The sequence below is a fragment of the Rhinatrema bivittatum genome, chromosome 3, assembly GCF_901001135.1.
Source record: "Rhinatrema bivittatum chromosome 3, aRhiBiv1.1, whole genome shotgun sequence".
Lineage (NCBI taxonomy): Eukaryota > Metazoa > Chordata > Amphibia > Gymnophiona > Rhinatrematidae > Rhinatrema > Rhinatrema bivittatum.
In genome coordinates this window covers 330,405,698-330,477,786 of record NC_042617.1, presented here as the reverse complement: position 1 = coordinate 330,477,786, position 72,089 = coordinate 330,405,698, and the positions used below count along the sequence as shown (strand labels likewise).

At 45.0% G+C, this 72,089-nt stretch overlaps 1 long non-coding RNA gene across 1 annotated transcript; it reads left to right on the top strand.

Moving 5' to 3' along the window:
• The first annotated feature begins 37,867 nt into the window (after positions 1–37,867).
• LOC115088779 lies at positions 37,868–64,858 on the top strand. Its single transcript, XR_003855870.1, has 4 exons — positions 37,868–37,939; positions 63,917–63,976; positions 64,168–64,204; positions 64,318–64,858. It is a non-coding gene; the product is annotated as an uncharacterized LOC115088779 (long non-coding RNA).
• Positions 64,859–72,089: the final 7,231 nt, after the last annotated feature.

Sequence of the window (72,089 nt, the reverse complement as noted above, 5' to 3'; positions counted from 1 at the left end):
ATTCCTGATACTGGGGGTGTTGTGATCTTCCTGCACGCAGTGCCCTATTCCTGATACCGGGGGTGTTGTGATCTTCTTGCACACATCCCGGTATCAGGGATAGGGCACTGCATGCAGGAAGATCACAACACTCCTGGTATTAATAGGGATAGGGCACTGCATGCAGGAAGATCACAACACTCCTTGTATTAATAGGGATAGGGCACTGCATGCAGGAAGATCACAACACCCCTGGTATCAGGGATAGGGCACTGTGTGCAGGAAGATCACAATACCCCGGAGGAGTGAGGGTCAGGCAGCTCCCCCCTGTCTGTGAAGCCAGCCTCTCACTAGTAATGCAGGGAGGGAGCTGTCTCAGACTTCACCATCCTCCCCCCCCCCTCACCCACACACCATTCACTAGCTGGGACATGGGGGAAGTCAGGAGTGAGGGTCAGGCAGCTCCCCCCTGTCTGTGAAGCCAGCCTCTCACTAGTAATGCAGGGAGGGAGCTGTCTCAGACTTCACCATCCTCCCCCCCCCCTCACCCACACACCATTCACTAGCTGGGACATGGGGGAAGTCAGGAGTGAGGGTCAGGCAGCTCCCCCCTGTCTGTGAAGCCAGCCTCTCACTAGTAATGCAGGGAGGGAGCTGTCTCAGACTTCACCATCCTCCCCCCCCCCCTCACCCACACACCATTCACTAGCTGGGACATGGGGGAAGTCAGGAGTGAGGGTCAGGCAGCTCCCCCCTGTCTGTGAAGCCAGCCTCTCACTAGTAATGCAGGGAGGGAGCTGTCTCAGACTGGTATCAGGGTTAGGGCACTGTGTGCAGGAAGATCACAACACTCCTGGTATTAATAGGGATAGGGCACTGTAAGAGATGACTGTAGTAGATTGAATAAAGATCTGATGTTTCTGCTCTCCTCACACCAAACAAAAACAACACACAAGCAGAGAAGCCCTTCTTACAAAGCTGAGCTAGTGAGTTAAGTAGGAGGAAAAGTAAACATACTTGTGCCAGTGTGGCTACTTAAAAAATACACTTACCAACAATCAATTACATATATTTGAACTGTGTACAGTTCCAGCCAGGACCACCTTTCTAAAATGCACAGTGATTGGCAAATTCAACATGCACTAGCATTTCAGGTGCCTGCTAACAAAAATAATAAACAAACAAGTTCTAGTCACGTGAGTGCTGATCATTACATTACTTTTTTTGTCAAGCTTCCAACTGTTTCCATTTCACATCCCCCCAACCATTACCTCAGTATTAGCCTTGGTAACATCAATAGATAAGAGCACAGCCAGCCAATAGGAATACATACATACATATTCATTCCTAAGTGACCTTTACTGACCTGGGAAGTGTGAACACTTTGTTTCATTTTCTGTTGGTGTTCGTTAGTTTCCAGTTCCATTTCCCATCCCCCCAACCATCACCTCAGTGGTAACCTTGGTAACATCAATAGATAAGAGGGCAGCCAGCCAATAGGAACACATATTCATTCCTAACTGACCTTCAGTGACCTGGAAAGTGTTTATTTGTATCATTTTCAGTTAGTGCGCACTAACACGATTTAACGATTTTTAACGATAAATCGTTAGAATTTCTATTGTATCGTGTTCTATAACGATTTAAGACGATATAAACATTATCTGACGATAATTTTAATCGTTGAAAAACGATTCACATCCCTAATTTTAAACACCTCTATCATATCCCCCCTCAGCTGTCTCTTCTCCAAGCTGAACAGCCCGAACCTCTTCAGCTTTTTCTCATAGGGGATCTGTTCCATCCCCTTTATCATTTTGGTTGCCCTTCTCTGTACCTTCTCCATCGCAACTATATCTTTTTTGAGATGTGATGACCAGATTAGTACAGTATTCAAGGTGTGGTTTCACCATGGAGCAATACAGAGGCATTATGACATTTTCCATTTTATTAACCATTCCCTTCCTAATAATTCCTAACATTCTGTTTGCTTTTTTGCCTGCTGCAGCACACTGAGCTGACGATTTCAAATTATTATCCACTATGATGCCTAGATCGTTTTCCTGGGTGGTAGCTCCCAATATGGACCCTAACATCGTGTAACTACAGCAAGGGTTATTTTTCCCTATATGCAACACCTTGCACTTGTCCACATTAAATTTCATCTGCCATTTGGATGCCCAATCTTCCAATCTCGCAAGGTCCTCCTGTAATGTAACACAGTCTGCTTGTGATTTAACTACTCTGAATAATTTTGTATCATTCTCAAATTTGATAACACACACATACATAATGTATCTGTGAGGAAGAAGGAGCCTATATATGTGATCCCAGGTATGGAGAGCAGGAGATTTTTAAATCCTTATTAGTTTTAATTATTGGAAGTAATTTGATGTTTCTGATCTTTTGAAATATTTAATTTTGGGGGCGGGAAATAGAACATTTTTTTTTATTCATCAGATGTTTTGAAATATTTTATTGGTGTTTGGGAGATTTTGGATATTGTTATTCATTAACTGGTTTGAAATATTTATTCTTTTTACGAATATGATTTTACTATTATGATTGTTTTATATTTCTTGATTTTATTTAATGTTTTATGAGGAATGGTAATGTTTCTGTTTTTCCATTGTTGCTCTGCATGTAGAGGCTGGCTTGTTGTGGGTTCCAGTTCACTTCTTCTCAGCAGGTTTCTGTTTATACTTTCTGATCTCTTCATTCTGTATTTGGTCAGGGTCTATCTGTGTTCTGCATATGTGACCGAGGTTGGGAGGGGGCCCCCCCCCCCTCCCAACCTCGGTCACATATGCCCCGAGTGAGGGCATGTCAGTTTTTAAAAATATAGATTGCAGGAGGGAGCTGGGCTTTATTTGATGGGCCCAGGATAGAGACTGAATGAAGTTTTTTTTTGTTTTTTTTTGGGGGGGAGGCAGCACAGTAATTGTTCGCACAGGGCAGCAAAAAAAGCCTAGCCCGGGCCCTGGTCAGGCTGATCCATTTACTGCTGCTCTCCAATCAGCTCTGCTGGGGCTGCAAACGGGAAATGTGGATCTCCAGTTTGCTCGGAGCAAGGTACTTCTCTGAATTATTTCCTTCCCCCAGAGGGAAGCAAAGTTTAACATAACCACGATGAATTTCAGCTATGCCAAACGACTGCTTTAAATCTGCGACTGCAATTTTCCTGCAAATAACAAATTAGATCTGTTTACTGTACGCTGTCACTTCCAATGAAAGACATCCTTCTTTAGAAGGTATTTACGCGAGTTAATATGCTCACTGTGCCTCGCATAATTTAGAAATCCTAGATTTATTGCTATGGCCAGGGCTGTCTTGCAAATAAAAACGCTGACATTTTGCGTGTGGGCATACTTTTTTGGGGGGGGGGCTGGGTGGGGTTGGGATCGTTCGCCTTCAATAACCGAGAGGTCCATGTCATGTTATTAATTTCTTTCTGCCGGCTGTGTTCAGAGGGCCTTCGCTGCCTGGGTGGGCTTGGCAGGGCTTCCACACTCACTTCTGTTCCGACAGCACTTCCACGGCTGGAAAGAGTCTCTTGCAGCTGGCTGAGCCTCTCTGCTGTGCAGGCTTTTCGTGAGGTTGCCTTATTGCTTAACACAAAACAAAACTAAAAAGTAACAAGCGAAACAAAGAGCAAAATCCGCGTTTCAGCCGCCGTCTCTGCCCGTTCAGTGCTGCTAAATAATGAGGCCCGTACCCGTAGGAGTTTGTTTCCACACTAAGGGCCTGACTTTAAACACTGGAATAAAACTGGGATTTACTCCAGTAAAAAAATGGCTTTTGAAAATTGCTACAAAGTAGTTATATTTACGTGCGTAACTCCTTTTGAAAATGACCCCTTAAGTAAACAATAGCCCTCATTTTGCACAAGGAGCAAACTGTCTGTTTTAGCAGAAAAATTGCCTCTTTGGTTCCTCTTGGTTGCAGTTTTCTTTTCCTGCTTCTCCCATGCTCTACAAGGACTAAGACGTTCAAAGACATGATTTTTAGCCATGATTCCTTCAGAAACGCAGTGTTTGTATACGCATATTTAGGATTTGCAAATAACGGATATTAAAACATAAAATAATTACGGGGAATTCAAGATGGTGCCTCAAGGTTAGGCATGCGTGCTATGCTCCTCTGTTTACCTTTGTAAATTACCTTGGACTTCCCTTGTTTGTTGCTCATGGGGAAGAGGGAAGAGTCTGCGAGGAGATTTTCCTCCATTCCCTGTACTCAGCATGCTAGAGCACACTCAAATTTGATCTCGGGTGGCTTTGGATGCTGACTTGGCTGGCTTTGGAGGGTCAGCCAGCCCGCTGGCTGCTGAAGTTTCACGTAGCCCCAAAGACTGACTCACCCCTTGGCCTCCCGGTTTTGCTGTGATCATGGTTGAGGAAACACCGGAGCAGGCAGAGAGCGCTGGTGTGCCAAGTGCATCATCAGACTGCGTCTCCCTGCTGCATACCATGGGGATTACCTCAGTCTGGCGATGTGGAGTCTCTTCCACCTTTCCGGGGACCTGAAAGAAACGTTGAGACAACGGTAGTTGAGGCAACTGAGGATGCTACTTTGACTGCTGGTAATGCCATCTTTTGTTCTTCAGAGATTCAGGACGCCATTTCCACTCTTAAAGTGAGACCTAAATTGATTAAACCTCCGTCGGTGCCTATGGAGAATCTCTTTTCTGTTTTAGCAGTTACTGAAAAGACTGTATGGGCTCTTGCTATACTTACCATGGATATACATTCAAAGAATCAAGTGCATGAACAGCATTTGGAAAATTTGGATAAGAGACTGAAACAAGTAGAAAGATCTTTGGAGCAAGTTAATGAAGTACAGGTTAATATTGTTAAAGATTTAACTGTTTCCTCAGGAGAAGGAGAAAATTTGGAGAATTTTTCTAAATCTGTAAATCTTCGGGTGTTACATTTTCTTCACACCAAGTTAATTTCTCCAAACTGAATTGTTTAAAATTTACTTGTAAGAGATATTGCAAATCCCTGAAGAAGTAACATCACTTTTTTCAAAGATCTACTATCTGCCTGTTTCAAGGAAATCTCCAAATGGGACGGAACAAACTTCTTTAGATTTGAGAGATTCTTTGGAAAATACCCAAGACATCATCTCTTCCAGAGCTACTTTATTACTGACTTTTCTTTTTCCACAAGACCATGATAATATTCATCTTTTTTTTTTGCAACTGTTTAAATATCAGAAGTTGTGGATATTTTCTGACCTAGCCAAGGCTATGCAGGATCATAGAAAGACGTTTTTGGTGATGAGACCAGAAGTTTTGTCTTCAGGGGGCAACTTGTATTATTTGCCATGTTTGTAAATGCATCGTGAATTCAAATGATTCTAAATATTTGTTTCATGATCCTATGCACATTTCAATAGCACGTCATGACACATGCACATTTCTATAGCACTACATGACATACGCAGCGCTGTACAAACATGCAAAAAGACAGTTCCTGCTCTGTAGAGCTTTATTAGCATACAGACAGGTGATCCAAAACCAGTGGGGTATGCACCTCTACCAGCAGATGGAGACGGAGCAAAGCTGACATCACAGTATATATATACTCCTGCCGTGACATCAGCCCACCAGTATTCTCTGACTCCAGCAGATGGTGGATGTGCATCTTCCTACTGACGATTGTTTTAAAGTTTTGAAGGAGAAAAGAAGAGAAAAATTAATTTGCCCCACTCTCCTGTGGTGAAAGCGTATGGTCCCTCCCTCAGTTGAGACTTCTTGAGGTGATTTCCTTGGTCCCTCAGATGAGTTCCTTGGTCTGGTAGCTGATTTTTCAATTGGCAAGGACTAAGCTGTAAAAAAAACAAACAAACAGCTGAAAGGCAAGTGGATGCATGAAGCCAAGCGTGCCGGTGAAGGTCTATGCCCTCACTTCCAGAAGCCAGAGACCAACCTTGTTCAGAGCTGGGACAGGCTGAATTCAGGTAAAGGGTATTGTAAAAAAAAAAATTTTTTTTAAAGAATGGATCAGAGAAGGGTAATTGAGTAGGGATTCCTCCCCCCTCCCCGGTCTCCATGCTCAGCCCGAATTTCGACGGTCGTTCCCACCTCCACTGGAATTCTAGGCCCCGCTCCAAGAATCTGCTGGTTTGCCACGTGGTAGGTGGCAATGGCATTTTTGCACTTCTTTTCTGTGCCACAGACTGTCCTCTTCAGTTCGGTTGGATCATGCTAGCTCACCCGACTGTGCAGCCCGTTGTGCTTTTAGTTGAAAGACTAGTTAGGTTTATAGGAGCGCCTACCAGGGCACCCATTTGTGCACGCATGCACATGCCTTTTTCACGCGCACGCACTTTTTTACATGCACATTGTTTGAGTGTCCTGAGGGAGCTCAGATTGTGCACTTATATAGGCACAGTGTGGTCAGGCACCTGTATGCATATTGACCGACTACAGCGCCCATAAGGAAGAAACCTAAAGGCCTTGCCCTATGTGTTGTTTGTCATATTCGGGCATCTCAAACTGGCATTCCCTCAAATTTGTGTCAGCGCTGTTTGGAGGCTCAGGGAAAATTATCTCCTGATTTTACAAAGCCTGGTTCTTCCCAGCCTAGTGCGGGAATGGAAAAAGAGCTGCCTGAAGGGTCCCCTGATTTTGGTGCTCCCCTAACTGGTTCTTTAGTGGAGAAAGGTAGTTCAGTGGACGCAGGTCTGTTGGCCCCTGGTTTTGGCATAGATCCTTCTGCCTTTCCTTGGGTAGAATTTTTTCAAGGACTGTACTCCTTCATTCAGGCACAGTCCCCGGCTCCAGCAATCTTAACAACTCAGGATTGCAAGTGGTGAAATCCCGCAAGCCTAGTACTGCAGGTAAACGCCGGGGTACGTCTGGATCTCGCCTTCCCGATAGGGACCCAGATAACACGGATGATGAGACTGATCCTTACTTCCTGGAGGACTGGGAAATTCCTCCAGGACTGGAGCCGTATAGGACTATGTTGAGATTCTTTCATAGAGATGAGTTACCGGCTCTAATTTCCCACATATTGAAGATGCTGGGAGTACCTGGGACTGACTCCATGTCTGAGCCAAAGAAAGATACTATTTTGATTTCCTTGCATAAAGCTTCATACTTCTTCCCTATTATGGGGTCATTCAAGAATTAATTGATCTTGAATGGGGCACCTCAGAAGCTAATTTTAAAGGGGGAAGAGTCTTGGATGGACTGTACCCCCTGGATCCAGCTGCGAGAGAGCGCTTACATTTTACAAAGGTGGATGTGCTTAAGTGTGCTCTTGCCAAGCAGACAACTATTCCTGTAGAAGGGGCAGTGGCCTTGATGCTCAGGATAGGAGAATTGAGACTATCCTTAAGAAGCCCTTTGAAGCAATGGCAATGAATTTGCAGATAGCTTCCTGTTGTTCCCTGGTGACTCGCTCTTGTTTACTGCTCTCAGGAGGTCAATCAATCTGGTGTGAATTCCAGGGCAGTGATGAAACCAGCAGCTGCCTGTTTGGCAGATGCGGGCTGCGATTTGATCTGCACTTTGATCAGAGGGGTGGCTTCGGTAATAGCGGCTAGGAATCGGCTATGGCTGAGAAATTGATCGGCCAATACAACCTTGAAGTTTAACCTTATGAAGTTGCCCTTTAAAAGCTAGCTCTTATTTGGGAGAGAGTGAGAAAATGGCCAATAAAGGGGGGGGGGGGGGGGGGGTGAGTCCCCAGTTCCTTATTTGCCAGAGGATAAGCAACAGGTGCTGCGATCCTTCAGCACGAGAGCTCGTACTAGAGGGTTCAGGTGTTTTTGACCCTACAGAGGAGTGACTTATCAGAGGATTCGACCTTCGGCTAGATCTTAGTCCTTTCATCCCAGGTAGCCCAGATGGGGCACAGGCTTAGGTGGTGGAACAACCTGAGCTTCACAGTGAAGGTGTGCCTATCCCCCTCCAGGATATGGAGATAGGAGATCATCTATCTCTTTTTTTTATCAGAGGTGGGTCGAGATCACAACAGACCAGTGGGTGCTGAATGTGATAAGAGATGGCTATGTGCTGGAGTTTTGCAGTGTTGCTCAGGACATGTTCATGTTCATGATGTCTCCCTGCAACTCTCCTCAGAAGAGACAGGCTGTCAAGGTTATGTTGTCAAGACTCCTCAGCCTGCGGGCTGTGTTTCCAGTGCCCATGTCTCAAGTAAATATGGGCCAATACTCCATTTATTTCATGGTGCCCAAGAAGGAGGCCTCCTTTCATCCCATCCTGGATCTCAAAGGAGTCAACCGCCATTTGTGTGTGACTCGTTTTTACATGGAAGCCTTGTGTTCAGTGATAATGGTGGTATAGTAGAGGGAGTTTCTGACATCTCTGGATCTCTCTGAGGTGTCCCTGCATATTCCCATCCAGTGCAGCCCTCGAACCTTGCTGCGCAGCCCGTGGGACCCTATTCTGTCTCCTTGGCAGTGGTAGGCTGCTGGCTCCGACTACGGACGGCCGTCAGCGCCTCTGACACTGCACCTCGTCCCGGGCCCTCTGCCCGGGACACTCTCGCCAGCACCTCGGGCCTTGCATCACGTCCCGGGCCCCCCAGCCAGGACGCCTCCATCAGCCAAGCCTCCAGCAGCGTGGTGCCTCCCTCTAGGCACGTGCGCATGACACGCTGAGACCTTTAAAGGGCCCGCGGCAGGAATCAGGCCGCGGACCCCGGATGTTGACGTCATGTCCTGCTCAGTATAAATTCCCTGGTTTTCTCTGAAGACTTTGCCTTTGCAACAGGTTTCCTTGGTTTGCCTATCCTTGGTTCCAAGTACTCGTTGCCTCGTTGTGTCTTCGTTCCTTGTTCCAGTGACTCCAGGTTCCCAGTTACTGTGTTCATGTGTTTCCTTGTATTGACTGACTTCTGGTGCTGACCTCTGCCTACCTGACCACGTTGCCTCTCTCCATGCCTGACCGCTGCCTGCCTGACCACGTTTCCTCTCTCCAAGCCTGACCTCTGCCTGCCTATGTTGCCTCTCTCCAAGTTTGACTACTGCCTGCCTGACCTCGCCTGCCTTCTCCTTGCCTTGACCACTGTTACGCCTGACCACACCTGCCTTCTCCGTGCCTTGACCATTGCTACGCCTGACCATGTCTGCCTTCTCTGTGCATTGACCATTGCTATGCCTGACCATGCCTGCCTTCTCCATGCCTTGACCATTGCTTTGCCTGACCACATCTGCCTTCTCCATGCACTGACCATTTCTACGCCTGACTACGCTTGCCTTCTCTGTGCCCAGACCAACGCTACGTACGACATTGCTATAGACTCTGATACGTTCCAAGTTTCATGTTGCCTGCTACAGTTTACTTTCACTGCCAACCTCAGCTTAAGTTCTTCAGTGACTCTCTCGACTCTATCCTTGGGACGTGGACTCTTAGGGCTTCAGCCCCTCTGTGCTCAAGCACCATCAGTCTGCTCCAGTTCCTCGGTGCTTGGGTTTCTGTTTCACAACCCATCCTGGATAGAACTACGCCATCTGCTGGCTGCTGTCTCTGGGCTGAACTACCTGCTAGTATTGTTCTATCTCAAGGCCCACCTAAGTCCTGCTGGCCCCGGCACCCAAAGGCTCAACCTGAGGGGAATGTGGGCTGGTATAGGTGAAGCTCCAGTGGCCTCTAGCTTCAGCCCACTCCACCTGCTGACGGTGGGGATCCGTGGGCTCTTGCCTATGGGTTGTGGCAACTCTGGCTCAGCCCAAGAATCCACCTCCAACACAACAAGAAGGAGCTTTGGGCTAGCTTGGAGTCCTAGCAGAAGAGTGACCTTTTGGGAAATATGGTGGCAAACTGGGCCTTTCTGTTAGAAAGGCCAAGGACTTTGTTAGCCAAAAAACAGGCTGCAGGTAGGAGTCTTACTGTAGAGGAGACTTTTGTGATGGCAGCAAAAGGGATGCACGTGCTCCAATGATGCAATTTACTCCTCTCTGCATCTTTTCAGGTTCAATAGCTTTGCAGAGTGTACCCCCAACCTCCCGAACACACAGGATGCGTGCCGTTGTATACCACATCTGCCACTGAGGGAAAATAATTATAGTAGTTAGGCAATGATTTCATTTCATTTCATTTATTAATATTTATCAATCACTTTCCAGAAAAAAAAATCACCTAAAGTGATGTACAGCAAAATATAACAATCACATAAAATTCGTAAAACAAAGAAGCAAAAACAATAAAATGATAAAAAGAAAATCCCTTACCCCATATACAATATCGCCCTTTCAACCAGCACCTGACATCAGTCACGTCTTCAAGCCTTTTCTAAACCTCAACAAATTAGTATCCTCCCTAAACTGAAGTGGGGAAGAGCTGCACGATGGTTAACATCCTAGAGGCTGTAAGGAATCTGCCAATCCTGCCTTTGCAGGGCACGGGCATCTTACCATCCACCTCTAACAAGTACCTGGTAGTGTTAGGGCAACGGCCCTGGTTGTGATGGCAACTGCAGGAAGAAGGCAGTCCAGGATGGTCATAAGGCTCTCAGAATAATGCTCTGGAGTCCTTCAAAGGGCTGGTGGACCTCAGGTAAGAAAAGCTTTCCCAAACCGCTGTTCCAGATAAAGCCCCAGAAGACCTGCAGAACTCTTTGGACTGATAAAGCACTTGTACAGCATTGCTCGAAGACCAGTTGTCATATATTATCGTTTTGTGTACAAAGACACTTTTGGTGGAATTAATAAATGTGGATTTGTGTAGGGAGTTTTGAAAAAGTGTGTGACGGCACATTTTCTTCTTTTCCAAAGAGAAGTGTGGGGAGATGTGTTATAGCTGAAGGGCCAGTGGGTAAACGTTTACAATGCCATCCCTTGTACATCACCTTCATCTTTCGCCACAATGCCTGCAGCAAGCTGAACCCTGAAAGTAGCTTGCACGCTAACAAGTTAGCACCTGGTCTAAGGCAAATATTAAATGTTCGGCCTTAGCATGCTTATGCTTGGTGATAGAGTGTACCATGATATGTCCATGCTCTTGCTTAATCCTAATTTGCATGTGAAGGTCCTTCATTTACATGGGGGAATGCACTAAAGCTAGTGCACACTCACATCTTCTAGCCACGGTTTAATGTGCACACAAGGCTCTTAGTGCCCTAGTATGCTACTTTTTATTCAGGCTAAATGGTCTTAGCGCGCATGCAAAGCTTTAGTGTGTAGGCCTCCACTATGTGTCAGGCCGATACAGTACAGTATGCTCCGGCGGAGCGCACTGTTAACCCGCGATGGGACGCGAGTTTTCAACGCGCTAGCGTTACCCCTTATTCATTAAGGGGTCGAAAATGCGCGTCCAACCCCCCCCCCCCCCCCCAACCTAATAGCGCCCGCAACATGCAAATGCATGTTGATTGCCCTATTAGGAATTCCCACGTGATTCAGAAAGGAAAATGTGCAGCCAAGCCGCACATTTTACTTTCAGAAATTAGCGCCTACCCAAAGATAGGTGCTAATTTCTCCGGGCACCAGGAAAGTGCACAGAAAAGCAGTAAAGACTGCTTTTCTGTGCATCCTCCGACTTAATATCATGGCAATATTAAGTCGGAGGTCCCGAAAGTTACAAAAAGTTAAAAAAAAAAATAAAAAAAAAATTTGAAGTCATCCCGCGGGTTGAAAACCAGACGCTCAATTTTGCCAGCGTCCGGTTTCCAAACCCGTGGCTGTGAGCAGGTTTGAGACCCGACGCCGGCAAAATTGAGCGTCGGCTGTCAAACCCGCTGACAGCTGCCACTCCTGTCCAAAAAGAGGCGCCAGGGACGCGCTAGTGTCTCTAGCGCCTCTTTTTACCTCTTTTTACCTCTTTTTACTGCCGGCCCTAATCTGAATACTGAATCGCACACACAGGAAAGTGGCCTGTGCGCGCTCACACTTTACTGCATCGGCCCGTGTGTAACTGCTGGAGACTTATTTTTTTGTATCAATGACCTTGTATCTGCTTCATTTTCCAGCGGGTCAAATGTAGCTGGAAATGTGGACTGTAACCACGTACTCTGCCATCAGATAATTAGTAGCAACAGTCACATGTTTTGCTTTTTTTTTTTGCAACACTGGTTTACAATTTTAACTAATGGCTCTTAGTAAGTTGCTTCCACCGCTGGTGTGACCTCTTCTCTCCATGAACATTATTTAAAAAAAATTTCTTCCATAGACACAAGATAGGAAAAAAGTCCTTTTTGATAAGGCCCTATGTCTGTCTTTTTGGCAGCAGTGGTAGACCACCCTTTGAAACCTAGAACAGGAAAAACCCTCCCCTCTCCCCCACACCCCAATGAGCCCCATTACCTACCGTTCTCTGGCATTAGGACATTCATTCAGTAAACCCAGGCAGCATGAACCGTGCAGTCTATAAATGCCGTAATGTTTTCTGAGCAGCTAAAAAGGGATTTCAGGATTAGTCTAACTCAGTCTGCTGTGCTGCTGGCCAGGCGTACATGAGGCATTCGTGTAACCGGCTGGAGGTAGAAAACAGGGCCTGCAAGTGGGAAGTGAAAGCCGAGCGCAGAAACCACGAGGCGTCTGCACCAATGGAAAGGTTCTCTGTGGTCGCCACGAGAAACCTAAATAAAGCCAATTCAAAGTGAAAACCAGCAAACGAGTCCTTTGACATTAGGAAGAGGGCTGCCCTAATTTCAGCTCGCTCTCTTTCCGTCTGCGGAGGCGGTAGTAGCAAGCACCACGTATCTAGAAGGCATAAAAAAAAAAAAGAGTCCAGGAACACAAGCAGGGGTCAATGACCAGCAATGGGCACTAAAGCAGAATATTCAGTGCGTGCACCTTTCTAAATAGGTTAGTCGCCAAAAAGAGTAACAAGCCAACAAGACAGACAAGGCGGCCTACCGTATGTCTTATATTAGTTATAATTGTTTGATGTTACATTGTTTTTAGGGATGTGAATCGTTTTAGGACGATTAAAATTATCGTCCGATAATTTTAATATCGTCTTAAACCGTTATGGAACACAATACAATACAGATTCTAACGATTTATCGTTATAAATCGTTAGAATCGTGAGCCGGCACACTAAAACCCACCCCCGACCCTTTAAATTAAATCCCCCACCCTCCCGAACCCCCCCCCAATAACTTAAATAACCTGCGGGTCCAGCGGCGGTCCGGAACGGCAGCGGTCCGGAACGGGCTCCTGCTCCTGAATCTTGTCGTCTTCAGCCGGCGCCATTTTCCAAAATGGCGCCGAAAAATGGCGGCGGCCATAGACGAAAAAGATTGGACGGCAGGAGGTCCTTCCGGACCCCCGCTGGACTTTTGGCAAGTCTCGTGGGGGTCAGGAGGCCCCCCACAAGCTGGCCAAAAGTTCCTGGAGGTCCAGCGGGGGTCAGGGAGCGATTTCCCGCCGCGAATCGTTTTCGTACGGAAAATGGCGCCGGCAGGAGATCGACTGCAGGAGGTCGTTCAGCGAGGGTTCCGGCGCCTCGCTGAACGACCTCCTGCAGTCGATCTCCTGCCGGCGCCATTTTCCATACGGAAAATGGCGCCGGCCATACGCGTATGGCCGGCGCCATTTTCCGTACGAAAACGATTCGCGGCGGGAAATCGCTCCCTGACCCCCGCTGGACCTCCAGGAACTTTTGGCCAGCTTGTGGGGGGCCTCCTGACCCCCACGAGACTTGCCAAAAGTCCAGCGGGGGTCCGGAAGGACCTCCTGCCGTCCAATCTTTTTCGTCTATGGCCGCCGCCATTTTTCGGCGCCATTTTGGAAAATGGCGCCGGCTGAAGACGACAAGATTCAGGAGCAGGAGCCCGTTCCGGACCGCTGCCGTTCCGGACCGCCGCTGGACCCGCAGGTTATTTAAGTTATTTGGGGGGGGGGTTCGGGAGGGTGGGGGATTTAATTTAAAGGGTCGGGGGTGGGTTTTAGGGGGTTTTAATGTGCCGGTTTTTCGATTTTTCGATTTTTAACGATTTTTAACGATTTTTCACGATATTTTACCCCCCCAAACGGCAACAATACGATTCCCTCCCCCTCCCAGCCGAAATCGATCGTTAAGACGATCGAGGACACGATTCACATCCCTAATTGTTTTTAAGATATTATGTATGCTGAAGTGTAAACTACCTAGTTCATTGGACAGTGCATTTCATACATTTTTTATTAAATTAATTAAATTAAAAATTAAATTGCTTTAATAACAATTTCTATCTGTTCTCACTGTGAGGGGAGAAAAGCCTCTAACACAGAGGCTGACGTGGTGATGGTTGTAGTAGACAAGATGCCCACTGGTCCACATGGCAAGGAGAGATGATGTAAAAGAAATGAAAAAGTAAAATCCCCCTTGATATTGGAGAGGCCACGCATTGCTAGGACCTCTGTGGATTCTGCCTTCACCCCTAACTACTCTCATACTCTTCCGCGCCGCTACATAGTACTAGCCGGCGCTATCTTTCTGGAAAAGAAAAGGTGGTGGGCACTCACAGGCAGGATCATGGTTGTTTGTTTAAGAACATAAGAACATAAGAAAATGCCATACTGGGTCAGACCAAGGGTCCATCAAGCCCAGCATCCTGTTTCCAACAGTGGCCAATCCAGGCCATAAGAACCTGGCAAGTACCCAAAAACTAAGTCTATTCCATGTTACCATTGCTAATGGCAGTGGCTATTCTCTAAGTGAACTTAATAGCAGGTAATGGACTTCTCCTCCAAGAACTTATCCAATCCTTTTTTAAGGGACCCGGTGGAAGAAAAAGATGTCGGTACTCAGTACCAGCAGGTACCCCCCCAAAAGAGTGCCCTGTTAACCACAGATCAGTTCTATAGCGCTACCAGTGCTGGACGGGCACGCGTAAGAGACAGACATCTGGTCTGTCAAGAGACTGCAGACAAAGAAGCGCTTTCAGCAAATGCATTTATTACAGCAAAGGGGCTTAAACCCCACAAGGCCGTGGCCAGCCAGCGCCTCTCTCTCTCACGCCTTTGCAGTACAATTATCATTTTTTTTGCTTTAGATTCCTTTTGTGGCACTTCAGAGTGGATTGCATTCAGGGATTTCCCTGTCCCCCAGAAGGTTTGCAATCTCCGGGCTTCATTTACCAAGCATTTTTTCTCCCCATGCACACAGAATGGGAGGGAAAACCTTGGCAAACAAAGCCTCCAGGTTTGTACCTGAGACCGCGGAGGGTGAGGTGACTTGCCCAAGGTCATGAGGAGCAGCAGCAGGATTTGAACCCTGGCTTCCCACCTGCTGCTCTAACCACTAGGCTAGTGCTCCCAAGCAGTCTGTATAGTAGCCCGAGTGGCTACCAGCAGATATGAACCATTTTTGGCCCACTTGCTCTGCCCCCTTGCCAGCTTTCCTTTATTTTATGGCCACCATAATTGGCTGTTGTTTATTTTTAATATGGTTCTCCCGCATCCCAGGGTCGCCACCTCAGTTTCCATGCTGTGTTCATATTTTAGGTGTCTCAGCTTTCCGCCTCTAACAATGGTCAGTTCTGAATTATTTTGATTCTTAGAGGGTGGGGGTGATTAAGACTCAGGAGTTTTTGAAATGCCCGAGACTTATGTTTCTATAGGAAAGAAGTGAGATTTAAAAAAAAAAACCAAAAAAAAAAAACAACTTTCTTTTATTTACTCACAACTGAATTGTCTAACACAGAATCTGCCAACATAAGCCTGGGAAAATGTGGTATAAAGCAAAGGTTCCCAACCTGCTCCTCTGGCCTCACCTATCATATCTGCTTTCCAGGATAACCACAACCAATATACAGGAGACGGAGAGTGACCGCGGGAGCAGTACAATCCTATGCGCCCCTCTGGATTTGCAGTAGGTAATTCCTGCCAGCAGGGGTTGTATAAGGACCCATGTGTGAAGTTTCTAGTCTTGAGCCAGGGGAGAGAGCTGAGTTAGAGAGAGAGCTCATTGGTGGGAAATCATACTAGAGGAGTCTGAGGACACTTCTGCTCTTAGCCAGCCTACACATTAGGTTGGTTGTGGAGATTCTGTCAGCTTTGCCCTGGGACCAGTTGCTAAGGCATCGGTGAGTCCAGTCCATTTGGGAAATGCTATCCCTATGGCTCTAGAGTCAGATGTACCCAACCTAAGCTGAATCTGTGTGGAGAAGCTGCCTCTTATATACTGAAGAGGAAAAAAAGAAATGCATAGCATCCCTTTACAGGGGGTGTAAATAAACTGCTCATTCTTATGTCAATAGATGCAGCCTATCCTTGAGAAGAACAGTTGTGTGGCACCTTCAAGTGTGAGACACACAGACTTATTGCAGATGTGGACCCTTAGTCCAAGGCCTTGGCGCTACCTGCAGGTAGCAGCCCTTCAGGTCCCCACCATCAGCAGGTGTAGCTGGCTGGAGCAGATGCTCAAATGGAGCTTTGCCAATACCAGCTCATGTTACCCTTAGGTTGAGCCTTCGTGTGCCGGGGTCGGTTGGTCTTAGATGCGAGCCTCTGCGAAGTTGAAGATCCATCACAATGAAGACATGGCAGGCCAGCATAGAGAAGAAAACACAGGGCAAGCAGCGAGCAGGCAGGCAGCAGTCAGACATGGCCAGGTTCTGGCTGAGGTCAGAGGCAGGCAGAGCTCTCTCGGAATCATGGTTCAGGTAGTGATCAGGACATGCAGTGTTCAATCGAAAACGAGAAGCAGGCAGAGGTCAGCGGCAGGCGGAGGTCAAGCAGTGTCAGGTTCAATCCGAGGTCAAGCCAGAAATCCATCCAAAGTCAATCCAGAAGTCTGATCTGAGGTCAAAGCCAGAAGTCCAAGCCAAGAAAATGAGGAACGAGGAGGAGGGCGAGGAAGATGAAAGGCCACAGAAGCAAGACGGGATGCTGAAGACAGATGAAGGAAAGACTGACCACGAAGGCAAGAACTCAGGAAAGAAACCAAACTGCCGGGCAACCAGGAACAAGAACTCAGAAGCAATGCACAGCAGAACCAGGAACCAGGAAGCAAGGATCAGGTAACAGGAACCAGGAACGAAGAGCCAATGCATTTCTCCAACAGAGTCGGCCTATTGCCAAGGTGAAGAACTCTTCCATCAGTGGTCCTTAAGTAGTCCCCAGGCAGTGATATCATCCAAGCACGTCCTTCCTTCTTTCCCACTATTGGCCCTTTAAGAGTGGCATGTTTGGGCACACACGCGCCTAGGGAGGACCGTGAGCAGCTGCGGCGTTGGAGGCACAGGGAGCACGGTGGTCTTCCATGAGAGCAAGGAGACCACTTCGGCGTTGGGCAGGGCAGCAGGAGCAGGAGAGGTACAGCAGTCTGCTGCGTCCATCTTTAAGGCCTTACCCTGGCATCGGGCTGCATCAGCCTGGCCTTGGGTCCGGCGGTAAGAGCGGTGGTTCGCGGGAGGGGCCTGCGGACCGCCGGTTGCATCAAGACTTAAGGTCTATTGCCCTTCCACTGATGATAAACCTTCCCTCCTAGGGTAAAGAACCCCTGAGGAGTCAGAACATGCAAGGGTACAAACACATTTTTGTGGTGAGGTTAGAGGACGGGCTTGGCAACCCCCCCACTTACGGCTACTCAACTGATCAAGTCATCTTGTGGCAGAAAAACAATTTTGTCTGGATTTTTTTTTTTTTTATTGCTTCTGCAAAATTTGCACCCTTTGGAGAAAACTGCCTCTTCCTGTAATCTATAAAAGTGCTTTGCCAGGGCCTTCATGATTATGCAGTTCAGACACTGGGATATGTTTGGCTGCCGTCCAGATGGCTGTGTTTTGGAGCACAAATCAAGGAAAACTGGCTACCGTGCCAAGCTGTGCAAGTGCTTAAATAAACTGTACAGAGTGCTATCAGGAACAGGGGATTTAAGTGTTGCTTTACAAGAATGTTTAAATATGTCAGAAGAGTATTTGTACAATAACCGCTCCATACTGTAAATGTGACTGCAGTTGATCTACTTTCCCCAACAAACGATAAATGTGACTTTCTTTGTCACCATTCTCAGGCAATGAATAAGTCCAGGTCATAACTTTCTCCTTTTGGCAGTGTATAAGCAAAACCCCCTAGTTTCCTGTGGCAGAGTTTTCAGGATTCTGCAGCAAGAGTTAGCAAATTCTGTGGCAGGTTTTTCAAAGGTAGCAAATGTGCATAAAGAGTCACATCTCTGACTATGCAAGAAGAGTCCATTTTTAATTGAAAACCTTTCACATTATTTGTTTTTAAGCAACATTTAAACTATATGCAAATATATTTACCAAGTGCAAAAATCGACTATTTATTGAATAAAGACATATGTTTCAAATTTTCAATTGTGAAATGTCACTTTTGCTTTGAACTGAAACAGTGCAAACATCTTTTTCTATCTTCTTGAGAAAGTCCTGGTTGGCTTTCTGATTGTACAAGCTTGTGTATGCTGAAAACGCCCTCAGCATCAGCAGTATGTCCTGCTGTTAATTACGCAGAAAAATATGTGCATATATATTGGACACATGGTAACAGATACTAAAAGGGACGGATAAGTCTGAAACTTATCAGCAATAGTGCCAGTCATCAAGGCTTATATGAACTGAATCATAAGCCTATAAGGCTTGCCATACTGGGTCAGACCAAAGGTCCATCAAGCCCAGTATCCTGTTTCCAACAGTGGCCAAGCCAGGTCACAAGTACCTGGCAGGACCCCAAGGGGTAGATGGATTCCAAGCTGCTTATACCAGGAATAAGAAATGGATTTAATGCCCTCTCTGCCAGCTGTGGGGCACCAGCAGTTGCAGACTTTCAAAAACACATCCAGGACTTTATCGATGATGTATGGTTGGCAACAAATGCAGGTGAAGAATCTTTGTATAAAGATGGAATTCTTCCATAGGGACATCACTTCATCCAGGAATTATATAAAAATCATCTTTGGTTTGAGTTAAGAGGTCTTCAAGGGATCAAACACTCTGAATGTTGTCTCACTGTCCATTCCAACCTCACCAGACAGTCAGCACAGTCTGAAGAAGGAGACTTGTAGCCCGCAGGGGGAGAAGCCACCTCTCCGATCATGCAGACACAGTTAGAAAGCCTTATTCACCCAAATAAATGCATGCTTTTAACTCTCCTTGGGAAGCTCTCAGAACCAAATATATTTATTTCTGCTCAGAGATTTAGTAGCTTTAGCAGGAGCACAACCTGTAGCTGTATAGATCCCCTTATTTCCTGCGAGGGTGAATGTGACACTGTTAAAACCGTTTATGTGTTAACCCCCTCTTTGGAGACCTCCCGGAATGCAGGGGCACACTGTTGTCCCCGGGGCCACTTTTCTCTCAATGCATTTTCTTTCTCCTTTTTCGCACCACACTGTCCACTGAAGGCCTGGAGTGCCGGGGTTCAACCTCTGGAGCCCTAGGCTCACAGGGGTGGGGACCAACACACAGTCTCACAGTCTCTCTCTGGTTGCTCTCTCGGCTGTGCTCTCTGGTCAATCTCTGACTCTTTATGGAGACGCTGGGCACTCTGGTGGGGTGTTCGGCACAAATGTACTGCAACCCAAAATACCTGAAGTCCAATTCACGATGAAATTCTTCAATCTATCTCCTCATAAAAATCATCCGCTCAAAGGTACCTCTTTCCTCAGTTCTAACAGCTGAGTCAACGTCCCACGGTGGCAAATTCTAGGCAAAACCCAACCTCCAGATGTTAGAAAGTGGGGACTTAGATATCCTTATCTCCCTCTCTCTGATGGTATGTTTTTTACTTCTGGTGACAGAAAGTCCCAAAACGTGTTCAAAATCCAAAATCTCTCCTCATCCTCTGCGGGCAGGAATTGGTGGCAAAAGAATTCCTCCCCAAAACACAAGAAAACACCTCTCTGCAAAAATACGTCTTTCTTCCTCTCTGTCCCGTCACTGCTGCCCCTCCTTGGCTGAGCGGCAGGGAGTCCCAGCACCTTATCCTGACCTCCCAAGGAAGGGGTGACAATCCTCCTTAGGCAGGAGCAAGGCTCCAAAAAAAACCCAAACCGCTCCTCTTCCACTCTCACCAAGACAGTCCCTTCCATACCTGGGGAGGGGGGTACTGGCCAGGGCAGAGTCCCTTCCCCTGGGTCAGGGTGGGATGTTGGGGCCCAAAATAGGGAACAAAATCCACAACTCCTCCTTGCCAAAAACTTCAACTCAAAATCCAAATGAGAAAACCCCCCCACCCCCACCCCCACACACACACTTTTCTCCTTTTGAGGAGCGGGCTGACCAATCCAGGCAAGCCTCTTGTTATAATCTGGTATGGTTGTGGACCTTGGATCGTAGTGAGAGCTGACTCCACCTACAGGGAGGAGCCCTGTGGGGACTCACAACGATAGGCGTGGCCTCAGCTGAGACAGACACAGAAAGTAACGAGACTTTATTAGACTGGAACATGGGGAAGACACAGTCCAGAGTAGTAAGGTTGCTCAATAGGGATGTGAATCATTTTTGAACGATTAAAATTATCGTCAGATAATTTTAAAATCGTTCTAAATCGTTAGAGTGCACGATACAGTGTCGTTCCCCGCAGCTCAATTCACTGCCAAAGATATTCAACAACTATGGACTCAGACCAAAGATATGCTTCTCAAAGAAGGACTATGAATGTCAACAGCCGCCTTTCAAAAATACCTTCTGGTGTATCCTACATACATAGTAGAATATTATCTACCACATGTATTACATCTCTCTTCTCTTAATCCAAACCAACTGAGTCATTCATTAAGCTGTTTCTCAGGTCGATAGACCCGCAGCTTTCAATTAATCTTTTTGGGGGGTTGAGGGAAGGGGGATTTCAGGCACTATGTTCTACATTAGTTTTACTTTATTAGTGGGTGGGGGATCTGGCTTGCAGGCCTGCAAGGATTCATTTTTGTTTTCTTTTATTGCCACCTAACAGGATAGGTTTCAATACATCTGGTTAAGCTAAACGTTACCCGAATACATGTACCCAGATGACTTTAAGCCTAACTGGGTACATTCAAAAATAGCTAGTTAATCTGAAAGTTATCCCACTGAATATTCCTAACAACTTATCTAGCTAACTTTAACCAGAGACGTTGTCTTCTTGCCGCTTTTCTGAATATTGACCTCATAGATTTTGAGAGATAAGGACAATTTGTCCCACTCTGTCTGCCCTGTTGACCTCGCTTTAGCTACTTTAGGTCTGATCATCAATTTTCCATTCCATCCCACTGCTGAAGCCTGGCCCATAGTCCGGGTACTGATGCTGGGGCCTTGACCCAGACCCAGGCCCAATGCCAGGGCCCAGTCTGGAGAATGGGTTCCAATTCCTGGGCCTCAGCTTAGTCCAAGGCCCAGACCCAAGCCTAATGCTGCAGCCTGGCCTAGAGACTGAGTCCCGACACCAGGACCTCGGCCCAGGATTAAGGCCAGATCCAGAGCCCAGGCCTCCAGTTAAGTAGAGATCTGTAAAATGAAAAAGAAAACATATGTAAAGGGGCCTTTAACCCGTTTCTTTTGATTCCTTGTCCAAATTATAGATGAGGCACTGTTGGCCTTGCATCTGCCACCTCTCAAACCCAATAAAGTATGTTTAAATGTCCCAGGCCTGCCAACCCCATTAGCGATTTCAACAAATAGTAAATCTTCCACACTCAGCCATCCATGCCTTAAGATGTGGCCAGTCCACACTACCCTCCCTCCCCATCTGAACTCCCTCAGACCCCTCCTCCATCCCCCTGAGTCCTCATAGCCTGTGCTGGGAGCAGGGTAATCCCTTAAACGCTCCCGGTGCTCCAGCTCCGAGTCTGTCAGATTCAGCGCTTTCTATCTAATGGGGGGGCTGGGCTGCAGTGTTGGGCCTGGATCCAGGGCCTTGGACTAAGCTGAGGCCCAAGCATTGGAACCCAACCTTCAGACTGGGCCCTGGCATTGGGCCTGGATCCAGGCCAGGGCCCCAGCATCAGGACCCGGCCTCTGGGCCAGGCTGCAGCATTGGGCCGGGACTAGGCTGAGGTCCTGGTATTGGGACCAGATGAAGATGCAGCATCAGATTTGGTAAGTATTGGGGGTTTTGTCAGGAAATTTCCTGGGCCTGGACCTTTGCTTGGGTCTTGGCCTAGGTCCTAGCATTGGGCCAAGGCCTAGGTCGAAATTCCGGCATCAAGCTTGGGCGTAGGCCGCGGCCCCTTCATTGGGTCGTGTCCTATGCCTAGTGAGGCCCAGGCTTCGGACCTAGGCCTAGGCCAAGGCACCAGAGTCATGCTTGGGCATAGGCCAGGACCCCTCCTTTGGGTCTCGGATTACTCTCTAGGCCTGACCGGCAATTTTGTTTTAAAATAGGATTTCAAAATAAAACGAGATTCTGACGAAATTTAACTCGCTTCGTTTTGAAAGGGATCCCATTTCCTAATTTGTTTCTCCCAAATGTCCATCCCTATTATTTAGATAAATAAAGATCCTTTTCTTAAAGAAATCTCCTCTGGCACAAAGCAGAAACTGACCCACAGTAACCTCAGTAAAAGGCTCCAACAGTACCCAAGTCTATATCTTGTATTTTTTCATTTCTATTTATTACACCCTCTGTTATTTTATACTGCTTCTTGTTTTCTACCTTTCATTTGTATTATATGTACTAACCCAGTTTGTTCCTACAAGATAAATATTGGGGCGTGATAAATCATGCACATGGTTCTTCGGGGTTAAGGCATCAAAAGCCACCTGCAGCCAAAAATTCTAAGCAAGGAGACATTTGGCCTCTTGTCCAAGAAACCGGGACTCCTTTGAAACAGTAAGAATCTCTGCAAAGCAAGAGGAAAGAGAAAAAGATCTGTCCAGTAAAGCAGGAAAGCAGGGGGGGGGGGGGGGGGGGAACGGGGAATAATTCACAACCTCTCTTCACCCACAGACCTACTAACTAGAAAAAAAAAACACAAACCAACAGCTAATCATCAGTACGCAAGGATGGATTCCTCTGCTTAAAAAAAAACAAAACACCAAACGAAACAAGCTGCTGGAAACTGCTTCTTCACGGCTTCATAAAACCACAAAGACATTTCAAAGGCCCCCCTACTGCCTCATAGACTTCTGGGAATGGCTGTACCTTACAGCACTTTCCATAATGGAGCAAAGTCCCAGTCAGACACCAGTCACTCCAGAGGCCATGACCATTACCATGACTAAAAGGGTCCCGGAAAACAAACTCTCTCCGAGTCTCTCAGACACTCACATGCACATAGGGATACTCGTTTTATTTTTTTTTTTTTTTGTCTCTTTTTTTTCATTGATGTGCATTTCGGTAAACAAACCCCTGACTGTAGCGTACATTAGCGTACATACATATGGAGTGAATAATGCACCCGGTCGCTGATTTATGCAATAAAATAATGCCGTGACTGCTTTTTACCAAACAAGGACACGGGGGCCCGTGTTTATTATTCCCTGACTCAGCAGTCTCTTGGATTGCACACAGCATTTCCTTTAATCTGTCCTCCCCTGCTGTGAGCGTACCAATGCGATAATCTCTGCCTGTAGGAAGAAGAGATTTTGATTTGCCTCCGTTCTGATGCAACCAGGTTAGATATGGATCCCGGCCAGACCCCAAACACATCAACATCAAATATTTGGGTCACTGCAAATTGGGAAAGAATACATGACCATTTCCGGTTCACAGGCTTCTTGGCGTCATGGCATATTTTTGGAAGTCTGTCTGGCTTCCTGATTTTAAGAGCCTTAATTTAAACATCAAGGACCAGGACTAGACAATAATTAGCAAACAGCAAACATAAAATCGGAATTGCTGTGAAACAGCATGTGATGTAGGCCAAGTTTTTTTTTGTTGTTTTTTTTTTTCTGGAAATCCCAATGCTGAAACGCTGCTTTGAAATGAAAAGTGCACAAAGGCAAAGTGACTTGCAGTGGAAACATCATGCCATGTCCTGTTGGTGGTGATGTGGATCACCTCAACTAGACTTCAATCTATTTATGGCAATATCACCACTTGAACAAAGGGGTGTCTTAATTATAACTCTTTTTTTTGCTTTGCAGGCCATCACTGGCCCAGCTTGCACAGTGACTAGAGAGGAAGAGAACTAGGCAGACTGGGTGGGCCATTTGGTCTTTATCTGTCATTCTTACTAATCACTCTGTGGAAATTGGTTTTGTCATCTCTCTTTTATGGCCCTCTGCTGATCCATGTGATCGAGCACATGGGTTTGCATAAATAGTCCAACACCAGGTCCTGCCTCTCTTCCCACCTGCTCCTAGAACTGTCCTCTGTATCTGTCTCAAGCATGCTTAAAATATGTTTTATGAGGCGAATCTGTAAAATAATAACTAAGAAGAAAGCTTTAAGACCCGCGCGCGTGAGCAGATGTGCGTGCGTTTGCCAGCCCACACACATGGGCGCCAGTTTTATAACATGAGAGTGCATATGCGCATATATGCGCATATGTTATAAAATGCCACCTCGTGCGCGGAAGTGAGGGGAATTTTAGTAGGTATGCATAGCGATCCAACAGGCCTTTTTCCCTGTTCTCTCTCAGTTCGCCCCAGTAAAGGAGAGGACTTCCTAAACCCCCTAGCTAACTTGCCTCCCTTTTATCCTATTAGCCCTGAGCCTTAAAACCCCGCTGACTAGCCTCATTTTTGTCACACTTCTTACATGCCATCTGTAGCAGAAGTAAAGTTATGCAGTAGGGGACACCGGCACGCGCTTGTGCACGTAACTACTTACGCGCTGACTTCATGGTGCAGTTTCGGCCTGCCCATGTCCTGTCTACTACCTGCCCAGACCATGCCCATGCCCTGTCCCTTTTTTGGAAATTTTTTTTGTGCATGTACTGGGAGAAATGTGTGTGGCCACGGGCCTTTAAAAACCCGCTGTGTGCGCGACTCAGAGTCACACACATATCTCCCGGTTTTGCTGCACACAAGCCTTTGAAAATTGACCACTAAGTGTTGAAATCTGACTGGAAACTGCTAATTCAACCAGGCACCAAGCTTTTTAAGTTTGCCTCCTCATGGCTAGAAGACTTCTGACAATGTTATTACTTGTCTTGTGGGAGGCTTTCCTATTTGTTTTAATATGTGTTCCAAAAGCATTCTGCAGAATTCACATGTTCACAAATCTATTTGCCAATGGTCAGGCCTGTTAGTTCCAGGGCCGCTGATTTTCTTTCTGTCTCTGCCCACTGTACCTGCTATATCCTTAGACTTCTCTCCTCTTCCTGAACCCTTTCTCAAGAGGAACTCACAGACTGTAATACAGAGGGGGACGTAAGGTTTCAAATATGGACAACTTTGAGGAGGTCATTGTTGGCCATCTTTAATTTGGATTGCAACAAAATTTGGATGCATCAATTAATTACCCCATCCCTGAATATATAATAAATGTAGCCCATTCAGGGCCCCACTTTTCATCTCTCCTCGGAGCTGTAGAATGGGAAAAGCTTCATATTCATAGCAACATAGTAAATGACGGCAGGAAAGACCCAAGTGCTCCATCCAGTCTGCCCAGCAATCTTTATTTGTTTCTTTCTTTCTTTACTCTTTTAGTGTATTTATTTTTATTCCGTTAATGTAGAAACTGCCGCTCCGTGCAGGTTACCCCCAAGCTTTCTGTCAAGGGTAATAACCGCTGCTCTGTGCAGGTTACCCCTTATCTTAATTTCCATCCTTTAGGCACCAGGGATGCTCTTGTGTTTATCCCAAGCTCTTTTTTTTATTCCATTACAGTTCTCGTCTTAACTACCTCCTTTGAGAAGGCGTTCCAGGCATCCTCCACCCTTTCCATGAAGAAATATTTCCTGGCGTTGCTCCCGAGTCTACTCCCTTGGAGCTTCATATTATGACCCTTAGTTCTTATAGCTTTTTTTTCCCCCCCTGGAAAAGGCTTGACTCTCAAGCATCATTTTTACCCTTCAAGTGTTTAAATTTCTGTATCATATCCCTCCTATCCTTTCTCTCCTCCAGGGTATGTCTATCTAAGGCCTTCGGTCTCTTTTGATGCGGCCATGTTCACCTTGAGCGCTACAGGATTTGGAAAGGTGAAGGGCCCGGCGGTGATGGCAGCAATGGCCACGAAAGGACTATGGGGAACGAAGAAACAGCAGCAGCAACCGTGATTGCAGGTAACTCTTCCCACAGTGAGGGGAGCAGAGTTAGGAGAGCAGGGGCTGCGTAGGCTGGAACGGACTAGTGTAGCATTGAGAGGCAAGACAAAGAGCACGAGTAACAAAGGGTGGAAGCAGAAGAGAGGTCCTCCAGTCCCCCTTATACCCATCCAGTGGTGGAAGGGACCATGCGGGAAGAAGAAAAGGGTCTCTAGAGCCTGAATGGCCTGTAAGGGCCCAACAAGTATCTGCCCTCAGAACTTCCTGAAGAGGTCTTCACAGTCATTTTGGTCTCCTGAGTTATAAGAATATTAATAGCATGCTTTAACATTTGATTTTTACCTATAGTAGTTACTAGGAGTAGTGACGTCATTGCTTTCCTATGTTGATACTGTAGCATAGATCATGGGATGAGTTGGCGACCTTGGTATCCCTTGTAGTTATGCAGGCTGTGTAAATGGCATTGGTGTCGGATCTGGGATAACTGGTACTTACTCACCACCTATTCACTTTTTATTAAGGTCTTGCTAAGAAATAAAACCTGATTTTGGACTAGTCCAGTGGCTCAGCAGTGGTGCCGTGCACTGCCATGTGAAAGACCCCGGCTTGTCATGCGGATGATTCAGGGGCCACTCCCCTGGCAGGCCAGGGCTGGGAATGCTGTAGAGGTAGCACTCACTGGTCCTGGGGGGGAAGGGAAATCCAGGTTGTTGCCCAGTGGGTGAAACCCACTGACCAGAATCAAGTTCCAGAGGGAATCCGCCTGTCACCGAGGTGGCTGGGCAAGGGGGACACCCCTCCCCACCACAAGGTAGTTACAAATGGAGGCTCACGGTGCTTTAGCCCATCAGAGACTGGTTCTGATCAAGCTGGACGTCATAGGAGCAGGAGAAAACTGCCAGGCCAAAAAATACAGTGAAGAAGGTCCGATTTAATTTCTCCTCTTGACTCACTCGAATGTACGTGGCTGCAGAATGACCGAGGATCAGAATGCAGATGATTGCAGAGGAATTTAAGCCCAGGTCTGCATTTTGGTACAGACTGGCTTTCTATGTTTGTTTTATTTTAAATAAATTGTTTGCACAGTGCCTAAGAAGCTTTACTTTACATCGTTTGAAGAAGGTAACAACATTCCATTCCATCAGTGTCATAGTTGTACTGGCGATGTTGTTCCAAACATTGCAAACAGCTCTCCCTTTTTTTTTTATTTTTTATTTGTCCTGTCATTTACAAATATTTTTAACATTGGAATGACAGGAGAAAAGGACCAAATGGTCCATCCAGTCTGCCTAGCAAGCTTCATTAGGGTAGAATCTGCCGCACCGTGCAGGTTACCCCCATGTTTCTCTTAAGGGTATTCCCTGCAGTTACCCCCAGTCCTCATGTTAAAGATAGAAATATTTGCAATCAAAACCAAGCAGCAGTCAAACCCATAAAAATGTACTGCTAGCAACATTTTTACGGGGTGAGCAGCCTTCCTGATAATTCAGACAAAGCTGCTTGACGTGCATTGCTTTTAGGCTTGGCCGTAGAAGCCATCCTGTGCTTTTTCCCTTTTTTCTGTCTAACTCCCATTCCTCGCAGGCTCACCTTCCCAGCCTTGGGGAGCAGGGGAGGGAAACGATCTCCAGGGCCTTGAGCTGGGGGCAGGATAACCTGCAGGGCCAGTGCTGGGCCAAGGATGCTCCAGAAGCAAAAAAAAAACAAAAACCAAACCAATGTCCTGTCAAAAGCCGTGCTCCAACATAGAAAGAGTTTACTGAAGAATCTTCAGATTAAAGCACCAAACAGTAAAATAGATCAATCAAAATTCACAGTTCTTAATCAGCTCTTCAACTCTTAACATAAAAAAATACTTCTTGTTCCTCACTCTGCACTTCTCTTCCTTACTTCCGCGGATTTAAACAGTTACCCACACAGTCCTGTTCAGCTCAAGAAAGAAAGCCCTCTGGGGCAGGATCAGGATCCCCCCGACCCCTGTGCGGGAGGACAAACTCTCGCACAGTTTGTCCTCCCGGTCCAGAAGAGTTCTTACCCCAGTTAAGCATAGGTTTGCTCAGATCTTCAAAACAGTATTGCAACTCTTCAGTTCCTTCCTTCAGGCGTCCTGAGATTTTGGGAGGAAATCTCTGCCCCTACTCCTGCTAATCTCTCTCCTGTGTAACCCTGAGGGAGGATCACAGATGCAACCGATATCTGTCCCTTCCCATCTGGAGCAGCCCCAGACTCAGGAGAGTCAGGGCTTATAACACTCTTCCTATTGACCAAGCCCGTGGGGCTGTACCCCACTGTCAGTCAAGAAGGCATGCAAACCCTCTGACTCAGGATAACCTTGAGAGAAGAATGGGGATCCTGCATGGAGCGGCAGATTCTACCATAAGAAGCTTGCTGGGCAGATGATGGGCATCCTGTCCTTTTCTGCTGTCTTTACTATATGTATGACCTACCAGCAGGAGAACATTCTCACTCTGGTTCTAATGCAACCTTTTGTCCCTAAAGTTTCCTGTGCCCTTTAACAGTTTTTTTCAGACCTTCCAGACTTCTCATAAGGGGACAATCTCCACTTTACCATAAACCTTTTTAGTAGAATGAAATCCTATACTTTGAGGAATTGGGGCCACATTTGCATATCAGTACCTTGTACTGTGAAAGTCGGAGCCCGTGTTAGTTGTCGTCTGAATCCAATTCCCCTTTTTTCCCCCACCTCTGTCAAAGCAGAGAGAGATGTTGCAATTGCATCAAAAGCATCAAAGCTTATTGGTTATGGGTAGTAATCCTCCATGTTTTCTGTTAAGGGTAGGAACCACTGCACCAAACGAATTACTCCATGCATTATTTTCTTCATTTTCATCCTCTACCCTTTAGGGATCCACAGTGTTTATCCCATTCCCCTTTAAATTCTTGGACTGTTTTCATCTTCTTCGCCTCCTTCAGAAGGGCATTCCAGGCATCCACCACCCTCTCCAGGAAGGAATATTTCCTGATGTTGGTTCTGAGTTTCATTTTGTGACCTCCAGTTATATAGTTTCCTTTCCAACAGAAAAGGTTTGATGTTTGAGCATCATTAAAACCTTTCAGGTATCTGAAGGTCCGTATCATATCTCACCTGCATCTCCTCTTTTCCAGGGTGTACATATTTAGATCCTTCAGCCTCTCCTCATAGGTCTTCTGATACAGATCCCACACTATTTTGGTCGCCCTTCTCTGGACTGCCTCCATCCTTTCTCTATCAGTACTACAGGTGAGGTGAGGCCTCACCAAGGACCTGTACAAGGGCATCATCACCTCCTTTTTCTTACTGGTTATTCTCTCTTTATGCAGCCCAGCATTCTTCTGGCTTTAACTATCACCTTGTCACATTGCTTCACTGTCTTCAGATCACCAGATTGCCGTCTTCAGATCACCAGATCACCCCAAGATCCCTCTCCCATTTTGTTTACAATAGATTTTCACCCGTCATCACATACAGCTCTTTTGGATTACTGCACCCCAGATGCATGACTCTGCACTTCTTGGTGTTGAATCTCAAGAACCAAACCTTTTGACCACCCTTCAAACTTTCTTAAATCACTTTTCATTATCTCTACTCCTTCATGTGTGCCCACTCAGTTGCAGATCTTAGTATCATCCGCAAAAAGTCAACCTTTACCTTCTATCCTTTCCGCAATGTCACTCACAAAGATCTTGAATGGAACCGAATCCCACACCAATCCCTGTGGCACTCCATTTAACATCACTCGCTCTTCAGAGGAAATATAATGAAGACACACAAAGTCCAGCCACTCCAACCTTTGCAAAAGTTCCTAGTTGTGTTGCGTATTCCAGCCATGGCAGGCCTGCAACTGGCTCTACTCACCCCCGACGCCTGAATCCCGGACCTGGCCCTTCCTCTTTAGCAGCAGTAGGCAGTTGTCTACGCGCCTGCTCTCCTGCTATGTTCCCAGGTTCCTCTGGCAGCTCCACAGCCTCCTCCGGTCCGGTCAGGGTGGCTAGAGACAAGGTCAGGTACAAGCTGAGGTCAGGGCAGGCGGCTGGAGACGAGGTCAGGTCCAAGCTGAAGTCAGAGCCAGGGAATCCATCCAAGGCGTGATCAGGAACAAGCGAGGTTCAAAGCCAGAGAATGCGTCCAAAGCGTGGTCAGGAACAAGCGAGGGTCAAGCCAGAGAATCCGTCCAAAGGGTAATCAGGAACTGGAACTGAAGCAGAAGGACTGGAACTAGGTCAGGTACAGGAACAGGAACAGGAACGCGAATGAGCAGCAACTAAAGACACGACTGGAAGTGTGGAGACCTGTTGCCTAGGCAAAGACCGGATGGCAGAGCCTGCCTTAAGTAGTAAGGCCTGGAGACGTGTGTCAAGGGGAGACACCACCAACACATAGTTTCAGTCTGTTTGCCCTAGGCACGCCTTCCCCGACTTTAAAGGGGCCGCAGCGTGAAACCTTCCTGTGGTCCCGGATGGCGACGTCTTCGGGCCTTGCTACTTAAGGCAGGCTCCGCCATCCGGTCTTTGCCTGGGCAACAGGTCTCCACACTTCCAGTCATGTGCTTAGTTGCTGCTCGTTCGTGTTCCTGTTCCTGTACCTGCCTGTTCCAGTCCTGCGTTCTTGTTCCAGACCTTGAACTTCAGTTCCAGCTTCCTATTTCCTGATTACCTTTTGGACAGATTCTCTGGCTTGACCCTCGCTTATTCCTGACGATGCTTTGGACGCATTCTCTGGCTTTGACCCTCACTTGATCCTGACCATGCCTTGGATGGATTCCCTGGCTCTGACTTCAGCTTGGACCTGACGTCTTCTCCAGCCGCCTGCCCTGACCTCAGCTTGTACCTGACCTTGTCTCTAGCCGCCCCGACCAAGAAAATGTGGCACAAAGATACAGGAATAGTCGCAGCTGTATTGGGTACCCCTGGCTTGATTATAAAGAATTTCCTGGAGCACCTAGACCTGTTGCCTGTGCATGTAACACCTTATGAATTCCAGAAAGAAGACCTCTTTGGTACAGAGTAAGTACTAAGAAAGGACCACACCAGACTAAGAATTAATGGCAAGAGGCCTCATTTCTCAGATTTGGGATCCAAACTCCTCACTCACTGGCACAATCCAGCTCTTCAATATTACGGAATGGAAATGCACTATCACAATTTTGGCTATAGAGATTTACATGAGAAAATAAGGCTTGCCATACTGGGTCAGTCCAAGGGTCCATCAAGCCTGGTATACTGTTTCCAACAGTAGTGGCCAAGCCAGATCACAAGTGCCTGGTAGGATCTCAAGTGGTAGATAGATTCCAAGCTGCTTATCCTAGTGATATGCACCTTAATAATTGTTTCCTCTAGGAACTTGTTCAATCCTTTTTTAAACATATCTATACTAATACCTTTCACCACATCCTCTGGCAATGAATTCCAGAACTTACTTATGCGCTGAGAAAAAGAATATTTTCTCTTATTAATTTTAAATGTATTACCCAGTAACTTCATTGTGTGTCCCCTGCTCTTTGTACTTTTTGGAAGAGTAAACAACTAATTAACATTTACTTGTTCCATTCCACTTATTTTATAAACCTTTATCAAATCTCCTCTCAGCCGTCTCTTCCCCAGGCTGAAGAGTCCTAACCTCTTTAGCCTTTCTTCATAGGGGAATTGTTCCATCCCCTTCATCATCTTGGTTGCCCTTCTCTGTACCTTTTCTAATTCTGCTATATCTTTTTTGGGATGTGGTGACCAGAACTGCACACAATACTCAAGATGAGATTGCACCATGGAGCGATACAGAGGCATTATGATAATTTCTGTCTTATTCTCCATCCTAGGATTCTAGTTGCTTTCTTGGCTGCTGCTGCACACTGAGCAGAAGATTTCAGTGTATTGACACCTGGATCCTTTTCCTGGGTGGTGACTCCTAATGTGGAACCTTGCATTTTGTAGCTATAATTTGGGTTTCTCTTTCCCAAGTGCATAACTTTGCACTAACTTGTCTACATTAAATTTCATTTTCCATTTGCATGCCCAGTCTCCCAGTTTTGCAATGTACTCTTGCAATTTCTCACAATCCTCTTGTGACTTGACAACTTTGAATAATTTTGTGTTATCGGCAAACTTGATCACCTCACTTGTTGTTCCTATTTCCAGGTCATTTATAAATATATTAAAAAGCATCGGTCCCAGAACAGATCCCAGGGGCACTCCACGATTAACCTTTCTCCATTGGGAAAATTTACCATTTAGCCCTATTCTCGGTTTTCTATCTTTTAATCATTTCCCAGTCCACAACAGGACACTGCCCCCCTACCCCATGACTTTCTAATTTCCTAAGAAGTCTCTCATGAGGGACTTTGTCAAATGCTTTCTGGAAATTCAGATACTCTATATCAATCTCTAAAGCAGGTCTCCTACAAAGCTGTTTCAAGGTCAGCATTACAGCGCCCCCATCTTCATCTTTCTGACTCATCAGATTGATCAGCCTTGGGTAAAAATACTTTTAGTCACAGCCAACCCAGTGCCCTATATAGGCCAGTTTCATTAGCCTACAGAACATTCTGTATTTTGTAGACTGGAAATGAGCTTGTTTTGCTTGAAAAGGAGGGAGCAAAATCTTTACCACTTGCTAGTGAGGTCAAGAAGCCTAGCATTTCACCATCTCATACTTTTGTGTGCTAGACCAAAAGAGTCTTGTTAAAGCCGTGCCTGCAGGAAACTGACTCATTTAACTATTTCCTGCTTTGATGCACAAGTGTTTGGTGGCTGTTGAGAGGAGGAGGAGAAGGCTTAACGTTCACATCCTTGTAATATCTCAGTGCCTTCACTATACATGATGGTGTGAAATCAAACTAGCAACCCATTTTTTTTTAAATTTAGTACTCCCATAAACCCTTATTTTTAGTTCCTCAGATAAATGATACATAAAATAAACGTATTGCTTGAATCTGTGAATTCTGTTGTCGCCTAAATGGCAGAACAGTCATGTGTTCCTTTTCTCTGCTCTTAAAGGGGAGCACAATAATTCTGCTGAATGGTGTCCCCTTGAGGTTATTATGGAGTACGGACATGTGAAGGATGGTTGGAAGAGGGAAAGAAGAGTAGAAGGAAAAGGATGAAGAGAAAGAGAGAGATTTCTTAATTATTTATGCCAGAGCTTAATATGAGTCATTCAGTATCTCTTTGGGCTGAATTAACACAAGTTTGAAGTCTATGGAAGGTGATACCATTGCCAAGGCTCTGAAACATAGAACATGATGGCAGATGATGGCAGATGATGGCCTGGCCATATGGGATTGTGGCCCATTCAGTTTGCCCATCAACATCTTCTACTCAGCTTTCTAGTTCCTTCTTCTCCTTCAGAGACCCTCTGTTCTTGTCCAGTGCTCTCTTGCATTTTGATAGTGTCCCCATCTTCACCACATCAACAGGGAGGCTGTTCCATGCATCCCCCACATGTTATGTGAAGAAATATACCATATATATATATATATATATATATATATATATATATATATAAATATATATAATGCATTTAGAAGGAAGTAGTGTCTGTCTGCAGCAGAGGACTGGAAGGCTCATCTGCATACTTCACCCAGCAGCCTCAGCAGAGGACTCCAGAGGACACCATGAGCTGTCTAAACTTCATCTTCCACAGGCCCCTACACTGTTTCCAGCAGCAGGGAACTAGAAGGCCCATTTCATGCTTTTCCCAGTAGAGGACTCCAGAGGACACCTTGAGACATCTAGGCTTCAGCTTTCACAGCCCTTACATGCTTTCTATCACTCAAGAATCTAAAGGCTCCTTTACATACTTTTCCCAATAGCCCTAGCAGAGGACTGTAGAGAAATCATGATCTCTCTAGGCTTCAGATTCCACAGCTATTTATTTATTTATTTATTTAACAGCTTTTTTTTATACCGGTATTCGTGGGCACATTATATCGGTTTACATGGAACTAAATTGAAATACATAATTTCCAGCAGCAGAGAACTGGAAGGCTAATTTGCATACATCTCCTAGCAGAGGACACTGTGATCCCTTCTGGTTTGAGCTTTCACAGTCCCTTCAATCTTTCTAGCAGCAGAGGACCAGAAAGCTCATGTGCAATATTAGGGATGTGAATCGTGTCCTCGATCGCCTTAACGATCGATTTCGGCTGGGAGGGGGAGGGAATCGTATTGTTGCCGTTTGGGGGGGTAAAATATCGTGAAAAATCGTGAAAAATCGTGAAAAATCTAAAAATCGCAAAACCGGCACATTAAAACCCCCTAAAACCCACCCCCGACCCTTTAAATTAAATCCCCCACCCTCCCGAACCCCCCCCAAATGAGTTAAATAACCTGCGGGTCCAGCGGCGGTCCGGAACGGCAGCGGTCCGGAACGGGCTCCTGCTCCTGAATCTTGTTGTCTTCAGCCGGCGCCATTTTCCAAAATGGCGCCGAAAAATGGCGGCGGCCATAGACGAACACGATTGGACGGCAGGAGGTCCTTCCGGACCCCCGCTGGACTTTTGGCAAGTCTCGTGGGGGTCAGGAGGCCCCCCACAAGCTGGCCAAAAGTTCCTGGAGGTCCAGCGGGGGTCAGGGAGCGATTTCCCGCCGCGAATCGTTTTCGTACGGAAAATGGCGCCGGCAGGAGATCGACTGCAGGAGGTCGTTCAGCGAGGGTTCCGGCGCCTCGCTGAACAACCTCCTGCAGTCGATCTCCTGCCGGCGCCATTTTCCGTACGAAAACGATTCGCGGCGGGAAATCGCTCCCTGACCCCCGCTGGACCTCCAGGAACTTTTGGCCAGCTTGTGGGGGGCCTCCTGACCCCCACGAGACTTGCCAAAAGTCCAGCGGGGGTCCGGAAGGACCTCCTGCCGTCCAATCGTGTTCGTCTATGGCCGCCGCCATTTTTCGGCGCCATTTTGGAAAATGGCGCCGGCTGAAGACAACAAGATTCAGGAGCAGGAGCCCGTTCCGGACCGCTGCCGTTCCGGACCGCTGCTGGACCCGCAGGTTATTTAACTCATTTGGGGGGGGGTTCGGGAGGGTGGGGGATTTAATTTAAAGGGTCGGGGGTGGGTTTTAGGGGGTTTTAGTGTGCCGGCTCACGATTCTAACGATTTATAACGATAAATCGTTAGAATCTCTATTGTATTGTGTTCCATAACGGTTTAAGACGATATTAAAATTATCGGACGATAATTTTAATCGTCCTAAAACGATTCACATCCCTAATGTGCATACCTCTCTCAGCAGCCCCAGCAGAGGGCTCTGGAGGACACTGTGAGCTATCTAGGTTTCAGCTCCCATAGCTCAGCTTCCACATCCCCCATTATTTCCAGCAGCAGACATTTGGAGGGCATATGCCAAAACACCTCTTCCTATAAATTTTCAACAACAGATTTATTTATTTGATTCAATAACAGGGAATTAGTTCAAAACAAGGGTCAATAAGTTATATAACTAGGTAGTTATAAGTAGATTAATTGTACTCTTTGGAGGATTATTGACAAACAAACACAGAAACATAGAAATGACAGCAAAAAAGGTCCGATGGTCCATCCAGTCTGCCCAGCAAGCTTCCCACTTTAGTATCTGCCATGCAGGTTACTCCCATGTATCAGTCAGTGCTGCTTGATGCGCTTTGCTAATGGACTTGGCTGTAGAAGCAGTCCTGAGTTTTTTTTCCTTAATGTCTGTGGATCAGTACTTCAGACTGTAAAAAAAGTCATGGCTCATGTTGGTTGTCCCTGAATCCAAATTCCTCTTTCCCTCCAATCACCACGCCCTCCTTTGAAGCAGAGAGCGATGTTGCAGTTACATCAAAAGCATCAAGGCTTATTTGTTAAGGGTAGAAATCCATGTTTTCTGGTAAGGGTAATAATCGTTGCACTGTGCTGATTACCCCCATGTTCATCAGTTCCGCAAACTGTAAAAGTCGGGACCCTCATTGGTTGCTGTCTAAATCCAATGCCCCTTTTCCCATGCCGTTGAAGCAGAGAGCAATGTTGGAGATGCATTAAAAGTATCAAGACTTATCGGTTAAGGGTAGTAACCACCGCACCAGCAAGTTACCCCCGTGCATGCTTTCTTCATAGAAGCAGTTTTTTTCCCTTATGTCTGCATATCAGTATCCCCGACCATGGAAGTTGGAGTCCTCAATTGTCTTCTGAATCCAATTCCTCTTTTCCCCCACCATCTAAGTAGGGAGCAAGTCTATATATAACGCACACCAATCAATCAGAAATAAAAATACCCAAAATTTACTGGATATTTTCATGCAAGGCCATTTTTGGATTGTTTCATTCTGAGCAAGCTGAAAATGGCCTCATTTGTCCCATTTTCCATCTTTGTTTTAAACAAATGCACATCCCTATTCTTCCCTTTGCTGCTGTTGCCTGCCTGCAAGTTTCACTAAACCTGGCTAGAAACCACAATTATAGAGCTCAAAATAGGATGCATTGCATCCCCCATTAACTTTATTGGAAAACGAATGAATGAGTGAATGAAATAAAAGAATGAAATTCTGGGACCTGAACTGCACATAATGAATCACAGAGCCAAACAAACTGGACGAAAGAACCGCAAATTTTTTTTCCACACACATCCCTGTTCCATGCATCCATCCCCTTTTCTTTAATAAAACATTTCCTTAGATTACTCCTGATTCTGTCCCGTTTCACCATCATCCCATGACCCCTCATTCTAGAGCCTCCTTTCCATTGGAATAGGCCCATCTCCTGTGCATTTATTCCCTGAATGCATTTAAATGTCTCTATCATATTTCCCCTTTCTCTGCTTTCCTCCAGGTCTGGAGCCATGATGATAGGGATATTGTCCATACGTTTCAAGCCTGTGTTACTTCAACCATTTTCCTGTGTGCTACCACGTATCCACTACATTCCACCTACGTCCTTCGAGCATATTGTCTGAACTAGTACTTTCTAGGCTGGTTTGCCTAAAACATCTCCTGTTGTCACTGCTCTGAACAGGGATACATTTCACTTCTTATGGATGTAGCCATGCCATGTACAAACAAATGGATATAATCTGGCGGCCAAAGAGTGACTTGCCACTGTCTTTTCATGCCCTTTCGCCAACACTTGTGCTTTGAAATCACCAAAGAGCACAGGATTCCTTTCTGCTGTGCATGCAAAGCACAAACAGACCCAAGGCCCTTTACATGCTGGCGGTACACTGTCCAAGCAGTGATGTCAACATCTGCAATTCTTTTTTTCATGTGGTGTCTCTCTCTGTCTGCTATGCTGATGCAGCACATACTGAGTTATCTTATCTTGTTTGTATGACCTTTGGTCCAGATTTAAAACTGTGCTGGCTGCCTCCTTTTGTTGCTTTCTGTTGTGCCTTTGTATGTAATGTTGCTTGTGTGTGTGTGTGTGTGTGTGTGTGAGCATGCACTTTGGCATTGTTTCCTTTCTGTGCTTTGGGTGTGGTCATCTGTTGCATGCAGTGGAAAGTCATGTGATATCAAAGCCGGAATTAAACTCAAAGGGAGGCAATGCTAAAACTAAGGTGTGGGCCAAGCCAGTGTCAGATGCCCTTAAGTTCTGCCGAAGTGACATCACTCAGCTTCATCAAGGGAGCCCCTTGTGGTGCTGGGTCTTCATTTAACTAAGAATTTTGACCTTAAGAGAGGGGATAGGATTCCATAAGAGACAAAAGGCATTGTGATGAGCATCAAACCAGGGGACTGACTGACCTGGAGGGGGCCTGGGGAGGCCTGGGGGGAGCCATGAGCAGGTGCTGAAGAGTTTAGCAGTCAGGACTAAAAAGAGTATATTAAACCTGCTGATTAAGGGAGGACCCACCCCCTTAGAATCGGATTGGTCTTCAAGACTATAAAGGGGTTTCTGGGAGTTAGAGAATTGTTCTCAGCAACCAGATGGCTCGGAGACAAGAGGAAGAGGTACCTGGACTTTAAGACCTGTTAGCCTCCAGAGGAAAGAAAGACCCTTAAAGACAAGCTAAAGATACAGGTGATGTACTTACAGCCTGTTTCATCTGATATGCATTCATAAAGCTTTGTCTGGTACCCAAGTGAAAAAGATGTGCATTCTTTAAGGCTAACTAGTAAAATTTCTCTGAAACATTGCTAGGTAAGGTTCATAAGGCATTTTTTTCAGAAAAGTGGTCAAATTTCTTTTTCCAAAGATTTGGCTTTGTTGAAACCAAACGTATACCCCCCTCTTTGGGGTTCTCCCGGAATGTAACAGCTCACAACAACCCCCGGGGCCACTCTTATTCTTGGCTCTCCTTATCCACACATTCACACAGTCCACTAGCCACCAGGGTGCCAGGGTTCTTCTGGTGGGGAGGAGGTCTAGCCTCCAGGACCCTAGGCTTACAGGGTGAGGACCCTCTCTCAGTCTCACCATTTGCTCACAAGTAGTGATCAGTGTGCTGTGGCAACCAAGAAAACAAACAGAATGTTAGGAATTATTAGGAAGGGAATGGCAAATAAAATGCAGATGCCATAAAATGGAGGATGTATTGCTCCATGGTTAGACTACACCTTGAATACTATGTACAATTCTGGTTGCTGCATCTCAAAAAAGATATAGTTGCACTGGAGAAGGTGCAGAGAAGGGTGACAAAAATGATAAAGGACAAGAAACAGATCCCCTATGAGGAAAGGCTAAAGAGGTTACGGCTGTTCAGCTTGAAGAAGAGATGGCTGAGGGAGGATATGATAGAGGTATACAAAATCCTGAAAGGACTTGAATGGGTTAATGTGAAATGCTTATTTGTTATTTCAGATAATATAAGGACTAGGGGGCATGCCATGAAGTTAGTATGTAGCACAATTAAAACAAATTAGAGAAATTTCTTTTTCACTCAATGTACAATTAAAGATCTGGAATTCATTCTCAGATGATGTGGTTAAGGCAGCTAGTGCAGCTGGGTTTAAAAAAAAGGTTTGGATACGTTCCTGGAGAAGTCCATAAACTGCTATTAATCAATAGGGAACAGCCACTACTTGTTGCCAGCATTAGTAGCATGGGATCTATTTAATGTTTGGGTACTTGCCAGGTTCTTGTGGCCTGGATTGGCCACTGTTGGAAACAGGATGCTGGGCTTGATGGACCCTTGGTCTGACCCAGCATGGCATGTTCTTATGTTCTTATGTTCTGTCCAATGGCTCAGCTTAAGGGTTCTGTTCCTTGTAAGAATAGGCAGGACAGCTTGAGGTAGTGTTCAAAATAAACTTTTATTGCAATAAAAAAATAACCTAGAAAGTCCAAGTCATAAAAAAAATCAATGTTGATGAATCTTCAAAAAGCAAGCACAATAGTCCATAGTGGCTTTTCTCAATTTGATGCGTTCTAAGACAGTATCCCTATTATTAGGAACATAGGGATTACCCACACTCCTGGGTGGCCAAGCAGTGGGCTTCTGGTGGATGGCCAGGTCTTAGACTTGGATGGAATACAAAAATGTTTCCTTCCCTGTAAAAATGGGAAAATTCTTCTCTTCTTCCCTCACTTCTCTCTTCCAGGGCAAAGTAAATCCCCCACTTCTGCAGTTGGCAGCAGGGGCAGAGTAGCACCCTCTGTCACTTCCTCTCAGGCCTGAGGTGACTTCCTTCCTGAAAGGGAGCTGGTCCAATTAAAACTCTCCAATAAGAGTCAGAACCTTTCCAGTTCTTCTTCTCTTGCAGAGGCCACCTGGAAACTGATCTCCTCCTCTCACTCCAACACCAAAGCAGCAGCTCCTCTGCACATGTTTAGCCAAGGTTTTATAGCGCAGAGCTGACCAATCCAAATCTTGGGCAAGGAACTTTTAGGGAGCGTCTATTAAAAAAAAAAAAAAAATAGCTAATTGCCATCCCTAGTATTAACCAAGGGCAAGTTTATGGGTGAGGAATCGAAGCTTCCTTTACACAACTATTGTGTTTGCTGAGCTGAATGTTGAAGTTTTGAGGTCAAAATTGTCAAAGAGCAGGATGGTCACTGTCCAGGACTTCTGATGGCCATGGTTTCTGAATAGAGAATGATGGCAATGCAGTTTTTGCATCTATCCCTGTGTTTTTGCATTCCTATTGACTCACAGGGCAGCTTTATGTCCAATGTATTTGAGCTGAAATTATTTTTATGGACACATTAGTTACAAACAGTTCTAAGGGTGTGCAGGCCACAACTTTCATTTCATTTTGTGTCAGCAAAGAAGGTTTTGGCTGAATTTGATGGGGGGTGCTTTTTTCATTTTGAGAAATAATGTGCACTATTCAGATATAGTGCATACTGTCTGGATATAACCTGTGTTACTTGCAAATAGTGCACGCTATTTCCTAAAACAAAATCCCAACTTCAGTGGGATTATTTTCTTCATTCTATTAGCAAATGAAAGAAAATGAATCAAGGGTCTTTTGCTGTGATTTTTCATTTCACTTACAAACTGAAGGGTTCTGGAAAGCTATCTAGAATATATTCACAAACTAGCTGACATCCGTGGAAATTCCCCAGTGGTCCCTGTGAATTGCCCCCACCCACACCCCCCTCCCCAGTCCCAGCATATCCTCCCCTCCTGCTCTGATCCCCAATAAAATCTACTCATCCCCATCACAGGCCCTTCCCTCCCCCAGCCCTAGCAACAGCAATAGAGCTCGCCCCCCCCCCCCCCCCCCGGCTACCCCTCTCAGTCCCAATCCCAGTGCCAGCTTCAGCACAGGCACCTGTGAAAATTTCCCAGAGGCTCAAATTTATTTCCCTCTTCCCACCCCAGCAGTCTGCCCTCACCCCTCCAGCCCCAGCAAAGCCAGCTCCCCCCCCCCCCAGAATAGCCTGCTCCCAGGCTGAGCGCCTCCTCCAGCCACAGCGCAGCCTTACCCTCTACACCAGCCCGAGCCTCAGCCACGATAGCCTCCAGATAGTGGACTCATGCTCTGAGGGCAAGGAGCTCTTTGCACCAAGTGCACAAAAATAACCTCTTACCAAATGGTAGATAATCTTACAGGTGGCACTCTGTGCAAAAAAACTGGATAGCCCTCCCCCCCATTTCATACTAGACTACTGACTGCATCTTAATGTTGTTCAGTTGTTAGCAATTTAACATTTCTAAGGGAGTACGGTTGTTCAAACCAATCTAAAGTACTTTTAATCTATTGGTTATTTTATATTTGTCTGTCAGTGATCCTACAGAGACTACAATTAATCTACTTATAGCTACTCAGTTATACACCTTATTGACTTAATTTCTATTATTATATCAAATAAATATTCTGTTGTTAAGAATGTATAAGAAATGGAATTTTTGCACATACCTTCTGAACCTCTGCTGCTGGAAAGAAGAGGGGATGTAGAAGGTGGGTTGTGGAAACTGAGACATAGAAAGCTCATGGTTTCCTCTAGGTCCTTCTGCTGGGGCTGCTGAGAGAAGTATGCAGATAAGCCTTCTGGTCCTCTGCTATTGGAAAGTATGTGGGGGCTGTGAAAGCTCAAACCTAGATATTTCACAGTGTCCTTCGCTGGGAGAAATAAGAAAAAGAACCTTCCAGTTCTCTGCAGTTAGAAACAGCGGGAAGGCTGAAGCTTAGACAGCTCACAGTGTTCTCAGAAGTCCTCTACTGGAACTTCTAGTACAGTGGTTCTCAACCCTGCCTGGCGACCCCCCCAGCCAGTTGGGTTTTCAGGATATCCACAATGAACATGCATGAGAGAAAATTTGTATGTTATGGAGGCAGTGAAAGTTGTACATAGATTTCCATCTGCTGCTTTATTTGGACTTTCATTTGTCGATCTCATTTGCATTTCTAAGTCTCCTGTTCATGACATTACTTTTGTATCCTGCACTAAAAAAAAGATATGGAGCATCTGTTGATATAGTGCAAGATAAATACTCTGAATTTTTTTGACTTATTTAAATAGATGAGCACTTGGGTTTTTGTTTGCTTGAGTTTGAGTTGCTTGCTTTATTAAACAGAGTATAATTATATTTGTGGGTGTGGATTCACCAAAGCTTGTATATGGTGTTTTCACCCAGCTTATATGACACCTAAAAAACCTTTTTGATAAATAGCTATTTCTTACCACATTTATTTTGTTTTATGGGAATTTATTTTACAATTGCTGGCCCTATTTTTGTTTATAGTGCTGAAACCTAGACAGCCGGCTTTGTCTTCTGAAGGGGCTGCTTGGAGAAGTATGCAAATGAGCCCCTTGGTTCTCTGGTGTTAGAAAGAGCACAAGGGCGGTGAAAGCTTTAACTTAGATGGTTCATAGTGTCCTCTGCTAGGAAATGTATGCAAATGAACCTTCCAGTTTTCTGCACCTGGAAACAATAAAAAAGGAAGGAGTAGTGAAAGCTAAAACCTAGATTACTTATAGTATCCTCTACTAGGTAAAGTATGTCACTAAACCTTTGCACCCTCCACTATTAGAAAAAAAACAGGGGCTATGAAAACTGAACTTAGATAGCTCATAGTCCTTTGGAGTCTTCTGCAGAGGATTGCTAGGATATGTATGCAAATGAGCTTTCCAGATTTCTACTGCTGGCAACAGTGTCAGAGCTGTAGAGGTTGAAGCCTATATAGACTATGGTATCCTCTGCTGGGGCTGCTGGGAGAAGTATGCAGATGAGCCTTCCAGTTCTCTGCTGCAGACAGAAATCACGTCTTCCTAAGAGCATGGTATATATCTATCTATATCTATCTGTCTATCTATATTTATATGTAAGAAGGTATTTGATTTAATGTCATCATTTCTACAGATTATTTTGTATAGATAGTAAGCTAGCATTTTCTTCTGGATCCAGCTGCTCCTGCTGAGGCATTCTGTTCTGATTTTCTGGTCCCATGCTGGCCCCTCTCTCTCCCCCATTAATGTCTTCTGGGAGAACCTTTTAGGCCACCTCTGCAATGTCAGTGGTCCATCCTTAAATGGATTAATCTCAAAGGGATGAACCTAAAGATGTTGCCCCTTTGGGAGTGACCTGGTCACTGGGAGTTTGAGACTTGCTGTTAGTTTGTTTATTTATTTATTTAAATATTTTTAACTCACACATCTCTAAACCTAGGTAGGTTACAACAAAAGCTACATAAAATAGTTATTAAGGATGGGTTCCAGGTGGGGATAGTCGGTTGGGATTTTAGGATGTGGAATGTTGAGGATTTTAATTCATTATATTTATTTTATCAATGTGTGGGTGTTGGGAGGGAGCATAATTTGGATGATATTCTAGTTTTGCTATACAGTCTGTTCCAGCTTCCTAGTGAGAGTGGAGGGAAGATAGTAGTTGGGTTTTTTATACTGAAATATTTTTAATTTATATTTTTATGAACTTGCATTTGATAATTTTAATTGTTATATATGTATGCTATTTGGTCTATTGTATAACATGAGAGCATCTGTAATGGTTTGATAGTATTGGCATGTAATCAAACAGCACCCAGACATCTTTCCCACCGAAGGGCCTTCAAATGGCAGGAAGGGGCGTGCAACGCGCACCTAAGTGATATCCCGAAAAGCAGCATCCATGGAAGCAGGCTGGACCCGGCGCAAGGCAAGGGAGGTGCCGGACAAGACATCGCGAAGGTGGCTGCATTGGGAAGAGTATCCAGATGTGGAGGACGTCCAGGCCGTGAAGGCGCACGGTTCAGGGAACCCCAGAGGTGTGAATGCAGCAGTCCGTGGCCCTGGTGCGGTTCAAGATGCTTCATTAAGTGTTTTCAGCCACCCACTAAAGCTGAGATATAACAACTCCCTGCATGCAAAGTTACAAGAAAAAATGCCCCATAAATAAACGACCATGAATATTTAGCATGGAAAAAACAAATGAAAGAAAAAAAAGGCAAACTCATTTACAGATGCTTCTTGAATTTGAAACCAGTCTTAAAAAATTAAAATGTTAATGCTTAGCAAGCATTAACCTGTTTTTTTTTTTTAATACGTTGCCATTGTAAGAAAAACGGATATCAGGAAAAACAATTCTAAAATTAGAAATATAGCACTGTTAACCCCTATGAAAAATAGAATTAGTTGAAAGCTCCCCTCTTACCCCCCTCCTCAGCAAAGAGCTGTTTAGAGATGTCACCATGCTAAGTTGAAGACAGCCTGAGGAAGGGACCCCAGGAGCCCTGAAAGTCTGCATCTTTCAGCAGCAAAGTATTGTTCCCGTCCAAAGAAACTGTTGTCTTTGAACTAAATTATAAATTATTAGGGATGTGCATTTGTTTTAAATGAATTTGAAAAATGGGCAACTTGTTTCATTTGGGGCACCCCAAAATGAATTGAGGGCCCCGCCGAATCAAACGAACCATACTCGTGTAATTAATTTAAAATGTCTGATTGGGCCTAGGCCTAAGGCCGGGGCCTCACCTAGGTCAAAGGCCGAGGCCCAAAGCAGGAGCCATGGCCTAGGCCCGAGCACAATGCTGGGATTTCTGCCAAGGCCTGGGCCAGTGCTGGGGCATTGGCCCAGATCCAAGCCCCCAAACACTTACCTGAACTGTCGGGTATCCGAGGAAGTAGCCAGGCCAGGTCCCGATAACCTAGGCCTTGGCCCGGGCCTGGCCCAAAGGCTGGGTCCCGATGCCTAAGCCAGAGCCTGACCCCAGCCTCAAAGCCATGACCCAGCCTGGAGGCTATAGGTCCCGACACTGGGGCCTTGTCCAGACGCACGGCGCAGCCCAGAGGTTGGGTCCCAATGCCAGGGCCTTGTCCTGGGTTGGAGCCCGAGTCCAGGCCTGATGCCACAGCCAGGCCCAGAGACTGGGTCTAGATGTCAGGGCCTTGATCTGGACCCAGGCCTGGCACCAGTGCCTGACCTGAAGGCCAGGTCCTGACATCTGATCCTAGGCCTAGGGTCAGGCCCAGGCCTTGGAGCTCTGATGAACGCATCCTCTTCTTTCTTCCTAAATTGACGCAGTCTCTACAGCAAAATGTCACCCTCCATTGAGGAGAATATATCAGAGTTAATTAACTCCAGCAAGACCCCTGCAGATGGAGTCAGTTTAAAAAGCTTGACAGAAGCTGAACTGGATCTCGCTGGGAGTGGGTAAGTTCAGACTTTGTTCCTGGCGGGGATTTTTAGGCATCGGGAAGTGTGGGGAGTGACTGGGGGGGGGGGGGGGGAATGCGGAGAGATGATGGGATGGGAAGGCCTGGCCTCAAGTTCTTTATGGAAGTGGTTTATCAGGAGAGGGGTTGGAGGGCTAGGATGGCTACCGTGATCCCACCACATTATTGCTTTTAGGAGCTGTGGGGGGTGGGGATGCAAGGCCCAATTGGGCATCTTTATTCTTAGGTGGGGGGAGAAAGGAAATCAACCTTAGGCCGCTTGAAATCTTTTTTATTTTTAGCAAGAACGCTACTTACTCAGATATCTTTTCAAGATATCCAGATAAGTCGCAAGTTATCCAGCCACACAAGTTAGGCGGATAACTCAACCCCTCCCAGGAACGTCCCTGTGACTATGCATCCAATTATAATTTAGCCAGGTAAATGACTTGAACAAGCCTATTTTGGTATTAAGACAGATAACTTTTGAGCTATCCATCTAAATGACTTTGGAATATGGACCTTATTATTTATTATTATTTTCAGTGGGAAGATTTGAGGGGATTTCCGGATTATAAAATAATCCTTCCTGATGTGCATTGAACATAATAGAAAAGAAAAAAAGCAAATAATGTTTCTCTTTCTTTCTCTCTCTTGCTCTTTCTGTCTATCTGTCTCCCTGCCTCTCTCGTTCCATCTCACACTATCTTCTTCACTCTTCCACTTTCCCTCTGTCTCACACTGAATCTTCTCTCCCTCTCTTTTTCTTATTCACTCTGGCTTGGTCATTCCTGCCCTCGCTCCTTTTCTCTCTCTGCTTTCTGACTCCCTGTGTTCATACCTTCTCTCTTCTTTTCTCTTCCCCCTCCTCCACACACACACAAATTTACAACACTCACTCGAGTCAGAATCACTAGCCACAGACTCCTTCCGTCCCTGTGAGATTATTCACAGATTGCATCTGGACGGTGTTGCCCAGCCCTGGCATTAATCTACTCAAAGCTCTTGTTTTGATTGCAGATTCCCCATGGCATCATAAGCTGCTGTTTTTCTTTTGGAAGGCAATTCAGACAAAGTTGTCAGGATGCCCTGCCTTCGGCACTTTGGGCTGTGATATATTGAGCTTACCATAGATACCTTGCCCACACTAGAAAACCCCCCTGATATTAAACCCAAAGCTCTGGAAGAACTTGTAGTAATCCCAGATGTAACTCATGTCTTTGGCACTCATGAGCCTAAATTGCCAGGGAGTAACAGAGACAGCCCTAGGGATAGTTTACAGTAGCTTTACTATATGGTACCCTAAGGTCTTACAGATCAGAATTTGCTTCCTACCTCAGTGTTTGGGGTTTCTAATATGCATTGTTCTAGTCCTGTGACATTAATAAGATGATGAAATTACCTCTCCTTTTATGGTGTCACCTTGTAGTAAAAAATATGCTAAAAAGATGGAAATAAATTTGTGTTTTCAATTATGATTATCTGTTTCTGATTTTACTGTCTATTTGCATGGGAAAAGAATATCTGGTTAGATACCAATGCACAAATGGTAAACTTTCGGCTTTTGTCCTGAAGCAACACCAGCCTGCCTCCCATTGTACTAGACAGACATGTGGTTGAGGTGTCTCTTCAAAATAGGAAATACACAGTTTTCCATGAAGTTAGCAAGTAGCATATTTAAGACTAATTGGCGAAAAATCTTTTTCACTCAATGCACAATAAAACTCTGGAATTTGTTGCCAGAGGATGTGGTTAGTGAAGTTAGTGTAGCTGGGTTCAAAAAAGGTTTGGATAAGTTCTTGGAGGAGAAGTCCATTAACGGCTATTAATCAAGTTTACTTAGGGAATAGTCACTGCTATTAATTGCATCAGTAGCATGGGATCTTCTTAGTGTTTGGGCAATTGCCAGGTTCTTGTGGCCTGGTTTGGCCTCTGTTGGAAACAGGATGCTGGGCTTGATGCTGGTCTGACCCAGCATGGCAATTTCTTATGTTCATATGTTGCATGGACAAAAAAATGTAATTTGCAGTAAGTATGTATCACATACTCTACAAATGGCTCAATAAATAGTGGCTGTTTGCAATGCTGGCTGTTTATAGAGCCAAGTGTGAAAGCAGCTCCTACTCAGGTGTTCTCCAGGCTACATTCAACAGCCCCTGATGTAATCACTCGCTTTCCTCAAATCTCTCAGAAGAAATCAGTGACTCACTCTTCACTACTCTCTGAAACCTGTTTCACTAATAGCTTTGTCTCTGATCATTCACTCTCTACAATTCTTCACAACACATTGACTCACTGCTTTCAGGCTGATAGCTATGAATAGAGTAAGATGGCAGCCATTAAAATCACAGCAGAAGCAAGAACATTTAGACCCATTTAGTGGAAACAGTGCTTTGCACTAGGGTTATGTCTATTTTTTGGATCACAACATTGCCATTTAATAAAGATCAACCTGATCTGGATGTGCATTGTTTTCAGGGTCAGGAGAGTCATTTTCAACTTGGCTAAACCGAGTTCAAAATTATGTAATCAGAGATTAAAATGTAAACATGTTTTAAAAAAGAAAACTGTTCTATTTTATGTTCATACACTAGTGAAAGTAGTTGATTCTATCTCTTAAAGGGGAGTTTGAAGCTGCCAAAAAAAAAAAAAAAAAAGCCAATGACCGTGTCTGATATCATCAGAGAAAGAACACAAGGCAGGCAATCTGGCTGCCAGGAGGGACAGAGAGTAATACGGGCATCCAGGACATCACTCTCTCACATCCACCCTTTACATTCCTCAATAATCACAGACAATGGGGGTTTGGGTTTAACAAGGCCGCAGCTTTAATAATAACCTGGAGGCCCGAGCCCCAATAACATTACAAAATCAACAGTAACAATCTTCCAGCCGTCCGCCACTCCTCTAGCAAGACGACTCTCCACCAGCCACTCAGCTTGCCTTTTGGCCTCCTCACCAGATTCAGACTCCAACCACCTTCCAGCAAGGAGCCAACCCAGTGTGCCACCGCCGCCTTCTAGCAAGTAGCCAGGCCTGCCGAATGACTCCCGCCGCCTTCTAGCAAGGAGTCCGCCGCCCAAGCGTTCCTCAGTAGTACATCACATTGAAATCGTCCCCTGAATCCAACATCTCATCAATATATAAACAGTGTACCGCCAGCATTGGCTCGGGCCATCCGCTGCGACAGCCATCACAATTCAAAATAACAGACAACAATAATAATAATGAGGGTGGGCGGGAGGGAAAACGGCCTCTGCCTCTTGGAGCAGCCACGCCGCAGAGAAGGACTGTGCCGCGTTGCTCCGAGGCAGCCCCTACCCTAAATTCAAACACGGCTTGCTGGCCAATCAGGATTGGCCAGCATCACCTCAGCTCCTCCTTCTGCCCCTAGCCTTACCTCACTGATAACAGCCTCACCTTCTCCTGACCCCGACCCCCCCCCCCCCCTCCGCTGCCTGTCCCTCAGGTGACCCCTGCCTTCCTGGGCCCTTCCTCGTCCTGTGGCACCCTACCCCTAGGGACCTGCCCCTTCCCGAGCATGCCTGGGCCCGCATTACCTTGGCCTGCCAGTCAATTCGACTGTCAGGCCCTCCAAGACAGAAGTGAATTTTGCAGAAATTAGAAGCTGCTGCCCAGAAGGATATCACAGCTAGAGTTTAGCACGAGAATTGGAGAAGCAGAGGGGCTGTTGACTGAATTGTCTGGAGACAAGGTAAAACAGACTTTTATTGCTTTAATAGCAGAGAAGCTGAGGGATCTGGGAGACAAATCCTGAGAAAGAAAAGTCAAAATGGGGTTTATTAAGCTTCTTTTGTAAGGACTGTAAGTTGTGGGAGTGAGTGCATGAAGGGCCTTGAATGGTTTACCCTGAATCACTCTTACAACAGACAAAACCTGAAAGGAACATCAAGAGAGGCATGGAGCGCACTGTTAGCCCAGGTTTGGACACGCGTTTTGGAAGCGATAGCTTTAACCCTTATTCAGTAAGGGGTAATAGCGCATCCAAAACACACGTCCAACCCCCCCCCCCCCCCCCGAAACTATTAGCGCCCGCAACATGTAAATGCATGTGGTTGGCTCTATTAGTTATTCCCACGCGATACAGAAAGTAAAATGTGCAGCCAAGCCGCACGTTTTACTTTCAGAAATTAGCGCCTGCCCAAAGGCTGGCGTTAATTTCTGCCGGTGCCAGGGAAGTGTACAGAAAAGCAGAAAAAACTGGTTTTCTGTACACCCTCTGACTTAATATCATAGCGATATTAAGTCGGAGGCCCCCAAAGTAAAAAAAAAAGTAAAAATTAAAAAAAAAAAAATCGGCCTGCGGGTCGGAGACAGACGCTCAATTATGCTGGTGTCCATTTTCCGAACCTGTGGCTGTCAGCAGGTTTGAGAACCGATGCCGGCAAAATTGAGCGTTGGCTGTCAAACCCGCTGACAGCCACTGCTCCTGTCAAAAAGGAGGCGCTAAGGACGCGCTAGTGTCCCTAGCACCTCCTTTTACCACAGGCCCTAATTTGCATAGGCCACCCTCCTGAATCATGCGCCCTCCTGAATCTCCCTCCCTCCTGAATCACCCTCCTGAATCGCGCGCCCAGGAGAGTGGCCTGTGCGCGCGCCGGGAGAGCGGGCACTCGCCAGCTCTCCCGCGTGTTTTTCTGAATCAGCCTGTAAGTGTCTGCTGTAGGAAAGATACAGAAACTGCAACAGATTTTGTGAAAGTGAAGCTTGCTGGAGTTGTTACTGAAAGCAGACCTACAGAGAATAGTTTGTTTTGTGAGAATAACTACAAGGAGGGTGAAAGAAAACCAGAAGAGCCATTAAGAGCATTTCCCCTCACACAGCCAGTGAGAATTATTCCTGTGCACACTACAAACTGTTGTGATAAAAAATGAATAGAGATACCTGTGAGTTCTGTTTTTTTCTTTTTGTTGTACCTAGTTAAAGTCCAGTAATCCCAGGCATTTGGCAAAGTGAGGGAGAATCCTGCGTCAGTCTGGGCGAAAGTGTGAGCAGGTTTTGTTTATTGATTTGTTTAAAGTTAGGGAGACAGGTATCTTCTGGAGAGCAGAGCAATGGGTTCAATAGGTGCTGAGACAGCCTGCATGGAGGGACCAGCTTAACTGTAACTGGTCCTGACTGGGATCGGATGGCAGCAGCTCTGTAGACCATTGTCGACTGGGCCCCATCCAAATATAATTGTGAGCTCACAACTATTGCACAAACACACCTACATGAGTCCAGAAATCCTGATCAGAATTTTATAAATTTAAATGATTCATATAGAGCTCTAACAGAAACTGGATTATAAAGGTCTCACTGAATAAATCAGCCTAACATGCCTGATGGAAGCTGAATCTTTATATGAGTGTCTTCAAGACCACAGCATTTATCTGTATTTTATAACCTGTAAAATAAAAATAAACAGGGATTAAAGGGAGAAGGTGAAACACAGTTGCTATTTCCCTGGAAAAATATGCAAATCTGTGCAAAAGAAGTAATGGGAGTTATTAATGAGAGAGGGAAGCCTGGCTCTGGCACAAAAGACAGGAAGGGAAAAATGAATATCTAAAAGGAACTCTCCTGCCTGAAGTTGGGTTTGCAAAGAGACTGAAGTGAACTGGTTATCAAGAAAGAAAGATCTATTTTAGAGCACGCATAAAAACTGTTATATTTGCATCTGAAAATGTCATTGACTCACCTTTTAGGTGACAAATTTCACTCTTCTGCTAATAGCCAGTCTTTTTCATAACAGAAGAAGATAAATAAATGCTTTTGCATTGATCAAAAGTCTGGCTCTTGGGACAATTTTACCCTCCAACCTAGCTGGAGTGGAGTTACTTTTGTTTCTCAGCCTCTCTCGATCTGCACTGACTGTGTGGGTTTTCCATTATTCGAGTGTACACAGTGGAGAGATGAGATTGCGGGGGTAAGTAGGAGCCCCTCTTCATGTAAGGCAGCCTTCATGGGAAGGCAGCGAGATCCCCAGATTCCATCCAGTAACACCAGGAGTCCCATTGCATTACTATGACTCAGACAAGGTGGGGGGAGGGGGACCTAGACATGCATACACTTGCCCCACCAGCCGGTTTATATTAGATAACTAAACTCCTGATTTGAGCACTAGAGTACTGGGAGGCTGCAATCCAGAAAAACCCTCCTGGCCATGCCCACAGAAATATCAGATGGGGTTATGATAAAAAAAAAACCCCAACTCAAAACAGCCTTGACTAATCTAGAAATGGATTTGGCTGAGATTTTAGAAATAATAGGTAGAACTGAGGAAGCGGGTTTGAGTGTTGCTCAGCCACATGAATCTTTAGAGAGGAGAATAAAAACTAATGTGCAGTGTGAAAAAATGTGCATTCATCAGGATTCCAAGAAGGGCTGCAGTAACCAATATGGAGACATCATGGCTACAACCTAACATCAAATATCAGGGGGGGGGGGGGGGCGCAACTGGATGTTCAGACAACAGCCTCAGTAGTTTTGTGTGGATTAGACTGGGAGGGAGCCTGGGTGCTGGAATAAAGGCTGAAGTGATAATGGTCAGCGCTCTAAAGGAATTTAAACATGCGTGGGACAGGTGTAGAGGGCAGTATAGGAACAGGGACAAGAGGCTGGGAGTGAAGAAGTGGGAGGAGCTAATGGTGGCTTAAACATGGGGATTTGCATGCCCATCTACCCAAAATAATATGGAATCACAAAATAGAAATCTAATAATGCTGCAAACGAAGTAATAGATGAGATACAAAAATGTATTGCAAAACAAAAATATTCAATAATACCAAAAATTCAATGACTTGTTAAAGAAGGACCATCATACCACCCTTTGGTTTTTGAAAAGCCAGGTTTTCAGGATGCAAGACAGCATGTTTTGTTTTTTTTTTACCAGAAGGAGATCATGTCAAATGAATTTCATTGATTTGTTTTTATTGGGTGACCAGAGAATTAGATCAAGGGAGTGTGCTGGATATGGTTTACTTGGATTTCAGGAAAGCATTTGATATTGTCCCACATAGGAGGCTAATAAATAAACTGAGTAACCCGGGTCTGGGCCCAAAGGTGGCAGACTGGATAATAAACTGGTTGAATGACAGATGACAGGGGGTAGTAGTAAATGGAATTTACTCTGTGGATAAAAAGGCAATTAGTGGGCTGGCACAGATTTTTGTCCTGGGACCAATTCTGTTCAATATCTTTGTGAGGGATATTGTGGAAGGGTTAGAAGAAAAGTTTGCCATTTTCCAGTTGACACAAAGATCTGTAAAAAGAGTGTACATCCCTGATGGAACAGACAGAATAAGAAGTAATCTAACAAAGTTTAGCAAGCTACTGTAAACCAATTTCCTGCTGCTACGAGCTTATCATCTATTGAAGTCTTACAATGTGGATAGAGCTGTGTCTGGATCTGAGTGATGTCTTTTGGATTTGTCAAAAAAGGGTTTTTAACCCTTCAGAGACTGCAAGCTCCTGCAGCCAAGGTGAAGAAATATGAAAATATGTTAAAACCCCTGTGAATGACAAATGTTCTGCAAAAACCAGCATCCAGTACTCACAGTGTTAACAAGTTGGAAAAAAGGCTATACTTTTTTAACCTACCCAGAGAAAAGCATTACATAGCCAGCAAAGGAAGAAGCCAGAGGAATGCTGGGAGAGCATTTAGGGGAGAAAAGCGCAAATTGCCTGGCTCTGTCTGTGTCTGAGAGGTGGGGATAGTCAGGAGTTGGAGCCAGAAGCCAGGAAGAGAGGAGTATATCTGGTAGTCCTGTAATCATTTCTTCTCCTGAAAAGCTAATTATCAAAAGGAAAAGACAGAAGTCTGTGCTCTGAGGAAATAGAGAGACAGTCAGCTGTTCTTGCTTTATAGCTGAGCTGCATGTAAAATCCCAACAAGGGACAGAGAAGCCAGGAGCTGAGAGACTGAGAGACTTCCTATCCAGAGGTATCCAGGCCCAGGAGCACATGGCTGAATCACCCTCCTAAGAGTCTGATTAAGTAATCCAAACTTTACACAGAGAGTATCTTAGCAAAGGAAGGAGAAAGTGTATTTCCTTGCTTTTTGCCACAAATTCAGTATTTGAATTGCTTTAAGTCAAGTATAAACCCTTGCTGGCAGGCACAGACACAAGATAGGACTGGGACAGAGAAGATAATGGACCATGGTCTTTCTGTAAGAGACTGAAACCAAGCCTGATTTCTGTTTAGCACCGAGTAAACCATTTGGGGAAGATCCCCAGGAGAGAGAGAGAGAGTGTGTGATAAGGCAGTGGCCAGAGCCAGGAGGATACTTGGGTGTATAGGGATATAATTAGCAGGAATAAGGAGGTTAGGGGCAGCTCAAGGCAATCTGCTGCCTGAGGTGAGGGATGAAATAGCGCCCCCCCAAGGCACAGTACAGGTCAAATCATCAAGAGGTATAAGGGGGCCCACCTTAGAGTCTGACCCTTTTGGTGATTTCAAATGCTGCAGAAGGGGGAAAGCCATACCTCTAGGAACCCTAAGACCTACCTCCCACCTTTTCCCCCAGCATTTTCCCCCGGAGAAGGGGGAGATGAGTGAATGGTGGGAGTCTTTGTATGGAGCACTCCCCCTGGGTCAGTGCAAGGGCATTAAGTACCCTAGGTGATCTTTACAGCCTTGTACCTATTGTCCCCCCTGCCCTCACCACATACAATTACAAATTCTGCATTTATAATAATAATCAATTCTACACCATTGGTGGAGGTTGGAGCATGGCAGGCTGAAGCAGGATGTGTCTGGCCCCAGTGGTAGTGGTGAGAGGGAGGATGGCAGGAGGAAGCACAATGTGTCAGATCCCAGGGGTGGTGGTTGGAGCATGACAAGTTGAATCAGGTTATCTCTGGCCCCAGTGGTGGTGGTTGGAGCATGGCAGGCAGTTGTAGTCAGTCAGTGCATGTAGGCCCCAGTGGTGGTGGTTGGAGCATGGCAGGCAGTTGTAGTCAGTCAGTGCTTGTAGGCCCCAGTGGTGGTGGTTGGAGCATGGCAGGCAGTTGTAGTCAGTCAGTGCTTGTAGGCCCCAGTGGTGGTGATTGGAGCATGGCAGGTTAAAGCAGGGTATGTCTGGAATTGGTGGTGGTGGTGGTAGCATGGTAGGCTGATTTAATGTGTCAGGCCCCAGTGGTGGTAGTTGGAGCATGGCAGGCTGAAGCAGGTGTAAAGCTTATTCTATGCTTATAGCCAGGGACACAAGAACACTTAGACTCAGTAAAAGTATAATGTATTTTTATTAATCAATATAAGTGTTCTTGGGAGATGCTGGGTACTGGGTGCCCTTAGTCTTACAAACTGACATAAGCATAGAGTAAGCTTTACATTTTTGGCACCTGAACAGGGACTTGATAGCTGTGGCTATCTTTGAAATTTTGAATTTTTATTTTTTTTTGCTTTACATGTGGCTATCTATTGTGGGGTCTTGCATCTGATTCTGCGGGCAGGCTCAGATCCAACACTAATACTCGGACCAATCTTGTCCGAAGGCTGTTCCCAGATAAAGATTTCTGGATGTTTGATGTGTATCCCAGATAAAGATTTCTGGATGAAGTTTTGTTTATTGCATAGTGATTCCTAGGAACAAAGGTTTCTGATTTCTGGATGACTGGTTAGTGAAACAGTAGTACCTGGAAGAAAACAAAAGTAGTACCCGGAAGATGTGAGTACCCCCCATGGGAAGACAGATCTGTAAGTAGTTAATCATGCCTATATAATTAATTTGCAATTTTCTAGGTAAGTAAAAGATTTCTTTTTGGCCAATTGCAAACAACAGTGCACTATTTTTATTTTTTTTTTATCTACTTTGGGGATGCCTATTGTAGACCATTCTATTTAAGGAGTACTTATTAAGAGTGATTGTGAATTATTTGTCTGTATATTTGTTAATAAAATGTGTACTGGAAAAATAACAATAGTATAAGCTGTAAGTCGAAGTGTTGGGAAAGTATAATTTGCACTCTGGTTTTTTATTTTATGTCTGATTGTTATAGCAGTTTCAGCATTTGAAAGGGCACTGGGAGCTGGAGAGTTAACTGGGTTGACAGGTAAAGAGAAAGTGGGAGGATGTAAAGCTCCAGGCAATTCATATGGGTAATAGGACACAGGATGTGTCAAACCCCACTGGAGATGTTTGGGGCAAAGGAGGCAGAGAAACTCAGTGGAGTCATGATCCTAGGGTGGTTTTTGGGGCAAAGCAGGCAGTGGAGTCATAACCCTGGGAGCCGACAGGGGCAAAGCAAGCAGAGAAACACTGTAGAGTCATGCCCCAGGGGTGGTGATTGGGACAAAGCAGGCAGGGGAACTCAGTGGGGTCATGACCCTGGGATGCTGATTGGGGAAAAGCAGGCAGAGGAACTCAGTGAAGTCATGATCCTGGGGTGGTGATTGGGTCAAAGTAGGCAGAGGGGATTTAAATACTAGAGATGTTTTAATCTTTATTAATTTGAATGAGTGACTGTAGTACTGACAATGATAATACCACTGACTCACTGACTGAAGAAATCACTCTCGAGCCGCTTCAGTAAAAACGTGGAAGAGCGGACAAACGCCCGCTCTCCCGGCGCGCGCACCAGCCTCTTGCCGGTGCGCGTGATTCAGTATGTAAATTAGGTGGTGCGGTAACAATAACAATAGTATAAGCTGTAAGTCGGCTGTCAGCGGGTTTGACAGTCGACGCTCAATTTTGCCGGCGTCGGTTCTCGAGCCCGCTGACAGCCACGGGCTCGGAAACCATTCTCCGGCAAAATTGAGCATCCGGTTTTCGGCCCGACAGCTGCCGGCCCAATTTAAATTTTTTTTTCTTTTACTTTTTACACCCTTCGGGATCTCCGACTTAATATCACTATGATATTAAGTCGGAGGGTGCACAGAAAAGCAGTTTTTACTGCTTTCTGTGCACCTTCCCGGTGCCGGCAGAAACTAGCGCCTACCCAAAGGTAGGCGCTAATTTATTAGAGTAAAATGTGTGGCTTGGCTGCACATTTTACTTACTGTATCCTGCGCACATTCCTAATAGGGCCATCAACATGCATTTGCATGTTGAGGGCGCTATTAGGTGCCGCGGGTTGGACGCGCGTTTTCCGCCCCTTACTGAATAAGGGGTAAGGGAAAATGCGCGTCCAAGGGCAGGTTAACAGTGCGCTCCAATGGCCTGTCTGTGTGTAACAGTGCACTGAAGTATTTTCCTCTTCACAGTACTGCACAAGTGCACACACAGCACAGATGGCAGATACTGCTCTGCTCTGTGTGCACTAGTACAGTCACAGGATCCACAAAGTGGCAACCTGCCTGCCTGCTTTGTAGATGCACTGTCTCTAGTGCACTACAGACCCAGACAGAGAAACACACTCTGGGGTAGATATTCAAAGTGTGTTCAGCGCTATTTAGCCAGATAAGTAGGACTTATGAGGCTGTGAAAAAAAAAACACAAGCTTTCCTTTTCACTGGGAGCAACGGTAAGATATACTGTAAAAATAAAAATCTGCGCAAATGAACACAGTAGCCTAAAGGATTTTAAGTGTTTCTAGTCTTCAACCAGAAAGGACAAGAGCACTGTTGTGTTGAACACTATGGGAAAGAGCTCAACAGAAGCATGTTCTCCTCAGAATGCAAAGGAGCAAATGCACCTTCCGAGTCCTCACATGCTCAGAAGTAAGGATCAGCATCACTGGATCCACAGAGCAGCGACTGGCTGATTTGGGAAAATGCTTCACTCTGATACATTGAACTGCATTCCGATTTTCGTGCTGTTGCCTCCTGTTAGTTCTGTGACATCACACATGAGTCACCGGCAAGGGCTGGTTGATATGGAGGCTCCCACATGACCAGCCAGAGACAGCTCCATAGAGCTGAATGGCTCTATTCACTTTAAAGGAGCCATTCAAATCTATGGGAATGAAACAAATAAAACACATGTCATATGTTTCATTTGAATGAAATGCCTCATTTGTTTTTGGGGGACCTATGAATGAAATGAAAGGGGCTTTTTTTGTTTCGGATTTAACATTCATTTTAAACGAATGCACATTCCTAAAAGCTGTTCCTGAAAGAATGTAAAGACATTTTACTTGTTAACCAAACACGTTTCCTCAGTTTCTGTTCCTTTAAAAATAAATTCTATTTCATTTGAGCACCTGAGTAATTATTACTATGAATTAATATCTATTGTATTTCAGAATTTTATCTTTGATTATTTTTCTAAACCAATCTTATGGCACTTTCTTCTCTCCCCTACCTCCAGGGAAATCTCTTGTATTGTGAATACTTACAATACAAGAAGAGGCATTCTTTTATGTGAGATTGCCATTGGAGGAAAAGCAAGGAGGAGATTATCCATTTTAGCCCCATGACAGTTCAAAAGCTCTCCCTTTCCTGTTTCACCCTTGGAGGTTACATCTCGCACATCTTCCAAAAGTGGATGAATTGCACTTGGGCAAAACGAATGGGCCATTTTGGTCTTTACCTTCCATCATTTGCCATTTTGCTATTTTTTCCTAGTCCTTAAATCAGGCCCATGCCAAGTTCAGATTTTTTCTCTAGACAATCCTAAGGCCCTAATCCACTCCCATTCTGTATATATGGGGGAAGAAAAGCTTAGTAAATCAGGTCCTAAGACGTGCATGTGTTGGGATCAGCTGTTAGAACAGATGATAAACCCATGAGTTGAGGTAACTTCATCAAAAACATTTGAGAAGCAGCAGAAGCAGTATAGCCTTAGTTGTTTACAAGAAAACAGGCATGAGTCAGTCACCAAACTAGGTGGAGGATTAGAATTGGGATCATTTTTGAATTAGTCAGATGATTATAGCATGAGTTTGTACACTGCCACTAATAGCATAGTAGCTTTTCACATCCAGATCTTCTGGGAAACCAAAAGTTGTAGTAACAGATGTCAGGGAGGCTAGACAAATGTGTGCAATCCAGGAGAATTCCAGATACTGGAATTGTGAGAGCACTTATCTGAAGCGGTGCAATACCAGTGATTTCATAGTTTAACTCTGGCTTATGAGTGAGGTATGTGCAAAATGTACCCACTTGGAGACATTACGCCATGAGATGCTATGAAGGGTTCTCAGAACAACTCATGACAAAAGAGAGATATGATGACAGACGTAGGAGGGGAGATCCTCCCTTTTCTTGAAGAGTTACACACATATGGTGCAGACACACACACGCAATTTATAAGCACACAATGCTTCAGTGTGGTAGATTGCTAAGTGTGAAAGCATTGCTTTATTATTAACTGTAGTCTTTGCCAGCAGGGATACCTTTTATTGAATCCACCCATGAGCTATCCAAGTGTGATGATACCTATCTTTGAGGTTTAATCAAAGACATATGTAATGCTCTAATGAAGGGGGAAATGTTCCTGTTGGGAGGTTTTGACCTGCCGGATGTTGGATGGAGCACTTTATCTGCAGAAAAGGAAGTGGGAAGATTCTGAATTCCTTTCAAGGGCCTCTCCTCAGAAAAATGGAAATGGAACCCACGAGGGAGAGGGTGGCACTGGACCTGATACACTCGAATGGGGTTGGTATCCCTAATATTCATGTCTCATTTGAGCTCAAGTGATCAGGGAGGGGTTACACAAAGGTCAGGAGCCTAGGCTTTAATAGCACCAATTTTATTAAGATAAGGGAGTACCTTAAGGAGACACTGGTAGGATTTGGAGCGCTCAGTGAAGTAGAACAGTGGGCTAAGCTAAAAAAAAAGGACCATTTTAAAACCGATAAATGTTTATGTTAGGAAAATAAATAAAAATAAGAGGATAAAAAGACCAGTATAGTTTTCAAAACAAGTGGCTGATAAAGCAAGGGTAAAAAGATTAGCATTCAAAGGGTACTGTTATGCACTATTCTGGGTGGAGTGTGGGGAACACCACACCTAGAGTGGTGCGGGAGCAGCAGGTGAGGCTGGAGCAAGGACTGGACAGCCTTGTACAGCTGAAACAAGGCTTGGACATGTTGATGAGGCTGGTGCAAGGCTTGGACTGGAACAAACTAAGTCAAGACAGGGCGAGACAAGGACAACATGGAATATAAAACCCAAAGGCAGCGATACAGGAAGGCCCCAAGGGGTAGGACAAGCAGAGGCCTAGATGGACCACAGAGCAAGGATAGGCCTCTACAGGCCAGAAAGCAGGGCAAGAGGCAAAAAGGCCCGGAGGCCACAAAGCAAGGCAAGGCAAGGCTGAGGTCAGAAGTCCTGGAGGCCACAAAGCAAGGCAAGGATTGACCTGGGGAGGTCACAAGGCAAGATTGGGTAGGGCAGGGAGCAAATGGTGACTTGATGCAGAAGCATCTTGGAACTGACAAGGTAGGGTTATGTAGGGCGCGAGTCTGGGTGGAGTGCAGGCAGGAGGGAGGAGCTTGGCCAGCCTGGAGAGTATTGTCTCTGAGGTCCTCTGGTGGAGGGGATGCTCTATAGCAACTGAAACTGTAACAGGTACAAGGGATCTCAGAAAGAGAAAGACAAGAAAAAATATCTGGAAAATCTGAGGAAAGCATGGAAGGTAGTCAGGACAGAAAAAGCATGAATGAAGTAAAAACAGCAAAATATAGACAAAAGTTAACAAGACTTGTTTCAGATATGTCAGTGAAAGGAGAAAAGGCAGAATTGGGATTTTAAGATTGAGAGAAGAAAACGAGGAATCTATAGAGAGAACAAAAGAACTGCCATGCTGGGTCAGACCATGGTCCATAAAGCCCAGCATCTTATCTTCAACAGTGGCCAGTCCAGATCACAAATACCTGGCAGATCCCAAAAAGTAGATATATTTCTTGTTACTCATTCCCAGGGATAGCAATGACTTTCCCTAGTCTACCTGGCTAATAACTATTTATGGACTTTCCCTCCAGGAGCGTGACCAAATCTCTTTTAAACCCTGCTATGCTAATTACCTTCACCATGTCTTTGGGCAACTGACTCGATAGCTTGATTGTGCGTTGAGTGAAAAAATAAAAAAACATACTTTTTATGATTTGTTTTTCCATTTTTTTTGGGTTGTTAGTTTCATGGCGGGCCCCCTTGTTTTAGGTTTATTTAAAAGGGTAAATAACCACCCTTTATTTGCCCGTTCCACCCCACTCCTGATTTTATAAACTTCTATCCTGTCTCCTCTCAGCTGCCTCTTCTTCAAGCTGAACAGCCCTCACCTGTGTAGCCTCTCTTCCTAGAGGAGTCATTCCATCCCCTTTTATCATTTTTGTTGACGTTCTCTGTACCTTTCTTAGTTCTGCAATGGCTTTTATGAGATGGGCGACCAGAACTTCACACAATACTCAAGGTATGGTCGCTGTATGGATTAATAAAAAGGCATGATTACCGTATAGTCTCCGTTTTGTTCTCCATTCCTTTTTCAGATCATTCCTAACAATTTATTTTCTGTTTTGTAAATGCCACCTCACCCTGAGCTGAGGATTTCAATGTCCACAAGGTCCCTTTCATGGGTGATGACTCCCAATACAGAACCCAGCATCCCGTTCCTGTAATTGGGATTATTTTTCCTTATGTGCATCACTTTGCACTTTTCCACAGTAAATTTGAAATTATTTCATCTGTCATTCATATGCCCAGTCTCCCAGTTTCATAAGGTCCTTCTGCAGTTCCTCACAATCTGCTGCTGTTTTAACAACTTTGAATAATTTGTATCATCTGCAAATTTGATCACCTCACTCGTTCTGTTTTCCAGATCATTTATGAATATATTGAACAGTCCAAGTCCCAGTACTGATCCCTGTGGTACTAGAATGAACCTTTCTCAATTTGGAAATGTGATCATTTAGACCTACTCCGTTTCCTGTCTTTTAACCAGTTACCAGTCCAAAATAGGACACTGCTTCATAGCCCATGATTTTATTTATTTCCTGAGAAGTCTCCTGTGGACTTTGTGAAAAGCCTTCTGAAAATCCAAAAACACATAGATAACCTGCACACCTTTATCTACATGTTTATTTATACCATGGTTTTGCAAACTCACTCCTTGATGGCCACAACCCAGTTCTGTTTTCAGGATTGCTGCAATGAATATGCATGAATATGCATTGCCTCCAATGTATGCAACTCTACCCTGAAAACTTGGTGTTTGTGGCTCTCGAAGGCTGGAGTTGACTTCCCTGGTGTAATAAAATTGACAAATTCAAGAGTAACAAACAAATCACCAGTACCAGATGAAAGAATTCAAATATGAAATTGCAGACTTTTCATTAGTAATCTGTACCCTATCATTTAAAACAGTCACAGTTCCCATAGACTTGATGGCCATTGGTCAATGCAACACCAATTTTTAAAAAGGGTTCTGGGGTGATCTGGGAAACTATAGACCAATGAGCTTGATGCTGATGCTGGGCAAAATGGTAGAAGCTGTTCTTAAAAGCAAGATTACTGGCCATATAGATATACATGAAAGGCGAATGACAGCATGGTTTTCTTTACAAATCTATTACATTTTTTTGAAGGTGTAAATCAGGGGTCCCCAAACTCAGTCCTCGAGGACCGCAACCCAGTTGGGTTTTTTTCAGCATTTCCACAATGAACATGCACAAAATCTACTCGCACACAACAGAGGCAGTCTATGCATATCCAGCTAACTCTGGTAATGCCGTAGAGCAGTCCTAAAGTTAGCCAGATAAGCTTCTTTAAGATAGCCATCTATATTCAGTACTGTGGCCACACTTCTGAATATCCCTCCAAAGTTAGCCGAATAAGTTTACTGGCTATCTTTGCAATCTGACCAGTAACTAAATATGGATCTGTCTAGAGAAGTTATCATTGCATTGAAATTCTTCACCTGTGAAGAAGAATGAGGCCTTGTGGCTCCATATGTGTGCCTGGAGTTTTTAGATGTAAGAGGACTTCTATGGTATAGTTGGAGGGTATATAGATGCCAGGAGAGCTGGAAAGAAGAGAAGCCTAATGCCATGCTAGCTAAGCAACCTGTAGTGCATTCGTCATAAGACAGCATTAAGTATAAAGACCAGAGTCGCGATGCAACCTCAGTTACTGCAGGAAGACTCTTGGGCTGGTCCTTGTTTTTGAACTTTCATCCCTAGGCAGAGTAAAGCTTTGCAAGTTAGGTAGCTTTCATTTGCTGTGAGCACTGCAGGCAAATGCCACAGTGCACCAGGAAAAAAACAGTGCAGGAAGGACCAAATGCCAGGACTGGCTTAAAGGTCTTTCTCCTCAAACTGTCCTACAACACATTCCCGCGGCATGCAGCTGTTTCTGTTCTTGCCCTGTTTTTTCTCTGGAAAACGGTATCATTACAATACAAAAGTAACACCTGCTACTTTTTCACTGAGCACGGTGGGTGTTGGCTACGTCTGCTGAATCCTTGACAGACAAACTCAACAGTCAATAGGTGGAGAGGAAAGGGACTTCCCCCTTCCCTCATAGCTATACTGACTTAGCAAAAGCTATAGCATGCTCTGAAGATCCCTCTGAAGTAGTGAAACCGTTTCCTCCTAGCAGGAGAACTTTCTAATTTACAATGAGTGCGCCTTCCTTCACCCACAAGTCAGGGTAAACTTTATTTCCAGAAATAGTTTCAAAGTTATAGCTTTCAACCCCTAGCCCACGTCAATGGCTGGAAATTGCACTTAAAATGGTTAGTTCTCTTTACTTCCCATCATTTCGTACATTAAAAAAAAATCTATTATATATTTCTACAGTTTTCACTTTTCTCTCATGCTACAGTTACAGATTTGAAGGTTCCCTAGGAAATATAGAGGCAGACTCAAATCATCTACACATTAGCCAGCTGGGACATTGGAGGGGGTAGCCCAGAGGTGAGAGGACTGAATTGAGTTGGAAAAAATACCTGGGATGTGAGTCAGCGTCTCTTTTCTCCCTGTGCCTCCGTTCTCATCCCAGCTCTTCCATGAACTCAAAAGATTCAAGAAACTTTATTGTTAAAGCAATCAGTACATATGAAGCCAGGGTAATACAAAAAGGGGTAAAAGGATAAAATTTAAAATGTACAGAAAATAAAGAACAAGCAATTATAAGGTTGTGCTAATGTTCGTTACAGTCTCTGCTCATTTCAAGCTTCTGTCCAGGATTCAACAAATTTGCTGTTTTGCTGCTATAGGTGCTGTCCCTTCTGTTTCTCTGTCATTGTCACAGTTTCTCTCTCTCATACACACGCAGTTTCTCTGTGTGACTGGGAACATTACATTTATCTCTCAGTGCAGTGCCTTATTTCTAATCCCATCTCTGACACCAACTCTGTGGCTCTAAGAAAACCACTTTTTCTCCTGTCCTAGCCCATCCATTTTCATGCTGGCTGTTTCTGAAGTGTTTCAGCACTAGAATAATGTCTGAACAAAGGGTGCAGTATAAATCAATCTGATAAATATATAACTCAGGCACTTTTGTCCCTCCAGACTATGACCCTTTAAAATGCAGTATAGAATAACACAATATCTTACATGGTTCATACTTATTAAATGGTTGGGCTGCATGAATATCACATGACCAATTTGTTTTTGTTATTTTTTTTGCAAGGAAGTTTGCTTGTGGGACTACCTAATTGAATAGTGAATCCTCAATAACTTGGTTTCAGCCAGGAATATGCAAATCCACACAAAGCGACCCACAAGTCAAAAATTGCTGTGGCCTGGAGCAGCCCTACAAAATGGGGAGCCACATTTATCAGAGGCATTGATGTGTTCCTGATGGTGATTAAAATAAAGCCCAGACCTCCAGCTTGCTTGTGGGTGTGGAGGAAGCCTGCATCTGCTCTGTTTACTCGGCTATTGAAAACCAGATCTGTAGAGCCTAGCAAGGGCCCTTTGGGTAGCTAATAACTTTAGCACATGAGCTGATATCTTAGTTATAATGACTGTACTTATTGTAACCATTACTGACCGACAAAACAGGAAAGGGAGAGCTTTGATATTATCATAGAACCAAAAGTGGCTAATCTTTCTCCCTCACTTTTCCCTCCAGTGGCAGTCTCACATGAAAAGTACACATCTTCTCTGAATTGTGAACATTACCAAGACAGAGGTATGGGAGAGATGCACGTGCATAAGATTTGTTCTGAAGGATAACTTAATGATAACATTTTAAGGAATGAAATGTTAACTTACAGTAATAAATATCATGACTCAAATTCTCAAATTCAACAAAATTTATTTTTCAAAGAACATGAATGGAAAAATCCTCTTTTGTTAACAAGTAAAACGTCTACCTTTCAGGAGCACCTTTAATAACTGCAAGTGAATTTTTCAGTTGGTAAGTATAGTTCTTTTAACTGTTTGTCTTTCACTATGAATTACTTTATTTTCTCTTTTCAGGTTTTTCAAACAACTTCAGATATTAACTTTTCATTTTCTATTATCTTGTAGGTACAAGGATCAGATGCATGTGAATTTTTTTCTTTTACATGTAAACCGCATTGATCTGTTATGGATTTGCAGTATATCAAGAAGAAAATGTAACTAAATTCACCAACAGGAAAAAAAACCTATTTCAGTTCAAAAGGTTAACAGAAACTGTTATTACCAATTACTTTAAACCAAGAGTATGATTCTTTTCTCAAAATATTTTCACTTTGGCGTCTTGCAAATTTCACTTCTTTTCTGAAGAGAAAAATCACCCAGAAAAGTATAAATGAATGCTGAGAAAGTGAGAGCAGTATATTCTGTCAGCCTTTTCTTGTATCTCGTTGTGTGCACCAATTTCTGCGTGTTTTTCTGAGGCAGGCGTGCAGAATGTCACTCAAAGCTTTGCAGTCTTTGCTCATGATGTTGTAGTGCGTAGGCAGGCTTCCTTCTACGGGAGTTCTTTGGTCCTCTGGTCCTGGGCACAGCTCCAGCACAGCACCTACTATCTTAAGCTTTGCAAAATCGAAAAGAGAAGCTGCCTACACTTTTGCAAGTTATCTTCCTGCAGAATCTATGTATGCATGTGCCTCATTCGCTGGAACTGATGAACCGATTTATGTACTAGTTATTAAAAATAAACCATAAAATATGTACATCTTAGTTAATTTCTTTTGTCAGTAACTCAAATTTACTTTTCTTTCATTCAATCCTTAAATTACAGCAGATTACTATTTGTTTATACCTCTCTGCTGAGAACTTTAACTTTAAATTTCCTTCCACATAAATTTCTGCTTTTTTGCATACCCTCTCTTAAATATTCTCTTTTTCTTGGAGAGCTGGGAAAGGGTGTGGTGCCGAGTGACTGGAGAAGAATGGTGGTGGTTCTGCTTCACAAGATTGGGAGCAGAGAAGAGGCTGGAAACTACAGACTGGTTAGCATCACCTCGGTGGCGGGAAAATTAATGGAGACTCTGCTGAAGGAAAGGATAGTGAACTATCTACAATCCAGTGGGTTGCTCGATCAGAGGTAGCATGGATTTTCTTTCCAGGGGAAGGTGCTGTCAGATGAATCTGATTTATTTCTTTGATTGGGTGACTAGAGAACTGGATCAGGGAAGAGCACACAATGTGGTTTACTTGGATTTTAGTAAAGCTTTTGATATGTTCCCACATAGAAGATTCATCAACAAAATGAGAAGCTTGGGATGAGCGCCAACGTGGTGGCATGGATTACAAACTGGTTGACGGACATGTGATGGTAAATGGAACCTCCTCTGAAGAGAGAATGGAGTTAAGTGGATTGCCACAGGGATCGGCATTGGGACCGGTTCTGTTCAACATCTTTGTGAGTGATATCGTGGAAGGGAAAGAAGGGAAAGTTTGTCTATTTGCGGATGATACTAAGATCTGCAACAGAGTGGACATGCCAGAAGAAGTAGAGAGAATGAGATGGGATTTAAAGAAGCTAGAAGAATGGTCGAAGATATGGCAGCTGGGATTCAATGCCAAGAAGTGCAGTCATGCATCTGGGGTGTAATAATCTGAAAGAACTGTATGTATACAGGGTAAAGGGCCGATGTGCACGGAGCAGGAGAGAAACCTTGGGGTGATAGTGTCTAACAATCTGAAGTTGACAAAGCAATGCAACAAGGCGATAGCTAAAGCCAGAAGAATGCTGGGCTGCAGAGAGAGGAATATCTAGTAAGAAAAAGAAAGTGATAATCCCCATGTACAGGTACTTGATGAGGCCTCGCCTGGAGTACTGTGTTCAGTTCTGGAGACTGTGTCTCAAAAGGGACAGAGACAGGGTGGAGGCGGTCCAAAGAAGGGTGACCAAAATGGTTGGAGGTCTCCATCAAATGACTTATGAGGAGAGGTTGAAGAACCTAAATATGTATACCCTGGGGAGGAGAGAAGGTGCAGGGGAGAAATGATACAGACCTTCAGATATCTGAAAGATTTTAACGATCCATGGTCAACAACAAACCTTTCCCATTGAAAAAAATCAGTAGAACTAAGGGTCACAATTTGAAACTCCAGGGAGGAAAACTTAGAGCCAATGTCAGGAAATATTTCTTCACGGAGAGGGTGGTGGATGCCTTGAATGCTCTTCTGGAGGAAGTGGTGAAGGCTAAAACTGTGAAGGATTTCAAAAGAGCATGGGATAAACACTGTGGATCCCTAAAGGCTAGAGAATGGGAATGAATGAATGAAAAGAAGCACGAAGTAGCTTGCTGGAATGGTGGTTACTACCCTTATCCATTAGCCTTCATACGGGTAATGCAACTCCAACATTGCTCTCTGCTTCATCAGCAAGGGGAAATGTGGAAAAGAGGATTTACATTCAGACAACAACCAGCAAGGACATTGAACTGTATTTGCTGGATAAACAAGCATGGGGGTAACTTGCTTGATGCGGTGGTTACTACCCTTAGCCAATAAGCCTAATACTTCACTTTTGATGCAACTCCATCATTGCTCTCTGCATGGCAGGAAATTGTACTGAAACAGTAACCAACAAGGGCCCTGACCTTGGCAGTCTGTGAAACTGATAAGTATGGGAGCTTGCTGGGCAGACAGGATGGGCCGTTTGGTCTTTTTCTGCCGTCAGTTCTATGTGTCCGTGTTTCAAAAAAGTTAGAATGCAACCCAGATCAGCCAAAAGTAAGGGTTTTTCTCTTTCAAACAATTTCTTCTGACCAAAAAACCCCCCCAAAATCCTTTTTTTCTGACTAATTGCCACAGTGGTGTGCTTCTTTTTCTCTCTAAATTTTCTCAGTCTGCCCCAAACTGCTTCTTTTTCCATGTGCCAGAGTTTTTCTGGGATCACTACAGCTTCTAGTACCATAAAATAATCCCAATCCTCTTCACGTAATTGCTTTAACTTACCCCACATGCATTTCTGGATGCAGGTGCAGCCTCTGGGTTGCCTTTATATCATTAAAAGGGAATGCAGTGTCTCCATTTTACCTCCGGGCGTCAGCCTTGTCCCTCACCTGGTGAACTTCCACCCTTTTTTTTCTACTGGCATCACCTCCACCTGCAGAGTCTCCTAGCAGGGGTCACTGATTAGCCCTGGCCTGGTTCTTTGTTTCAGGTTTCACAGCTTAAGGTGTCACCCTGGTTCCCTGCTGGGTGCTAGCAGTGTGGTTGGGTGCTGGTGAGACACTTTCTGATTTGAGAGCTTTAAAATTGCTCCCCCCTGGCCTTTATTTTTAATTCTCTAAAATTTTCCAGCATTTATTTGTGAAGTGGGAGCCTCCCCGGGAGGTCTGGCCACTGATTATTGTATCCACAACCCCCACCCCCACCCCCCTTTTTTTTCCCCTTTAGGGAAAGTTGGCTGCACCGCCGGTATAGGAGGCGGGCGGCACTCTGGCGCTGGTGCCTTCTAGCCAGACAGCCGTGGTGGCTTCCCTGATAGGCGGACGCTCCCTGGTCCCCTTGCCGGTAGGTGGCTTGTACAAGAGGTCTCTCAGTTCGACGGACTTGAGGTAGGTGGAATGTAAGGGTGCTTTGGGCCACATACCCCATCTAGTGGCCTTTTATTTTTGTCAAACCTCCCTCCCCTCCCTCCCCTCCCTTCCTCTGTCCTATTATTACTAGTCTCCAGCGCCCTCACTAGGGGGCGCTGGAGTACTGAGCCTTCCCCACCTTTTTCTTTTGTTGTCCTCTTTCTCCTATTTCTTTAAGGGGGCGGGGGCGGCCTTTGGACGCCCCTGCCTCCTTCCCCATCCTAAATAGGACCCCCCCCCCTCCTTCCGGATCTTTATCCTGTCAGCAGGTCTCAGAGCTGCAAATTTACTTCCGGGTTCACCTGGGCTCTCCGGTGACGTCAGCGACCCTGGACAGCAGGAGCAGCAGTAGCAACGGAAGCTTTCAAAATACCTCCCTGCTGCCTCCCCCCTGCAACCTCCAGCTTGTAGCAACAGCACCAGAGACGTGGAGCAGCCATCTGCCGTTTTCTGACTCTTTCTGCCCCACACACTCTCTCTCTCCTTTTATTTCCATGGTGGTGGGGTGGGGAGGAAGGGGGTTGCAGACCTCCTGCTGCAGTGCTTCATCTCTACTTTCCCTGGGATAGCTGCAGGTAATCCTTGGATTATTATTTTTTTTTGTACTATTTTTTACACTATTGCCTAAATACATCAGCTATAGAATGACCACATCCTGAACTTTGCAGTCTGTTCCTACTGTGCAATTACAACCCTAAATATTTTGCTGGGTAAACTGGCTGGATTATTTGGGTATTTAACTGCCATTATTTGTTATTCTGGAAAGGCTAGTGTCTCTGGAGCTGTGGTTTCAGGGCCCACTATCACCAGTGTCCTGAGTTGTTAGGATTTTTTAATTGCAGTGCTAAAGATTTAGGTTTGAAACTGCACCAGGGCTGACCCTAGAGGGTGTTGGGCCAGGGTGAATCACCTGGACTGGGTTCCCCTGAGAACCCTAGGGGTGGTGGGGGGGGGGGGGGGGTGGAAATGGCCTCTCAACATTGCAGCTGCACCAGCTCCTTGCTTGCCGGCAATCCTAATGAATGGGAAATGAGGTCAGATGTCAGAGGCGGGGCTACAAGGTCATGCAAGGCTGTCAAAGGGCCAATTCTCCCCACCATTCCCCAAAGGATGATTCTGCATTGCACTGATCTTAAAAGCTGGCCACAAACATATTAAGTTACTCCAATAAGAGGATGTAATCTACAATTTATTGGCTAGACAAAGAGTTTCCTAACTGAGGGTGTGGTTTATGGTTTCTAGTGTAATATAAATTATCATAAATTATCATAAATTACACATAAATTATCTAACACATAACCATCATAGATTATGCAAGAACAATTTCAAGACTATGGCAGAGAACGTTTAAGCTTGATAGTTCACCACCAAGAACGATACTATAGACCCACTCACAATCTTCTATTATATTTCTCATAGACACATCTAGCGTTGATTTCCACTTCTTTCCTATAAAAAAAATATTTCTCCCTTCGGGAATAACATAATCCAATTTATGTAAATGATCCATCCACTATTGAAGGTATAAATACCATAAGTTTAATCAAGTCCTGTGGATCTTTATCCAGTTTGAATTTCAGTTATCCCTGTTTATATCAATCGTTGCCAAAATGTATTAGTTGTTGACCATTATCCGGTCTGATTACAGTTATACCATGTTTGTATCAGTTTTTTTTGTCAAAATGTTTTAAGTTGTTGTATCTGTAAACCGGAATGAAAGCAGATAGCTAAACTTTGGTATAGAAAAACATTCAAATAAATAAATAAATAAATAAAATATATGTAGGCGATGGTCATCTCAATATTTCCAAATGAACATCCACCACTGAGAGGGTGGTGATGCCTGGAATGCCCTTCTGGAGGAAGTGTTGAAGACTAAAACTGTGAAGGATTTCAAAGGGGCATGGGATAAACACTGTGGATCCCTAAAGGCTAGAGGATGGGAATAAATTAAAAAGCTTAACCGACACAGAGTGGCGGTTACTACCCTTAACAGAAACGTGAGGGTAACCTGCATGGAGCAGCAGTAACTACCTTGGGAAGCTTGCTGGGCAGACTAGATGTCCATTTTGGTCTTTTTCTGCCGTCATTACTATGTTACTATGTTGCTATATTGGATTTATGAGTTAGAAGACAGCCTGATAGATACTGTGAAGTAACATTTAAGACCCATGTGCAGGCGCACATATGCATGTGTTTGCTGCCATGTGCACATGGACGTAGTGATTTTATAACTTATGCACATATATGCATGTATATGTGCGCATATTATAAAATTGGCTATATGCGTGTACATGTGCACATGATTTTATATAGACACATGCATCTGCATGCATATAGTGACTCGAGCAACTAAGTGGGGGGAATTTTAGTAGCTGTACACTGTTGGGGAGCGCTAGGAGAGTGGTCCCACTTACCAAGAGATGTGTGTTCTTGGGCCACGGCTCGACCCCAGAGGAACTCCGGCTCCCCGGGAGAGTTGCAGCACATTGGGGGAGAGCCAGAGCGGCAGCGGAGGTTCCAGCCGCACTGGAGAACTCCCGGCGGCCCGACCCTGCCGCGCAGGACCGGAGGCAGCCGGGGAGGAGCCCGGCGATGGCGGCAAGCCCGCCGTGAAGGAGATAGCGTCAGTGGCCCGACTGGCCGCGAGAACGGGCAGGATCGCAACACACACGCTGACACAATTACCTGTTTCTCCAGTTTGTTCCCAGTTTATCCCAGTAAAGGAGAGGACTTCCTAAACCTCCTAGCTAACTTGCCTCCCTTTTACCCTATTAGCACCGAGCCTTAAAGTCCCGCTGACTAGCCTATTTTTTTTTTGTTACACGACTTACACGCCGTCCATAGCAGAAGTAAAGTTACATGGTAGGGGACTCCGGCACGCTTTTACGCATAAACACTTATGCACAGACTTCATGGCGCAGTTTTGATTCACCTGTGCCCTGCCCAGACCACGCCCAATCCCCACCCCTTTTAGTGAAAAAAATGTTTATGCGCGTGCCGGGAGATATGCGCGTACCCACGTGAGTTTTAAAATCCACACAGCACATGCCAGGCCGAGTCATGCGTGTATTTCCCGGCTTTGGCGTGCATAGGGCTTTTAAAATCGACCGAGGGAGCACTGGATGGCCGGTGCCATCTTTAAAAATGGCACGGGCCATCCAGTGCTTCTACCATGTGACAGGGGCCGGCCAATGGCACGGATACCCTGTCACATGGTAAGGGCAAAGGGCCTTCGGCGCCATTTTTATTAGTGGCAGCCAACGGCCCGAGAGTGAGAGATCGCTCCCCGGACCCCCACTGGACCACCAGGTACCTGTAAAATGTTTTTGGGGGGGTCGGGAGGGTGGGGGAAGCTAAGGGATTAGTTTTAAAGGGTTGGGGTGGGTTTTTTGTTTATCGGCTTGGGCGCAGCTGATAAACAAAACCGCGATCGGGCCAGACGAAAAAAAAAACACGATGTGAATCCGAACCGGAATCCGAACCGATTCCGGTTCCGATTCACATCTCTAATATTTTCTATCTCCAGAGAAGTTTATGAATGTTTCTTTGTAATCCACAACCATCAGTCAGGAACTGGATATAGCAGAATATAAGTACAATAAAGAAATATGTGATTTTATGAATGCAAAGCAGCCAGTTTTAATAGGGGCAGCTTTTATACCAATACAGCCCATGATAGGGCTAAATTGCACAATACATGCTGATAATTACACATTATATCTCTATCATAGCTTGATAAACCTCCCTATAAGTTTGTACCTCAGGCAATGGAGGGGAAAGTGACTTCGCCGAGGTTACAAGGAGCAGTAATGGGATTTAAAAACAGACTCCCTGATTCACAGCCCACTGCTCTAACCATAGGGCTACTCCATCACTCCTCTACAGGCTGTAGAGCTGGCGTTCTGGCAGAGTTTGGAGTTTGAAGTTGTTGAAGCTGGTGTTTCCCATGAGCACTGCCAAAAAGGAGTTGGTTGTGAGTTCCATTTGTAAGGAACTGGTATGTAGGGAAATTTTGGTTTCCCTCACTAAAAGGAATATACATTTTAACTGGGGAGGTTCAGTGTAGGAATTAGTGAAGAAAGGTTTGGGTTTTATACCCCCATGTGGGAGCTACAGATGGTGTGACCTAACTGCTTATCATCCTCGAGCACCATCAATCCTCATGGATTGTTAGTTGGATTTTCTTGGATAAAGGAGCTTGTTGCTCCTGCTGTACAGTTTTCCCCTTATCTATTGAAAAGGCATGGGAATTTTCCCTTTTGGTGGTCAGCCTCC